A 72,089-nucleotide genomic window follows, 5' to 3' on the forward strand; every position below is an offset into this window, starting at 1 on the left:
TTGCCTTGGGGAAGATATATGCACTAATGGGCAAGCATTGAGTTTCCTTTGCCTTGCATTGGACTTGAGTCAGGCTCACACAATGTCTTTGAGGTTCACTATTGTGTGTTTACTCATTATGGTCTAGGATAGTGTTGCACAAAAGTTTAAGTCTATTTGATAAAGAATTCATATTTAATTTTGCTTTTATCATACTTCAGAGTTTTTTTAATTTATTTACCTATTATTGCCAAGGAACAAACTTTCACATTCCTCCCTATTGGCTCTCACAAAATGTGCTCTTTAACGCAAAACTGACTGTCCTTTCATTAGGGGCCAGGTATGTTTTTCTTTGGCTCTGTTCTATTTCTAATTATTTTCTTTGATGCCTTTAAGGAAGCTATCTTGGCTCTTTGAGTGTTTACTATACTCAATAAACATATTAATTTTTTGGCTTGAACTTTCCCCTTAACTTGCTTGAACAGAACAATGCCAGTACTGGCACCAGTTTGCAGTTGCTCCAAGCTTTCATAATAATACTTGTCAGGCTTTCCTTTGTAACCAGATCCCTATTCCCTCCATGTCTACAGTACTACTACATTATTTCTCAGAAATCCACATGCATGTGGCCAAAAGAAGAAATCCATGGTTTTTTGTTTGTTTGTTTGTTTTTAAAGAATATAAGCCAAGTGTGGTTTCCTTTTCATTTCATCATTTAGGTGAGTTACTGATTCTGGTTGAAAGTTTAACTAGAACCTTTCTAAAAAGCATGGCTCCATCCTTTCTACTCCTAGAGGTGATGAAATAGGCCATCATTACATCTCCAACAGAAAATCACAGACCTGCATAGATTTCTGTACCAGATTGAAATGTATTACTGTCCCTGATGTCTTATAAGAGCTGTGAGAAGAGGCACAGAGAAAGGAGAGAAACATTGTCTTTCCAATAAAAGCTACAGGACAGATACAGCTCACTTCTAGAATGAAGGTATCTCCTCTGATCTAGGAAGTGCTTCCAAAACGAAGGTATCTTTTTCCCAGGTGGAGGAACCCCACTCCTTTGCATTCAAGCTTCAACACATGGTCATTCTAAATAGAGATCATTTTGAATGGGATCCCAAAATACAAAATACATGGTAGAAACAGAAAGTAGGCTATACAGGTGAAAGTCCATTAGATGCTGAGACTTTCTGTATAAATCCTAAACTTTTGGGTGACTTAAGTATACTATCATATCTGTAAATAGTGATATATTGACTTCCTCCTTTCCAACTTGTATCCCTTTGATCTCCATTTGTTGCCTAATTGCTCTGGCTAGAACTTCAAGTAATATATTGAATAGATAGGTGGAAAGTGGGAGCCTTGTCTAGTCCCTGATTTTAGTGAGATTGCTTCAAGTTTCTCTCTGTTTAGTGTGATGTTGGCTATTGGCTTGCTGTATGTTCCTTTAATTATATTTAGATATGCATCCTGAATTCCTATTATCTCCAGTATCTGTCCCCTGAGAGGCTCTGCCAGAGCTGGACCAATATAGATGCAGATGTACACAGCCAAACATTGGACTGAGTGCAGGGGCCCCAATGGAGAAGTTAGGGCAAGAACTGTAGGAGCTGAAGGGTTTTGCAATCTCATAGGAAGAACAACAGTATCAACTAACCAGACTACCCGCCAACCCCTAGAGCTCCCAAGGACTGAGCCACCAACCAAAGAGTACACAGTGGGTACCCATGTCTCCAGCTGAATATATAGCAGAGGATTACTTTATCTGGCATCACTGGGAGAGGAGCCCCTTGGTCATGGCTTGATAACCCAAGATAGGGGGGAATACTAGGGCGCTAAGGCAGGAATGGGTGGGCAGGTGGACGAACACCCTCATAGAGGCAGAGGGAGGGAAGGGAGGAGGGGATAAGGGGCTTGAGGAAGGGAAACTGGGAAGGGACATAACATTTGAAATGTAAATAAATAAAATAACCAATAAAAAATAAAGTGACATTTTGAAGAAAACACACACACACACACACACACACACACACACACACACCACACACACACACACACACACACACACACACACACACACACACACACACACACACACAGACACACACAAAACCTGAACTATCTTGTTCCTTGATTACCAGCTGGTCCTGTTGGCCCAGATAGGACCTGTTCTCCTTCAGGATGGAAGAAAATGAAACAACAAAGCTGTGAGATCAATAGTTCTCTTTGCTTCTTTAATTAAAAGATGCTACATATTTACATGGTTAAAAGAAAAGCTAATTATAGGTAGATATGACTTTTCAGCTCCCACCACTCTTTGGGGCACATTCTGCTCATTGTCCCTCTAACTTTTTCTTTCTGGTTTGCAGTTTTGAACAATTCATTGTTGAGATCCTAGGGTTAAGTAGTGTGGGGAGTCATTTCAGCTTAACCATGTTAAGTTTGGATGAGGGCACAGAATTGTAGAAGAAATTGAAACTTACAATTGTGCTTAATTGGCTTAAACTCTTCAGCATATTGTGCTGAACTACACTGGGTAATACCGTGTACTGTTACACTGTGCAGATGTTAAAACGTAAAATCCTTTAAGTGCAAACAGCACTTGTCACTCCATCAACTATTCAAATTGTCAGAGATGTATCAGCCAACCCTAACTACCCTCTGCAGGCAATCTGGAGCCAGCCTGCTGTTTAATAACCAGCATTTAACAAGAAATAACATGTAGATGTGGCGTGTGGTTTAAAACATTGTGTTAAGCGTCATTAAAACTCAGTCTCCTAAGAACCTTATTAAAAGAGTTATTTCCTTGCTATAATAAAACATTTCTGTGTGACTGTTTCGATCTAGCTGTTAACAATACAAACAAAATGCCTCTTAATTTAGCATCCCACTAGAGGGCTATTGTGACTGTGGAACTGTAAAGGCAGGGAGAAAAAAAAAAAAAAAAAAAAAAAAAAAAAACAACCCCAAACCACCCTTGCCAAATCCCCATTTATCAGTGAAACTGAAGCACTAGGAGGCTTCGATTTTCAGATTTATTTTTACAGTGCTTTTTTTTCTTCTTGTACACTCTTGTGTTATTATTTGGGGCTGTGCCTTTGTTCACAACTGGAACGAAAGTTTGCTGGTGACAGAAATGGGTCCTACTTCAAGGAGTCAGTGTTTCCTAGTTATGGGATGGGTTAGTGAAGACCTAAAGTGAATGTCTACATAGAATTCATGCACTCTTGATTGTAGCATTTATTTGAAAAGAAAATGAAATTTACTTACCCCACAATTAGCTTAAAATCCACCCATCCTGCTATTACTCCAGAAAATACATGCATAATTATGTCATTTAATAGAGATAATAAGTCAAATCTTCTATGACAGAAGTGTAAGGAAACCCAAGTTACTGTTAACTCTTTCTCCTTGGAAAATGTGTTAAAATAAGATTTCCCTGAACTGCTATTTCCAGCACTTAATAGACAACTTCAGAGCTAATGATATGGACAAAGCATGACAATATGTTAACAGAGGATGGTAATGAGCCAGACTTTGGAAAATCTCATTGTGATATTTGCAACCTCAAATAGCTCCTCTGACCTGGATGATTGAAAGTGAATGAAGAAATATAAGGTACCAATTTTTATATTCCACCATATCTTAGGCATAAGGCTTAGACAAGTCAATATTAAGGCTTATACTTTCATGAATGCTATGCATACTAATACTGAAGGAGGAAAATTTGTACTCTAGGTTTATACACGTTAATTGGTTTTTATTGAAATACATAACATATTAATATAAAACATATTAATCATTTCTAGTCAATGAGTGATATTTACCTTTAAATATATTTGAGTGTCTGGGTCTCAAATACCAAAGTAGTTGCTTGTGATGTGTGTTGGTTAGAAAAGGTATGGTTTTCATAGACTCATGTGTTTGAATGCATGGTCCTATAGGTAGTGGGACTTGTAGGAGGTGTAGCCTTGTTGCAGTAGGTATGGCATTGCTGGAGAAAGTGTGTTGCTGTGGGAATGAGCTTTGAGGTCTCCTATGTCATGCTCAAGCTAGGTCCAGTGTGACACAAAGTCTCCATTTGCTGCCAGTAGATCAGGATGTAAAAATCTTAGCTCCTTCCCCAGCACCATGTCTGCCTGCATGCCATCATGTTTCCCACCATGATGATAATGGACTAAACTTCTGAAACTGTAAGCCAGCCACAATTAAATGTTTTCCTTTATCAGAATTGCTATGGTCATGATGTCTCTTCAAACAATGAAAGCCCTAACTAAGACATTAAGTTATTTACATTTTTAGAATGATGTTTTAATACTATGAGCCATGAACTTTTTTTTATTAGATGTTAGGATATAAACATTAATGATATTTCTCCTAAAATTTTTTTCTGGAAAGATTTAGCTTGAACAGATTTTTTTCAAAGTATCTTGATCATGTCTATACTTCATCAGGAAGGAAGGCATCTACCTGTAATCATTCCTCCTAAAGATTCAAGGAAAGGAACCACTGACACCTGAATCAGAAAACTGGGTAAATCATGTATTTCTCACCCAGTTCAATGTGGGAGTGCTGATGGTAAATGGTAGTATAGCCACTTGAAAAACTGAACTCACCACCCAATGAATGGTATGCCGGGAGTGTACCTAGTGCCCATTAGAGGGTAGTGATGTATTTTTGCATTTTCTCTTATATCTGAGCAGTAGAATACAGTAGCCACCTTTCTACCATATTAAAATTCACACAGGGCCCAATAAAATCTGCCAGTTGATTCCCAGGGGGCCCTCTGGGGAAAGAGCCATTAGTGAAGTGCACAATTTAACTAGGGTATAGAGTGTGAAATCTGTTCGGTGTAGTGAGATATGTGATCTCATCCACAAGCAGCTGCGGTTTCTTTTTTGGAATCCCTCTGAGTCATGTCCCTCTACATTTCTTTGTATGCCCCCTTTTAGGCACAATGTTCATCAACAATTGAGAGATGTCATACAATAGTTTAGCTTGATAGAAAATAGGTCTTCTAAAATCAACTCATAAGCACAATCTTGGATTTTGGAACTTACAGATGCAATATAGATTGAGTCTTTGTGTTTTAACTCTTGTCAACAAGTCTCCCATCCAGATTATGATAGTTTTCTTGAAATGGAAAAGTTTGCAATATAATTTTCTTCCTGGTATTGATATGCAATAAAAAGATCTCCACTCTAAAATGTAAATTTCCATTCATAAAAAAATCAAATATTTGAATGTTTACTGAAAAAGTATTATAGATACAGAATTGTAAGGATGGGGATTTTGATTCCAAAATAATTATATAGGAAGGATTTAGAGATGAATCAGCAGTTGTGAGTATATACTGATCAAGCAGAGGATCCAAGTTCAATTCCTAGCATCTGAGTCATATAACCTACAATCCCCTGAACTCCATCACCAAGAAATCTGATACGTCTGGCCTTCATAAGCAACAGAATACAATACCCACATGCCGGAGCACACACATAGTTAAAATGACCACAAGTCTTTAAAAGAGAATTACAAGAATTACATAAATGCAAAGGAGGAATACATGGGCCAGAGGTAGCACAGGAAGAACACCTCTGATCATTTTTTTTTTCTCTTAGCACTTAAGATGAGAAGATATCTAGATATCTTCTAGGTAGAAGGAACTAGAATGTAGATGTGCATAGCAAATGTACAATGACACATCACTGGAAGAGCTTAAGATGCTGGTCATTCTAGCTCATAGTGTTGGAGAGTTAAATAATATAGATGGAGGATAAAAGTTAGTTATGTCTAGAGCATGTGAGACAGTAGATGTGGTTAAAATGATTACAATTTTCTGCTATCATAAATGATGGGAAATGAAATTTGAGCTGTTCTTAGGAGTACAGAATTTAATAATGAATTTGATTTTTTGGGTGACAACCTATTTGGGTAAATTAAATATGTTATATTAGTGGATAGAATATGACTCTGTTAGTTCAGTAAAGTGGTTACAAATGTCTCAACTAGTGGAGCCCAAGTCAAGAAAAATATGAAGACAGCTACTGGAGATATAGGGAATGCAGATCATAACAGTTAAGGACTTATTAAATATGAACATCACTTTAGGATAAAGGAAGGATAATATATTGGGACATAGCTGGCTTGAGCCTTGTGTTTGCTTTAGTAATCATCTGTACCTCAAAGAAAATAAATATTCTCAATCTATTTTTCTAAGTTTCTGTTTTGTGCTTTAAATATAATTAGACAATGGCTTCCCGGCTTTTAGGAGTGAATCTTGTTTGGTGGCATCTTACACACAGATCTGGAGTCAAAAACCTTTTGCAGGCTTGAATTTCATCCCTCCCTTGTTATCTCTCACAACTTTTAAATGTTGTTCAGTTGTCATATGTTTATTTTCCACAGTCTCTTTACTCCTCTTCATTCCCAGTGTCATCAGCATAGAGAGGAGTAATTTTTTACTGGCTTCCTTCCATTCTGTTGTCCAACTCTGACATCCAATGCTCTTTCAGACAAATAGCTCTATGAAATGGAAGTCTTTCATTTTGGTCACTGGGTTTTGCTCCCTCTCATCTTCTCAGGTCAAATTTTATATTACTCTGAACCTCGTTTATCTGTACAGAGCTATATTTAATTATGCTGGTCTCAATTTCTTACTTCAATGACTTGACATGTCCCTTTTAGTCCTCTGAAACTATTCATTTCTTCTCCCAGCTCTTACCAAATTTTATATTTTGCTTATGCTTCTCACCTCAGCATAGATATGACTTCACCTAGGAAACTTATGACCCCAGTAGAGCCAAGTCAGTCTTCAGTAATCTATTTATGAAATGTTCTAGGTTGTGTTGATGTATCACTAAATAAGTACTCTTAAGACTATAGAACTGTGTAAAATTAGAGTACAATAATTCAGAGTAAGAATGGTCCTAGGAGAAGGAATAAAATTTGAATGCAGAAAAATGTAATTAGCAGTTAAGGATTTGTGGAGCTTGTTTGTTACCTGCAACTGATGTAAAAAAAAATTAAAGGCACTGAAGAGGGAACAACAGGGTGAACGATGTAGCAAAATCAGTTATGACTGTGCAGAAGAGCAGTGGAGAACGATATAGACTGCTCACAAGGATGGTAAGGAAGACTTTTTGAAAAGCATTAAGACACAAAGACCTAAAGATAGCAATGACAAGGACATTTAGTCGACTGAGGAACAGATATTGGCTTTTGGAATATGAGATTCTCTGTAGAGAGACAATAAACCCAGTAGCTAGATGTGTGGACTCATGCAGGGAAGAAAGCTCTATAATAGAGGGGAAACAAATGAAAATTTAGCAATATTTGCTGGACATGATGGATGAGACAAAGAGAAAGAATTTTTTTTTTTTCATCTCAGTGGAGAATTTAGATCACAATCAATCGCTGTTGAAAACTTGGCCACGATCTCCACATGACTAGGTGATAGTACTTATCTCCCGCTATTGAATGTCTTGCATTGAAAGTATGCCAATTATATAGGTCTCTGTGTTTAAACACAGAGAGTAGAGACAGGGTGATATTATTGTTAGTGATAAAGCCTGTCAGCTATGCCAATAGGCTAAATCTTCTTCCACAGTTGTTTTTGCAAGGATCATGATCTGAGAACAATTTACAAGATTGAAAAATATCACAAGAGGAGTAACATTTACATTAGCTGCCCTATAGAATGTCACACTTAGCTATAAATCTTTCCACTTGTTAGTTCGCACAAGATTTATAGTTTTTCTGCAAAGTACACGAGGAAATGGAAAATTCTATATATGTTAAGCAATTAGAAAAAGATCATAGAGCCAATGAGTAGGTCATACAAAAAAATTTCTTGAAATCTTTCTGCAGAAACTTATTTCATATATGAATATTTACTCAACACAGTGATAGAGAAAAAAAATCTATTTTGGTGAATTTTTAAGGAGTCACTTGTCTCTTGTTCTAGAGAAGTAAAGAAAGAGCTTGAGGAAGAATGAAACCATACTTTCAGCATAATGTCAGATGTTAACTTTGAATCTCAATTAAACAGGATCTCTCCCAATGAGGCATTTCACCCTTCTCAGTAGTAAACCTGCATTATAACAATTACATGTATTATTATGTCTCTATTATAATATTGATAATCTGTATTCATAGATTTTATATTTGTTGCTATCTCTCGCTATATAAATACCTTCATAGTATCCTAGAATTTGTATCTTGGGTCACAAAATTACATATTCACTCATTTCTTCAAAGGAAACATAGAATGACCTATGGCTTAGGGAAATGAGATGCATGTTAGTCACTATTTAAATTGAGAAAAAGTAGCGTGTATAAACCAGTAACTATTATTGGTATCCTATTAGATCAACTTATTATTTTTCCACTCTAAGTATTTAAGTAATTTTTCTCCGACTCTTGGTTTCTCACTAGCTGGAGGAAGGAAAGCAGAGTGAGTCTCTGTATGGGAGTTTTCTTTATCCACAGGGGCTTGTCCACGGAGGAACTGCATCTGCTCTGTGCTGTGTGAGGTTTCCTTGGTAGCTTGTTCCTCTCCAACAAGCAGCATCAATTGTCCTTTGTGCATATACGCACTTCATTTCTGCCAAATTTCACCAGATGTTAGTTATGTTTCTGAGAACAGAAGATGGGCAGGATCCAAAATCCTAGGGAAGTTATCCCCTGCCAGAGCTCACCTGAATTCTATGGGGAACACACACAAAGAGAAATCCAGCATAAATCATCTCACTTTGACAAGTTCAATGTAGATTAAATATTTTCCCAGGGACTCCAGACTGCTGTATTTATATAGAATATAGCAAAGTAGAAAGATATTTTTATTTTCTCTAAAATGAGAGTTATGTCATTCTCTTCAGGTTGCGTTCTGTTTCTACACATCTACAGGTCAAACTGAAAATGAACTTGGGGTAATTAATGAAAATGCCTGCTCCAAACTAAACCAGCTAACTGCTATTCTAAAGAGATGGTATACCAAGGAGTAACAATTGTATGAGTCACATCATCTTGAGCCGAACAGACTAAGGACACAAATAGTCAGAGGGGCGTTCCCAGAAGGAACCAAGACAATAATTGGCTAAAAATATTGATGTCTTTTCTCCTTCCATCTCTATACAACGCTCTATCAGCTGACCTTGAAGACAGAGGGCACTAGGTCAAGAGCAGGTCGAGAAAGGTCCTGTGCTGTCAGAGAAATGTTCACTATCACTCATTGTTAATAAATATTCACACTGCATTTTGCACTTCTACTTTAATTTATAATACAGCAAGTGGACCTCACTAGTGTCCCCCCCCCGGGGGGTCAATAAATGAATATTCTAGAGTTACAGGGGGAGGAGGGGAGGGTCATAGCAAGGAGTGGCTGTAGGAATCACAATTGAAGCATTGTTCTTCTTTGTTCTCATTTCTACAACAGATGGTTGAGTGAAAAGCTCTTACAAACTCAGAATACTGATTGAATAACCGAATATTATCTGTGTAGCTCATTTGGAATATGTAATTAGGTTTAAGACTTTGCTATGTGCTCAAATATATTTTTTTAAAAAAGCTTAAGTTTAAGGTTGGTCCAGGAACATTCAAAAACTTTTAAACCTAAGGTTACAAATTCTTATGTAGAATGATACTCCATAAAAGTAACACGTGTAATAAGTTAAAATTACCTAGTATTACTTATTTCTAAGAAAATAGATAAGATTAACCCCAGAGATCAGTTGCTTTAGAAATCCTATTCCAAAGTATTACAACAAGTAAAAAGCGTTCATAAATTTTCAGTGTATATTAAAATAAAGGTAATAAACTCATAACCCCAAATACTACATTAAAATTTACATATGAATGGAAAGGATAATAATAATAATAGTAGTATAGAAATACATAAATCCTGATCAAAATGAAAAAGAAGTAACCAGAAATCCTAATAACATGCTTAGATTCTGTTTGTTTGAAAATGTTGCAAATTCTTAGGAGAAAAAATATATATGAAAATTCGTTCAGTTTGTCATTTATCTTAATGATGATTCTATTCACTACAAGTCAATAGTTAATAGAATACATAGTTACTCCTTCTTTAAGAGCTTCATCATGTATGTCAAATTATATATTTGTGGTGAGATTAAACAAAACCTATCCAGCTCTTGCCTAATTAAACTACCAATGATTTTCACTTATTTATTTTTAACTAAATCTCATCTGAATTTTTTAAAATAAAACTTCTCTTAAATGCAAGTATTTGTATTTACCATTTTATTTTTGTGTGTCAGTTATTCTACTTTATATTAAAATTTCATGTGAATTTTATCATCCAGTGGTAATGATAACCATTTCAGTGAATTCAGACTAGATAGAGTATCTTGTATTTTATCATAAGAGATCTTCCTAAGTGACTTACAACAGTTACCAGAGTTGAGTTAGTCACATTGTATTTAACTATATGATTATTTTTCAAATCCCAGCTAATGCATGTCTCTTAATAATTATAAACAATTAGACTGTCAAAGAAGGAACAGGCTACACATCAAAAATAGAAATGATACATTTGTGATTCTTATCCAAAACAACTTCAAAGAATAGTCTGTGAACTGTCATATTTTTAACTTGCAATTTCTAGTATGTTAAGAACAATAAAAGTCTCACAGTCATTGGCTGCTAGAACTTTCAGTAGTAAGAATGTAGAGATGCCTGTGCCCTAGGTACATAAGTTATAGTTATCTATCTATCTATCTATCTATCTATCTATCTATCTATCTATCTATCTATCTATCTATCCAATTATCTATCTATTTATCAAACTCTCTCTCTCTCTCTCTCTCTCTCTCTCTCTCTCTGTGTGTGTGTGTGTGTGTGTGTGTGTGTGTGTGTACGTAGCTTGATCTTAATATTGATTATTGTACAAGAGATTGTTTGAAGTACTCTTCCTTATACAACATGTTTTTTCAGGTCAAGGCCTCAGTACTTTGTGAAAGACCTGGTTCAAAACATTGCCTTTCTTCCTCTAGAGTAAGTAGGGTATTAAATGAAGAAAAATATCTAATATAATCACGTGTTTACAAAAATATAATTTTTAGATCCAGATTGAAAAATAGAAAAGGGAAAGAACACTGAAAGAGATTTTTAAATATAATTTTTATAATATTTATCAAATTGTTATCATAATAATAAGAAATAATGCAATTTATTTGTTCACTACCTCATACATTCTTCCTCAGGTATTAAGAAGTCAGAGATATTCCTTAAAAGTATTCTATTTATCCTTTATCTCTTTAAATATGCAATATTTGCTACCAATGAAAGCCACTGGCTCTTTGCTGTGTAATGCACACATATCTAAGTTTGAGTTCCATGATTCCTCTTGGATCTTTGTACTCTTTCTGATGCTATAGCCCTTACTAACATATGAATTTTATTTCCGGTAATACCTCTTTCATAATACCTCTTTCCCACTTCTGTGACAGATGCACATCCTGGGATCCCTAGTTTGAAACCATGCACTGATTTTGTAGTTGACCTAGATAATTTAAGAAAATGAGGCGTTTTTAACTAGAAGTGTTTTTTTTTTTTTTTACTCAAAAATATAAACTAACATCAAACAGATTTTAATAGTGTAAGGATATAATTTTCTACTTTTCTTGAAATGTGTGCATGTGTGAGTGTGTGTGTGTGTGTGTGTGATTGTGATTTCTATCATAAACAGCCCCCAGGCAATCTTCTATGATATACATTTGTGAGGAAAATGTGTAATTTCTCATAGAATATGGTTTTTATATTATGTTAATAATTCTGCTAGTATACATCTCTACATATAACATAAAATGTGTAAATGTGTATGTTGTGACTAAAGGCTTTATCCTGGCTAGCAGCCATTGGAAAAGCATACAACAGATTAATTCATTGTGATTTTTTAATCATATGCATTCTTAATATGAATTATTTGTTTAATTAACACCTTCTGCCTTAACAAGGGGTGTTAACATATGGTAGCATCTGCTGAGTCTTGCCTCCTGATGTGAAATGAAAGATTTTTGAATTTAAATATTTGCCAGATATATGAACACATATTCAGTAGGCTGTGATTGGCATCACCTCCATTAACCAAATGGTTTTGTGTGTAAAACTGTAAAAATGAGTCACAATTCATTCGTGTGTATTTGTAGCTCTTGTCTGTAGCTACAGCATATAGAGACTTATTCTGGTTGCCACAACAATGAACTTTGCTCAAAATTTTAATTGTGCAGAAAGAGTTAATGCAACTTAAAAACTTTATAGAAGTTTTGGATTTGAAAAGTAAGTAATAAATTTCAGTGAGAAAAGACTTCTGTATACTGACTCTACATGTTTGTGTGATTTAGGATTTGTGATCCTAGAATGGGCACAGTAAATATAGAAAGTAAAAGTCACTCAAAGGATAGAAAAATAAAGTATGTTAATTATAAAGAGAAACTACAGGAAGTTAAACTGGTAATTATGATCTGTAGTGTTCATTGAGCTTCATGTGTGTACATGTGTGGTGGTCAAAATGAGTGAATTGTTTTTGTTGTGTAAATTGTTAGTAGAAGGAATTGATGAGATTTCCCATTAGTTTTAGCCATATCTATACAGATTATTGAAGAACAGAAGTCTCTGTTGGCAAGAATCACAAACAAATATTTAGAGTCAAAAAATAGCCAAAAAAAAAAAAATCCTAAAATAAATTAGGTTGATTCTCTGAAGCCCTGATACATTGTTAATGAAAGTAGAATCTTAGAGAAGAAATTCTCAGCCATAACTTGACACAGAAAAATGCTGCATTATAAGTACTAGTGTATAAGCATAAATAGTATTAAAAATCCTAAGACCACAATAACTCTATGTATACAATTGTAGGAATGTTAAAATTGTGGATAATATAATCTGACTGACAGACTAGTGCTGTGAGTTTAGATTGATCCTATGTGTGTGTGTGTGTGTGTGTGTGTGTGTGTGTGTGTGTGTGTGTGTGTGCAAATGTGTACCTGTGCATTTACAGCATATACGTTGTTATTTCCAACTTTTTGCACTTTCTCTTTCATGGGGCACAGCATCAGCATTGAAAACCAGACAACATCACGTTGGGTGCTAAATAGAAAGAAGAAAAATTGAAACCATAGACTAAATGTAGTGACATCTCAGAGATTGAAGAAGTAAAGGACACAAGTACCCGTTCTTTCCAATATTTGTTTTAAATTTCAGTGTAATAAGGCCTCAGAACCATTGGCCAAAAGTTATGACTAAAAACTGCAATAGGCATTTGAAAAATTTTGGAGTTCCATTGTGTCAACCTCTTGCTAATGTGACCCCAGTTAAAAGTCCCTATGTGATATTGAGAGACCAAAGGAGGAGGCAGGCTGAGACTTTGGGAATAAAACTATTGAGCCTGATCATTAAGGTAATTATAGGAGTCAAGCAGGCTCAGGCAGGAGCAAACAACAAATTTTCTAAGTCATACTTTTGTTTCGATGGATGAAAATATTGTAAAGAAGAAATTCAAAAATAAATTAAAATGATAACTTTGGAGATTAGGAAGCTCAGGTTTAAATTAGTAGGAGTTGATAACTGCTGTGAGTTTGTTTCAGAATTCAGGGATGGTGGGATTCTTATTTTACTTTATAAGATTGAAAGAGAAAATGAAGCATCTTTCAGTGCTAAAGAACACACACACATTCATTAAAAGTATTTATTAATAAATTAATTTCTGTGAAATATTAAATATTTCAACTTGTCACTTTCTATTAATATGACAGTCCACTATTCCTTTAACTTGACCTGACCCTGTTGGGCATTTGTATTCCCAAAGGGCAACTGACCTGGAAATGATAGTGGAGAGTTAGGAGATGCTGGGTTATTATTTTCTCTATTTTATACAGTGATCAAGTAAGGCTGGATGCTGGGCATGCCACCTGGAAACACACTACCACCTTTGTGAGCATGTGGCATCAAACACTGCCAAGCAAGTAGATAAGATCTCACCATGAGGCTCACAAAAGGACTTTAAAGTCCTCGAACATAGGCAACCTCAAAAGATAAACCACTACCTGAAACTTTCTATTTTATTGTGTTGTCTTCCCTGTGAGAGAAATATACTTGACCTATGGTTTGTTTGTGTGACTTTGGTTATTTGTAATCACAAATATTACTTGAACCATGTCTTCAGAATTCTCTAAAACATGATTAGAACATCATGTCCATGAATACATATGAACTTTCTCTGGCCCTATAAGAATCTACCTAATCTACCCTGACATCTTTTACTTATTTTAGATCAAGGCTTGTCTTATTTTTATGCTATTGAGATGGATGAAGAAGTGAATATCAAGCAACTTTCCTGACAGTATGCATACATCTATCTCTATTTCACCCGCTTCATCAAATTATCAGTTGAATCAAATTTCTGCAGGCTCTGATGTAGAAATCCAACCAGAAGTGATCATGGTCCATAAGAGGCATACCATGGCTATTTTAGTGGTCCCAAGGGCAATGCCACAAAGTCACATAGTAACATAAACATGGGTGTATAAGGAACATGAGGAAGCAGCTTGGGCAGTAACAATAGAGAATGATAACAGTTTGTGGACAGGGTATTCGTCTCATTCCTCATGAAACACCATCTGAAAAAATATCAAAAGTGAATATTTTTAAGCAGAAGGTGTCTTGGACATAATCAGGTGGGCCAATGTAATCTGGAGTCCCTAGACCAGCTGCTCAAGGACTACTCAAGTGAGGACTGCCTTTAAAAGATTAAATGTGATACTGGCTTAACCTATCTTACTAAAAGACTGCTATGATTCAGAAACACATAGGAGCCCTAAGTCATGCACATAATACTACATGCTGTCTATCTAGTAATACTTCAACCATTTTAGGTTAGCTTTTCAATATCACACGATCCTTCTGCTTTCCAAATAAAAGGTTTTGGATCTTTCACCTTCCAATGTGGGTAAAGATGGAACTGACAGTATCCATCAGATTCATCAGATCAGGGTTGCTCTACTTTAAAGTAGTGACTTGCTTTTATTGATGTGTTGAGGCATATAAAGTTCAAAGAGGTGAAAATAGGGTGGTACTTCCAGCCACTATTCTTTGTAGTACATCATGGTCATTTCTACAGGAATCATGGTGTTTTTCCTTAGCAAAGATTTGTCAAGCAACCCATTGCCTTGTTTGGATTTTATCTCCCATAGTTCTTGTTTGATACAAGTTTCAAACTTAAAAAAGATTATTGATAGCATAGAATGGATAATCTAGAGGTTGGATTTTTCCTCCAGATTTCTGAAGCAGTCAAAGTCATACTGATAATAAAATAAATGTGACTTTCTTTTCTCTCTTCTTAATAATTCTTTGAGAATTATGGACAACATATTTTAATATACTTACCCAACTTCCCCTAAATCTCTCAGATACACTCACTATTTGCACCTATCAACCCAACCTTGTATCTTTTTAAAAACTCATCAAGTAGTTTGTCCTGTTCATATATTTACACACTCTTGGATATGTAGACTTTAACTGGTGTATGGTCAATCTACCAAGGACCATGCCCTTGATTTTACTGTTGTTGTTAGTATTTGTTTTGTTTTTAAAGTAGGGTTTACTTGAGTTTCCTGGATGTCCTATAACTACTCTGTAAAACAGACTGCCTTCAAAATCAGAGACCTGCCTGCCCGTTTCATGAGAGCTGGGGCTCAAAACATGTACATCCACTGGTTGGCTTCCATGCCCTTGAAAATTAACTCTTCCGCTCCCAGAAGCATTAGCTCTCAATACCTCCTTTTCTACGGTTTTATCTGGCTTGACCATGTGCAGGTCTTGTGTATGTATCTTTATCTACTATAAATCTGTATGTAAAACTTTTCTTCTGGGTCTGAAATTCACTGAATCTTTGCAGTCATATACTACCTAAGACTCTTATGGTCTTTCCAATCTTTCCTGTAATGTTCTCTGAGGCATTGGGGCAGGCAGGAGTGGGGAGGTTATACAAATGCTCTATTTAGGAATTATCATACTGCAGATTCTTGACCCTTGACCATTTGTAGTTCTCTAAGTTAATTGTAATCTACAGCAAGCAAAGTTTTTTTCTGATGACTAGTGAAAGCTGTATTACTCTATGAGTACAAGGAGAAATTTTTAGGAATAGGTTAAATATTGTATCCAAGAACCTGAATAGTAGTAAAGGTTCTACCCTAGGGCCTTTGACTTGTCTAGTCATAAGTTCTTGATCTTATGTTGTTATTAGATATGGGTTTCACCTTGTAAAACTTAAACCTCATCAGAATGTGACTGGTTAGTCACATGGTGTTCATGCCTTCATTGCACCAATGGGCATGTCTTAAGCCAATAATTATTATAGCTCACAGAGTTCACAGTTCGATAAGATTGATGATTAATCTTATCCTCTGGTAGCAAACATCAAAGCTAACATACACAGATTAGAAAAAAAAAAAAACAAACAAATAAATGAAAGCAATATTTTCTTTCTTGGTATGGGTTATTACTTTTAATTAAATAATCAGAATGTTTATTCCCAGCTCCATTCTTTTATCTGTGGCATTTATAATTTCATTTCATAGCAGCTGAATAACATTCCATTGTTGAATACAGCATGTTTTATTGTCTATTCATCACCTAGGCTATGAAGTAAAGCCTGTGATAAATAAACACAAAAATAAGGAGTGACCAGAAAGTTAATCGTCCATTTTCTCCTTTTTAAAAGAAAATGTGTAATATCTTGGGTTAATATTAATCTCTATGGAAAATTTCATCTGCAGAACTGACAGATATTATAAGAATCATCAGGCAGGCTTTTCATTTTAGCTCTATTATTTACTGATCATTTTACTTTGAGCAAGTCACACAATAGCCTTGTTCCTCTTTCTGCTAAATGAGTTTTGGATAGAATAATATTCATGCTTTCTTCAAATTTTAGTAGCCTGATTTTAGCTTAAAAGCAGCCCAAATGTTCGTATAGTATTCTAGAATTGACTCTAGATGATAATCAGTTTCTTAAGTGAACAAATGTGATATTTTTATATGTTTACAAAAACTTTTTATCATCATTTTACTTTTCTCAGATGCATATTTATTGTAGACACTAAGGTATAGATTTAAGTATTATTCACATGAATGTTCTGGACATTGTTATAGATGAATGATAGTCTTGGGTAATTGAAAACTCTAAGATGTAGAAAAAGCCTTGGGAATGTAGTTTGTATTTGAGTCAGCCAAGTGCTTTTCCAGTTGTCAGACACATTTCCCTTCATATTCATGAAAATTTTTAATAGAGATTCTTAGCACAATTTTACCATATGATTAAAATTTTCCTGATGTTTGGAGACATTACTTGTGAAGGAACAAATACAACAGATGCAGAAATCACATAAAATAAAAACAAATATCTATTTTAAATTATAAAGTGCTATGTAATTACATACTAATTAAATTATAAATAATATTATGAAACTGTTAAAATATTTCTAACAATTAAATTGTCAAAGTGACCAATGTGATGTTTACTTTTTTTATTCTTACTGTATTTTTCATCAGTCAAACATTAAATTTCTACACTTGTCAGTGACTTAATTTATTGTTTGTCAAACCCAGGGAATGGCAAGGCTAGGGTAGGAGGTGATGCAAATTGTTCTAAGACATTTTCTGGTGAAACATTAGACTTTTTTATTGTGTAGAACAATCACTGTGCTATCCTGAGGATAGAGAGGTTAAAGTGGAGGTCATGTTTGTACTGTAAGGATAATGGGACCAAGTATGGAAGAATTGCACTAGAATATACACAGCCAGTTTTCAATTGTGATATATAAAGTAAAAGATACATCTTATATAAGAGTTAATTCATTTCAAAATTATATTTTGAATTCTTTTCCTTGTTACCTTTATAAAATATATTTTATGTTTGCATTAAAAAATCAATTGTGTTCATTGGTTCTTTTTTTACTCTATATTTTTAATTGAAAGTTTCTTGTCTCAAAAATATATCCTGATCACAGTTTCCCCTCCTTCTACTCTGTCCATGTCCCACATATCTCCACTACCCACTTCCCTAGATCTACTCCCTCTCTATTCTCATTCTTTGTAGGCAGTCATCAATGCATTGGGGAAAGTTGTCATTTTAGTGACAGCACCAGTGTCCTTTTTGACTATATGTGCATGGATGAGAAGTTAAAATGTAGGGGATGATTAAAGGTAAGCTGTGTGTGGTAAATTGCATCTTTTTTGAAATTCTGGCTCTAATCCTGTGCCCGTGCCAACCTGATCTCTGTGTGCAGATGACAGAATTAGATCCAATGAGGTGATAAAAACATCAGTATTAGAATATAACTTCCCCAGAGTTGCACTCAATTGCTTGGTTCACTGAGCCATGATGGTTCTGACCTGATCCTAGTATGTTGTAGGAATTTTAAATATCTCTTAGCCAAATTAGAGAAGTGGTTCATGGGATCATAATACTTTCCTCTCTAAACAATCATGTTTCTTAAACTTTGAAATAAAGTAGCAACATCTATTGACCTGCAGTTACCAGTCCCAAATAAAAGTGAATCAGATAAGGGCTGAAATGTGATAGATGCAATGCTCTGTGGCTTGCCTGAAAGTGTTTAGACTGATTTAATTGTCTGACATTCTCCTGGACATCTTCCTACCTTGTATGTATACTTAAGGCACCAATGGTTACTTTTATGTTGATACAGGCAACTTGTTGGTCAAAGTTAATCACAAAATATTTACATCTCTATTATTCCAAATTCAGACTTATTACACCAGCTCCAAATACAACTCCAAATGCAAATGGCTGTGACCAGTGTTCAGTTCTGTACAACCTTGACAATCATGGAGGACTTAGTAGAGCTTAGCAGTTATCTGTTTGCTGTTGGTCGATGCTATTGACTTTAGAAAATATCTGAAAACAGAGACTGCAGGGTATTTTTCTCTCTCAATTTTCCCACAAAGTCCTTCTTCTTTATTTCATTAGAAACAATTAGGCATATTGCACTGGTGGAGATTAATACTGCAAAATGTCAATGGTGTGTCTGCTTTGAAAAAAATATTGAGCTGAAGAGTAAATAGCAATACAATGAAAATGCCCTGACACCTTGCTTGCAGGATAAAGAGGAGTTTGAGAAAGCAAGAAGAGTAATGAATGAGGTAATAACAGCTGATCATGATATTGATTTCAGTAGTTTATGTTTCTAGAAAATCTAATGAATATATACATAGAAAACAAAGCAGACTCCTCAGAAACATGGAAAGGCAGGGAAAATAAGTATAATCTTTAGTGGAAGCAACAGTACTGGCAATTCTCCCAAGAGAGTGCTAGAAAGGAAATAGTGACCAATAGGGACCCTTCCTGATGTTTACTGCTTATATGTCATCAGTCAGCAACATCCCTTGTTCTTCCATCATATGGGATGTGCTATTGTCCTCCGTAATTTGAAACACCTTGTCTTTAAATCATATGAGACATGCTTTACTTCACAGTGTTTTTTTGTAAACAAAAATTCCTCAATATGCATCAAAATATTAATGTAACAGAAATGTACTTTCCTTTTTAGACATCAGGCACAGGGCATTATCTAGCTTACTAAGCTGAAATTTTTCTCTGTCATTCTAAGGCCCTGGTGGTCATGAGCTTTCTTTTGTCATGAGCTTTCTTTAATTTATTTATTTATTTATTTATTTATTTATTTATTTATTTATGTTTATTTATTTAGTTAGTTATTCATTCATTCTTTCAGATACTGTTTAATCAATATTTTCTGATGCATAAAATTGTCCAGAAATCAAACTTCAGTACACATATGTGAGTTTCTTTAGACACAGTCACACTAATCCACCACTGTATTGTCCACATTTGCTTTTGTAATACTGTGATTTGGCTGAGTAATTGTCAGGGAGCATATTGATAACCCTGTGAACCTATAGTCTTTACTATTTGACCTTCTACAGATAAAGTTTGTAGGCACTTGAGAAAAGATCTAAAGAATAAACATGAGGTTTTTGCTTGGATATTGATTCTTTTTATTAATCAATTATCACAATAGAAGAAAATTAAGAAAATTAAATTTAAAAATTGTGTACAGTTGAGTTTTATTTAAAGATTTTAAAACATTCCTTAATAATGTCTTAATTATCCAGAAAATTCACAGAAAGAATATGATAAAGAGAGAGATTGAGAGGAAGAGGGAAGAAAAAAGTATGGAAGAAGAGAAAGGTGAAGAAGTAAGGGAAGTGGAGAGAAGAGTAGAGGGCAAGCAAGGAAAAATAAGAAGCAAGTGAGAAGATTGTCCAGAGCTTGTAGGTACACAATTTGTAGTGTGATACAGCATCTTAGAAATTATAATGAGAGTTGATGTGAGTCTAAAGTCCCATAGAAGAAATTACTTGCTTTTAAGAACTGATTTTTTTTCTCCTCTGGTCCTCTCCTTATTGTTTGATGCTCATCCATAATGTTGAGGGCACTCTGTTATGCTTTACTAAAAGTCTACTGGTGAAATTGTTGACCAAATCCAAAAGTACTTATAAAATACTATCCAGACTTGTATTTGACCTATTCAGAAAAATCTCTTGTGTACTGTTGGGTTGCATCACACACACACACACACACACACACACACACACACACACACACACAGACACACACACACACACACACACACACACATATATATACACACACACACATATATATACACATATATTTCTGGGGTAGAGTCAAGCACAGGAGGATTGTGTTAGGGTTAATGTTAGTGTTAAAGTTAGGAATAAGGTTAGGTTAGGTTTAGGGTGGGGTTGGGGTTGTAAGGGTAGGAGTTGGAGAAAGGACTAGGCTCCTTCACATGGCCCTTTACCAAAGAAGATAGGAAACAAGCACTCCCAGAAGCCAGGAACTGCTCCTAAGGCTCTGCTGAGTTATGAAACCCTTGAGTGAATGCCCATAAGTAGTGAGTAGAATGGGTGGGTGGGAGGCCAATTTCCTCTTAGAAGGAGCTGGGTGGCCCAAGGGTCCATGCAGAAGAAGCACACTATGGCCCGGAGCCTACAAAAGTCAGAGAGCAAACAGCAGCTCCAGCCAAAATTACCAGAGGCATCTGGCTGAATAGAAGCTGAGGGGACAGTGTTAACTATGATTGACACATGCTTGTCAAACATACAAAAGGCAAAAGAAACCTCTTTGCAAAGTTTCAAAGGTACTTAAAAGCCCTAAAACTGGTAAGTTATAAAATTTAAAAACAAAAAGGGAAGAGATTAAATACAAAACATCATAGAGAGATGTAAATAGTTTAAACTTGATAAATTAAAGTCCTTACAGAAAGAATTAGAGTGTATTCAGAAAGAATTAGAGAATATATACCCAAAGGATGCCCCAATATATAACAAGGACACATGCTCCACTATGCTCATAGCAGCCTTATTTATAATAGCCAGAAGCTGGAAAGAACCCAGATGTCCCTCAACAGAAGAATGGATACAGAAAATGTACATTTACACAATGGAGTACTACTCAGTTATTAAAACAATGATTCATGAAATTCTTAGTCAAATGAATAGAAACTAAAAAATATCATCCAGAGTGAGGTAACCCAATCACAAAAGAACACACATGGTATGCACTCACTGATAAGTCAATATTAACCCAAAAGGTCAGAATACCCAAGATACAAATTACAGACCACAAGAAGCTCAAGAAGAAGGAAGAGCAAAGTGTGGATGATTCAGTCCTTCTTAGGAGGAACAAATGCCTGTGCTTGGTAAATATAGAAGTGGATGCTCACAGTCATCTATTGGATGGAACACAGGGCCCCCAATGGAGGAGCTAGAGAAAGTACCCAAGGAGTTGAAGGGGTCTATTACCCTATAGGAGGAACAATAATATGAACTAACTAGTAACCCAGAGCTTGTGTCTCTAGCTGCATATGTAGAAGAAGATGGCCTAGTTGACCATCATTGGGAGGAGAGGCCCCTGGTCTTGCAAAGATTATGCGCCCCAGTACAGAGGAATCCCAGAGCCAGGAAGTGGGTGTGTGTGGGTTGGGGAGCAGGGTGGGGGGAGGGTATAGGGGACTTTCAGGATAGCATTTGAAATGTAAATAAATAAAATACCTAATAAAAATTTTGTTTAAAATGAAAACAATACTCACGGGAGGAAATATGGAGACAAAGTATGGAGCAGAGACTGAAGGAAAGCTATCAAGAGGCTGCCCCACTTGGGAATCTATCTTGTATACAGTCACCAAACCCAGACAATATTATGGATGCCAAGAAGTGAATGCTGACAGGAGCTTGATATAGCTGTCTCCTGAGAGGCTCTGCCTGACAAATGCAGAGGTAGATGCTTGAAGCTAACCATTGGACTGAGCACAGGGTCCCAATGGAGGAGTTAGAGAAAGGACTGAAGGAGCTGAAAGAATTTGCAACCTCATAGGAAGAACAACAATATCAACAAACCAGACACCTCCAGAGCTCACAGTGACAAACCACCAATTAAAAAATACACATGGAGAGGCTCATGGCTCCAGCTGCATATGTAGCAGAGGATGGTGGGTTATCAGACATCAGTGGGAAGGGAGGTCCTTAGTCCTATGAAGGCTTGATGCTCTAGAGTGACAAATGCCAGGGAGGGTAAGCATTTGTGGATGGGTGGCTGCTGGAACACCCTAATAGGAGCAGGGGGAGAGCCATAGGAAAGTGGCATTCTGGGTGTGTGTGGGGGAAACAGGGAAAGGGGATAGCATTTGAAATGTAAATAAAAAAATCTATAATTTAAAAAAGGAAAAAACTCAGAGTAAAAGAAATATTTTCTATGTTAAAAATGTCAAAAGACAGTGTCACAAGGCATCTGCATTACATATAGTTTTGTTGTACTTAACATAAAAATTATTATTGCTTTCAGTAATGAATATAATGCTCTATGTATTTTTTAAGAGAGATCTAAATAAGGCAAACTTCTAAAAATAAGAGACTGAGAAATTAGGTGCTAAATTAGAGGCCATTAGACAGAGGTAAAAAAGATTACTTAAATCAGAGCAAAACAGCAACACCAACAACAAACTTTAATAACAACAACAGAAGGAGGATCCCAATTGAGAAAAAAAAATCCACAAAGGCTTGAATGATTAGAATGGCAACCCATAAAGATGCAGTAATCATGTTAAGAGTCCAGATTCTACTTGTGGATGCCAGCTTGGAGCAATATCATGCAAAGAATTATGTGTGTCATTTGTGAAGATTGGAGAATTAAGAGATATACATATTTGATGTATCATGCTAAGGATCCACATTCAGAGTTCCAATAGATTTCTGCCTTAAATTCTGTAAAGAATGATTCTGAGATTACACATTTAATTGAGATATTGACTGTCTTGAACCTGCCTTTGATGACTAAAGCTGATAGTGCTAGGCATATGCATCCACTGGAACACAGCAATCTTTTAGACATGATGGCATAAACTTGTTACAAATCTGACTTACAATCCTACAGGACAAACAGTTATGGAGAGATTTAACACAATATTGGGAAGATGCTCACAGAAGAGAGGAGAATTAAAAACAAACAAACAAACAAACAAACAAACAAACTCCCTCAGATAAATTAGTTGCTGTTTTGTTGACTTTAACATTTTTTTTTAAGTCAATGAAACAGGTAGCAAAGCACTAGATTTTTAAAAAGACTGCTGAATTAGGAGAGCCTATGGAAATCCTAATCCCAAAATGGAAAAAGAAAGTACACATTTTCACAGGACATAAAGATTGGACAACAAATATTACAGCTCACTTCCTTAAGACTAAATATTTTTCCAATTTTCTTGGGCCCCCAAAAGGAAAACTATGACCCAAATCACCAGGAAACAATTTTAAGACAATAGTGCCCCCATTCCCACAGATGGATGATTTGGGCTCACTCAATGAGCACTGAATGTTTCCCATAATTTAAGTGGAATGTTTACAAGTAGTTATGGTCTTAAACAGGAAGGAAACAAAATAGGAAACTCAGGGATTTCTCTTCCTTTTTTTCTTTTATTTCTCCTTCTTTCTCTCTTATTTAGTGTTTGGAAGAAAAGGAGGGAGAAGAGATGGAAAGAAACAAAAAGGGGGTATATAAATAATAGAACAAAAGTTAAATTGTTGATTCAGTTTTCAGACTAAAGAGTATTAATAAGACAAAATTCTTACAGTGATATAGATCTTTGAATAGTGATACAAAATTAAATTTATATGTTTAAGAATATACTATGTATATATGTTTTTAAGTTTTATTTGAGATACTGTATCTATATAATTCTTTAAAATACCATGTAAAGTTCTAGTCCTTTTGAAAGATTCTACTAGAAAATTTAAAGGACAAATAAGTAAATAAATCAATCAAACTCATGGTCATGTCAGATATTAGTCCAATTTATCACAAAAACATGCTTCCTACTAGTTTGAACAGAAAGTAAATAACTAGACATGCACAACATTTGCCTAGTCATATATACTATAGATAGATGATCCCACAAACCTCAGAGAACTACAGAAAATGGCATTTAAGAATGTTTTTATTAAGGGATTTTTTTTGACAATGAGAAATTTTAGTTCCTGACAACATCCCATTCAACTTTAAAGAAGATGATGAACAAAAATAAAAATCTCCTTATGGAGTTTGCTTCAAGTACAGGAAGCTGCCACTGGGCAAAAACTGAGATTGCTTCAACTGTAGACAAAATGCTGTCCAAACTGGATAAATAAGACACAGGGAAGTCAACTGCTAAGCTTTGCCAAGACAGAGTAAGCAATTCTTCATAATTTCTGCTACACAAAAAGGTCTGTCAGATATTCTGGGCCAGAAGGCAGAAGATAGATACCCCAACTTCATAAAGAAAATCTGTGAGACTGTTTAGACAGCCAACTTTCTCTGTCATTTCTATCATTTGGAAGCTGCTTGCCTGTACTTCCTACATACTAAGAAAATGTTTACTGTTTTCCAAGTCTTGATGGTGTTAAAGACCAGATAGTTATGGTTGTGCATATAAATCTAAGTTGTGTAAATTTAAATCGATGTTTTCAGGTTAGTAATTCAAGCTATGGTACAAAAATGATTTCGGTTTAGAAATCTAACATTACCAAGATAAACTAGAAAGCAGAGCACTTTCTCCTAAGCTGACAAATACATTTTGACTAGACATTGTGCATGTAGATCCTATGCAATCCTATGCAATAGTTTTCATAATTCTTTTCGTAATTGTTTTTACTGTATACAATTTATTGACATTAGAGGAAGAGCCTTTTATTGTAATAACAGGGAGAACTATAGAGACAATCTCTTGGGTACTGTATGGTTGCATCACTTGTTAATATGGCCTACACAAAAGCATAGAAGTTGGGATACCTGGTATGCAGAAAGGATTCTGGGATAGAGCCAAGCACAAGAGGATTGGGACCCAGACATGGAAGATGACAGTTGCATGTAACTAAGGACCAGGTAAATAGCCATATTGCAGAATTTAGAATAGAATGATGGGATTATTAAATTATAAATCAGTTGGGGAACATGCCTGGCTGTGTGGCCTATCTATTTGTGAACATCTTTGAGTCTCAGAGTCATGATTTCCAGGAGTTTGGGGCCTAGATGAAAACACTCAGGGAAACTCCCTACCGCATGAACAAACAATGGGACATGAAGAGCAGCAATGGTGATGTATAAATTAGTTATCATACCCTGGAGTGATATATTAGAGCTCACTTATCATAATCACTAAGGGGTACATTTCCTACTTACATATAATGAGCTGAACTTCTTCGTATCATTTCTACTTTAAAAATTAGAAACTAAATATATTAGAAAGGAAAAATATTGCAAAAATGAAATTTAATTAGAAATATAAGCCAATAAATAAATCCATGCCTTTATAAATAGAGAGCATTAAGTAAGACATAACCCGATATGCCTCCTACATTTTAAGCGTTAAACTGTCTTCAACTGTTTTATGTTTTCAACACAGGAATATAATAATAAAAAAAAAAACAATATTTCTATGGTATCTCAGGGTAAGAGGGCTTCCATGAGAAAACTAAGTTCAGTTGACTTAAATTACAGATTTAATTTTTTGTATTTTGGTCCAAGTCAAAAGTTAGCAATGTTCCTCTCTCTCTCTGTCTCTCTGTCTCTGTCTCTGTCTCCTCCTCCTCCTCCTCCTCCTCCTCCTCCTTCTCCTCCTCCTCCTCTCTCTCTCTCTCTCTCTCTCTCTCTCTCTCTCTCTCTCTCTCTCTCTCTGTCTGTCTCTCTGTGTGTGTGTGTCTTTCTCTCTATCTATCTATCTGTCTGTCTGTCTGTCTGTCTGTCTGTCTGTCTGTCTGTCTGTCTGACTGCCTGCCTGCCTGCCTGCCTGCCTGCCTGCCTGCCTCTGCCTGCCTGCCTGCCTATCTATCTATCTATCTATCTATCTATCTATCTATCTATCTATCTATCTATCTGTCATATATCTGTCTGTTGTGGGGCAGTGAGTTGTTCACAGACAGCCTGGTCCCTGGCCGAGCACAGGCCTTGAACACCCTTGACCTAGTGTTTGGTGACACTTCTGCCTGCATGAGACTGAGTGTGTTTGGCCAAGCATCCTGGGCCCCTGCCTCCTGTCTCAGCTACAGTCCCCCACAGCACCCCACCACCACCACCACAGAGAGGTGTGTGGCCATCTGTCAGGTAGGTAATACCTCAACCTCCTGGTTTTCTGATTGTACTCCATCCCCACAGTCACCTGGCAACAGCCAGGTATGCTCCCCCTAACAGTTACCTGGCAAAAGCTAGGTATGCCCAGCCCCTTGTAAAAGGAACTACTTGCCCCCTCTTTCCTCTTTACTGTCTTACCTCCTATTCTCTTGCTTCTACTTTCTTAGTCTTGCCTTTTGCTCTCTTGCTCCCCCTCCCTACACCCCTCCCCACTCTCCATGTGGCCATGGCCATCCTCTGCTTCTCTACTCTTCTCCCTCTCTCTGACTTTCTACAATAAATGTTTTCAGACCTTGGACTGCCTCTTTTCATCAGGATCCGCTGTGCTGTAGCAAAGAAGTAGGTCTTTCTCTAGAGAGCCACATGTGTGTCTAACCTCCCTTAGGGAGACCTCTCTGAGTTCCCAGCCATGGCTTCTGCCAAACCAAGCTAGCCCCCTGAGCAAGGCAAGCACTCTCGTCCCCGTGGTAAACTGACAGAGTTCATTTTCCCTGCCCTTTCTCTTTAGGCTCTGGGCCAGAGTCCACCTGAGGGCCCCTGCTTTGTTCTCAGCTCTTCTGTGACATCCAGAAGAGTCTGAAGTGTCCAAAACTGAGAACCTGACATCCCTGGCTTCTGTGCAGCCCAGGGACCCCCTGAACTGGCTCTTTCGCAGCTCCTAGTGGGATCTGTGGTGCCTGAGACTCTGAGCCTGACTCCAGCAGGTCCTCAGGGACCTCAGACTGCCCCTTCCCCAGACCCTGAGCAGAGTCCTGCTGCTTCTCAAAGCCTGATGCCTGCCTGACAGTGACATGGGGATGCACACAGTCAAACTTCCTGTGTCTGCCTCACCCAGTGGCCCAAGCCCTAGGCCAGACACAGAACCCCATTTTTTTGACCCACAATCTGTCTTTCTTTTTTTCTGTATCTTCCATATCCTCCATTTCCTTCTTTGTGGCAGCTTTCATGCTGCGTCCTTACTTTATCTTCACTACTTTCTCTACTAGGTTTTCTGTGTTACAATCTCTTCTTTTTATCATTCATAATAAAATTAAGACCTTGCTTTTTTGATTACTTTGTTAGAGGATTATCACTCACTAAAGCCATATTTTGAGAAACTGGGTGTTAAGTCTTCAATGTATGAGACAGATGTTTGAGACAAAAAATTCAATCTAATATGGCTAGAAGGTACTTTTAAACTAGGAATGGATAGATTTGTTATTCTTTTACTTGAATATACAATATTTATTGCCACTGAAATACACTGCTGGAATATTAAACACGCACACAAATAGACACAATGTAATTGTAGGATTATCACTACATGCTTGGCAGAGGTTATGTATATTGCAATAAACATGTAGCTGAGAATCAATGAAGAAACCCAAGGCTCATCATTAAAATAGTGATATTCAATCAGCATTGTCTTCACTTTCTACCTCTCTGTCTCTCTGTCTCTGTCTCTGTCTGTCTCTGTTTGTCTCTGTTTCTCTCTGTGTGTCTCTCTCTGTCTCTGTCTCTCTGTCTCTCTCTGTCTCTCTGTCTCTCTCTGTCTCTCTGTCTCTGTCTCTGTCTCTGTCTCTGTCTCTGTCTCTCTCTCTCTCTCTCTCTCCCTTCTGAGTATCTTGTTAGAGAGATCTGTATTGCATTGCCAAACATTGGGAAAATAATCAGGCTATGTCTTGGTTTGAATAAGAGTTGCATCAGTTCACATTTTAACACTTTGGAAAACTGTTTGGATTTCTTAGACTTGTTGCTTAATCCCATTATATCTCAGCTTTCCACTCAGCAGAAAGAACCAATGTTTTGTATAAAACAAAGACAGATAAAAATAGTACTTAGAGCCAGGTGTGGTGGTGCATGCCTTTAATCCCAGCACTTGGGAGGCAGAGGCAGGCAGATTTCTGAGTTCGAGGCCAGCCTGGTCTACAAAGTGAGTTCCAGGACAGCCAGGGATATACAGAGAAACCCTGTCTGGAAAAAAATTAGTACTCATAGAAAATAGATATAGTTTTTATACTTAATATCATTCACAATTATATTTCTTTTATATTAATATTGTTTCATTTCATCAATAGTCTACAATAGCAACCCATTTTAAGTGATCAAGAAGGGTGTTTTTGGATTATCAGTGGCTCAGGCCATTATGATGTATCATTGTATAATATATGTAATTCCACAGCATGAGTAACATTGCACTTACCTGGTCTATTGTATTCAATAAACAATATACAATAGTGTATCTCTCGCTATGAAGTACGAACAGACAATTCCAGACTTATAAACTCAGCTGCTATAAACTCTCAGGCTTTTATTTGGTCATATTCACTGCCCTGCAACTTATCTTGGATTGAGTGAGGAGTTGTTTGAATATACCACCACTACTAAAGGCTTCTGTCTGTCTTTCTATTGTCTCTGCAAACACTGGGAAGGGAGCAAAAATAATTTTCCTTTGATTTGTCTGAGTTAGAAATCATGATTTCCCCTTGCTTTGATGTTTCTGTGATCCCTTGAGACCCAAATCAGCCTCTAGAGTGTGGTTTCTCTCCTGAGATCTTGTTATACTAACTTCTTACAACATTTAAAAACTACCACTCTCTACCTATCCCTTGAGTGTACATTCTATTGATTTATTATAGAGAGGGATATGTGGGTCCCAGCAGCAAAACCTCTTTCCATACCACCATGCAAAAGAAATATATAGGCATATTTTATTTCAACAAATATTACTTTTTTGTACCTATGGAAGCCTTAAAATCAGAACGTAAAATAGGCAAAGAAATAGTCTCTGGCCTTAGGTTTGTCCTTACTATAACCACTACATCTCTTGTGAAATATATAGCGTTGTTAGATTTAATATTTAAATCTTCAAGTCAAGCATAAAAGACGTGTTCTCAGAAATTGTACATTTTTGACATGAATATTTTCTTGATTACTATTATAGTTCTGTGAAGAGATAACATGATTAGTAAAGGCAACATAGAGAGGGAAGCTTTAATTGAGGACCAACTTACAGTTTCAGAGAACTACTCAATTATCTTCATGGTGGAGAATATGGTAATAGGCATGGTGATGGAGAAGAAGCTGAGAATTCAAATCTGATCCTAAAGTCGCAGGCTGACAAAGACAATCAGACTATGTTTGGTATAGGCTTTTTGAAACCCTTTGTACTGGCTAGTTTTGTGTCAACTTGACATAGCTGGAGTTATAACAGAAAATGGAGCTTCAGTTGAGGAAATACCTCCATGAGATCCAACTGTACGGCATTTTCTCAATTAGTGACCAAGAGGGAAAGGCACCTTGTGGGTTCGACCATCTCTGGGCTGGTAATCTTGGTTCTATAAGAGAGCAGGCTGAGCAAGCCTTTGGGAAGCAAGCCAGTAAGGAACATCCCTCCATGGCCTCTGCATCAGCTCCTGCTTCCTGACCTGTTTGAGTTCCAGTCCTGACTTCCTTGGTGATAAACAGCAATATGGAATTGTAAGCTGAATAAATCCTTTCATCCCCAACTTACTTCTTGGTCATGATGTTTGTGCAGTAATAGAAACCCCGGCTAAGACAAATTGGTACCAGCATATTGGGGTATTCCTGTGACAACCTGACCATGTTTTGGGGAGGACTGTGGAAGGACTTTGGAACTTTGGGCTTGAAGATCCATTTGTTGTTAAGAGCTCTGCCAGATGTTGTGTAGGAGCTTGGAAGATAATGTTGAGAACAGTGCAGAAGATGCAGGTCTGGCTTGTGAAATTTCAGAGGGAAAATTAAAGACTCTTTTTCAGGGCCATTGCTGTTTTGATTGTGAAGATTCTGTAGTTCTGGTTAGCTGGGGCTAAAGAATCAGCTGTGATTAACAAGATACCAGAACTACTAAAGCAAAAACTTTGCATTACTGGGACTATTGATGCTGGTTACCTGGAGCTAAGAAATTAGTGGTGATTAAGAAGAGACCAGCATCATTGAGGTGACATCTTCTGGGAAGTGTTTTCTGAAAGCACAAAGAGGCTGTGTTCCAGAGATAGCCAAGGTTGTACTCCTGCTGCATGGGGACTTGGTAATGTGTAAGGGTCACCCAGGTGGTACTGGTTTTGAAGGCATGAAGGGGTCACACAGAGCAGCTGAGGCTCAGCACTGTGAGAGGCCATGGAAGGCCATTGGTGAAGGTTCAGCCTCAGTTGCAATTGACGGCCCAGGACTGAAGGGGTCATGCAGTGTTTTGGAGATGCCAGTACCATGAGATAACCACCAAGAGCAGCAGCAGTAGTGGAGTACAGGCATCTGGAGCCTAGAGGATGACATGTGTGGTACAAAGGGCATGACTGGAGTAGTGACCCAAGCCCTTGGAGGAGCCCAGAAGATCATGAGTTGGATCACAGACATTGGACAGTTGGAGTTTAATTTTTGCTTTTGATTGTGACTGTGCCCTGATATTTTTCCCTTTTGAAGGAAGAAAATATTTTAGTGGATCCCACAGTTAAGAGACATTTAATTGTAAAAAGACTTTGGATTTTAAAAGATATTGGGCATTTTAAAGGGATTGACTTTTAATATGTAAAGACTGTGGGACTTTTAAAGTTGTTTAGATCTTCGGCATGAATAAGAAATTAAGGGTTGAGGCTTACTAGTGATGTGTTGGTGTATCAAGTTGACAAGGGATCAATTGTACTGGCTAGTTTTGTGTCAACTTGACACAGCTGGAGTTATCACAGAAAATGTAGCTTTAGTTGAGGAAATGCCTCCATGAGATCCAACTGTAAGGCATTTTCTCAACTAGTGACCAAGGGGGAAAGGCACCTTGTGGGTGCGACCATCTCTGGGCTGGTAATCTTGGTTCTATAAGAGAGCAGGCTGAGCAAGCCTTTGGGAAGCAAGCCAGTAAGGAACATCCCTCCATGGCCTCTGCATCAGCTCCTGCTTCCTGACCTGTTTGAGTTCCAGTCCTGACTTCCTTGGTGATAAACAGCAATATGGAATTGTAAGCTGAATAAACCCTTTCCTCCCCAACTTACTTCTTGGTCATGATGTTTGTGCAGGAATAGAAACCCTGTCTAAGACACCCTTCTCCAAGGTCATATCTGCTTCAACAGGTCAGTACCTACTAACACTTCCAAAATAGTTTCACTTACTACTAGGGATCATATACTCAAACATACCAATCAATTAGGAGCATGTTTTACTCATATCAGTACAAATATCTATGGGGAGCTTGTGAGTTTCATTAATATAGTGCCCTAATAAAGTAATCTGTGGCTTCCTAAATTGCAAAACTCTTATCTCTGATTCTGGAATTTTAGTCTCTCTCTCTCTCTCTCTCTCTCTCTCTCTCTCTCTCTCTCTCTCTCTCTCTCTCTCTCTCTCTCTTTCTCTCTCTCTCTCTCTCCCTCTCTCTCTCTCTCTCTCCCTTCCCCCTCCCTCCCTCCCTCTCTCTGTTGTGTTTTGTTTCCCAAAATATCTAGATATGAAAATAGAAATCTCACTCTAAAAATCAGTATACACTGAAATAGCATAGGTTGTGGGGCCAGAACTTCAGTTACAGGCTAACAGTTTCCTTCCTTAAAAAGCATATTGTTGCTTTAGGTAAACATGTGCAGTCATTTATCATTTATTTTTCTACATGGCTCCATGGTTAGGCTTCACAGCACAGATTCAGGTACCTAGAAGTGAATAAAGGAGTTGTAAATGTCAACATCACATATGAATACGAATATCAATCTTATCTGAAGTCTTTTCACACTTCTACTAAACATGATGTCTATAAGTGTTAATATCACTATTCTTGAACTGGGCCATGCCTTCTGTCTTGAACCTAAAAACACATAGCCAAATATATAGTAGGTAGATATATTTGGACAAATAATAGCCCTTGTTCTGTGACAGAGGTGAAGTAAACCAACAAAATAAAATATGGGAAGAAATATTCTAAAGGAAAATGATGATGTTAAAGGAACAGGAAGTTAAAGGGACATGAAGACTATGGTAGAGCAAGGGGAGGTAATGTAGAGAGTAAAAGAAAAAGTAATATATATATATATACACACATCAGCATGTATATGTGTTTCTACAAAAAGAATGCTTATGTGTGTGCAACAACATACATACATGCATACACAGGCATACCTATGTGTTAATACAAATAGAATGCTTATTTATATGTAATAATGATTATTAAAAATAGGCAATAAATTTGAAAAAGTACAAGAGGGTGTATGAGAGGGTTTAGAGAAAGAAAAGGGAAGAATGAAATGAGGTAATTATATAAAAACTCAAAAACGTAAAATGAATATTTTTAGAAGGTTTTTAAGTTATGAGCATACCCAGCAGAGGGCTGACATCCATATCTTATATACATTCTGGCTTTCTGCTTACACCAAGCATATGTTGCTTCTTATTAAGTAAGAGAAACATATTCTTGACAGAGCATGATTAAAAGAGATGACCAAGAATCCTGTATGAGGCACGATGTACAGTGGAAGCAAAAGGGGAGAAGAAATGTGCTAACACAGTCATAGCTAAAGGTCGTGGAATTTTCTGCTGTGACTGTACTGGGTCAGTTCCATTATCTTTTTATTTCTATTGGAACTTTCCAGCAAAGGTAGCAGGACAAATTACTAAAATTTTCTTTCCTATGAGGATATCTGCTCTTCTAAAAATGTTAGCACAGAGACAAAAACTCAGCAGAATTTTGTACAAATAGAATGTTTATAGGAACTCTTTGACACGTATTTGCTGGTTTTACTTTACTTGCAGATGTTGTAGTAAAATATTTCTCAAATCTTTCTGTTCTACTTAATTTTTTTTAGTGGTGAATTTTTAATTTTTTAAATAAAATTTAGAATACACTCTATATTTTCCAGTCCCTACCCCACATCCAACTTCTACATGCCCCACATCTCCCATCTCCTCCCCACACCCATGTCTCCACATGGATGCTCCCACCCCAATCCCACCACCTGACCTCTAAACTCCCTGGGGTCTCCAGTCTCTTGTGGGTTAGGTTTATCATCTCTGAGTGAACATAGACCTGGCAATCCTCTATTGTATGAGTGTTGGGGGCCTCATATCAGCTGGTATGTGCTGTCTGTTTGGTGGCCCAGTGTTTGAGAGAGATCTCAGGGATCCAGATTAATTGAGATTGCTGGTCCTCCTTCAGGATTACCCTCTTCTCAGCTTCTTTCAGCCTTCCCTAGTTCAACAACAGGGGTTAGCAACTTCTGTCCATTGGTTGTGTGCAAATATCTGCATCTGACCCTTTCAGCTGCTTGTTGGGTCTTTCAGTGAGCAGTCATGATAGATCATGAGCACTCCATAGCCTCAGTAGTAGTGTCAGGCCTTGGGAGATCCCCTTGAGCTGTATCCTTTTTGGGCCTGTCACTGGACCTTCTTTTCCTCAGGCTCCTCTCCCTTTCTATCCCTGTAATTCTCTCAGACAGGAACAATTATGGGTAAGAGATGTGACTGTGGGATGGCAACCCCATCTCTCACTTGATGCCCTCTCTTCCTCCTGGAGGTGGGCTCTATAGGTTCCTTTTCCCTACTCACAGTCATTGTATCTAAGATCCCTTTCTTTGGGACCCGAAAGTCTCTTAGCTTCCAGGTCTATGGTGTATTCACGAGGGTCCTCAACCTCCTATATTCTGAATTTGCCTTTTCCATTCTTTCTGCTGGCCCTCAGGGCTTCAGTCCTTTTCCCTCACCCAATACCAGATAAGGTTCCTATTTTATTCTTAAGTCAGGTGTTTTCCAAGTTTCAGCAAGTAGATTCTAAGGCTGCTACCTTATATTCCATCACCCTGAACTACCTCAGAATATTACTCAAACTATTTTTGGAAGCATTCAAATAGATGCCCATTTTTATTTTACTCCTCTGTTTGACTGGCAAGAGTCCTTCACATCATTCTTCAACATTCTTTGTTTTTTTTTTCTGTGAAACACTCTAACCTCCACCAGTATAAAGTTGTCATTTTTTATTGGTTATTTTATTTTTACATTTCAAATGTTATCCCCTTTCTCAGTTTTCCCTTTAGAAGACTCCTATCCCCTTCTTCCTCCCTCCTCCTGCCTCTATGAGGGTGCTTCCCCAACTCCCTCCTACCCCTGCCTCAGAGCTCTAGTGTTACCCTATCCTGGGTCATCAAACCTCCATAGGACCATGGGTCTCCCCTCCCAGTGATGCCAGATAAGGTAATCCTCTGCTACATATCTAGCTGGAGCTATGGGTACCTACTGTGTACTCTTTGGTTGTTAGTTTAGTCCCCTGGGAGCTTTGGGGGTTCTGGTTAGTGGACATTGTTGTTCTTCCTATGAGGTTGCAAACCCTTTCAGCTCCTACAGTTCTTGCCCTAACTTTCCATTGGCATTCCCAACTCTCAATCCAATGTTTGGCCATGTAGAGAGAGAGGAGGGGAAGGGGAAAGGGGGGCAGTTCTGATATGGGAAGAGATGGGGGGAAGTGCAGTAGGTAAGCAGCAGTGTGGGAGGGAGAACTGGGCTTAGCCAGTAGAAAGTCCCAGATGCCAGGGACCCAAGACATTCCCAGGACGCAACTGGGAGGATTTTAGCTGAAATACCCAACAAAGGGGATAAAGAACCTGTAGAGACCATATCCAATGTGTAGTTGTCATTTCTTTAGCTCTATTTTATCTTATACTCCTGTGGATATAGTCATGCCTTTTCCAATTCTGAAATGCTCCTTTTCTTCTCAGCCCCCTCTCTTCTGTGAGTGAAATGACTGTCACATACTTTCTTAGGTTATTTATGGGAATATGATAATCAGCAGTCACTTTTGTCTATGAGTTCCCTTGACATCTCTTTTACGGGCTATGTGTTATACATGGTACTAAGACAGTATTGAACTGGTCTTCTAAACAGGCTATAAACTAGAGAATTGGGGGTTAGAGTAATTGGAAATTAACCATGGGGGTCAGAATCATTCACATTCTAACTTTGCCTTCTTCCAAGGTAAATAAATCACTGTAAAGTTTTATTTTCTCACTTGTTCAGTAGCACAGTACAATGCCTCTTCTGTGACCTTATTTAAATTGAAATTAATTTCTTTTAGATATTCTGAACCAAACCCAGAGAATATTAGTTTAGTAACATGCAAACTCGTAGAGCTGACATGGGAGTGGGCAGCAAGCCAAAGATCAAAAGGAAAGAAATAATCTTTAAGGGAATGTAGAACATTATAAAATAAATTTCCCAACCATTCATTTTTTATCGTTCGAGACTCCATGTATAGTTTCATGCCCTGTTTTGTAACTGGATTATTTATTTTGACATTTACTTCTTCGGATAGTCTAGGTGATATAGAATTTTCTTTTATAAAGTATTTGCTGTAATGAATACTTATGCCTGATGTGATTTCTTCTTCTCCTTCTCCTCCTCCTCCTTCTTTTATTACCTTTATTTTTTCTATATTCTAGTCATTGCCCCCTCCATGTCTACCCTCCCACAGTTCCTCATCCCATTCCTACTCCCCCTATCTCCAAAAGTATGCCCTCCCACCCCAGCATGCATGGTTTCTTCTTTTTTTATTACTCATTTTATTTGTTTACATTTCAAATGATATCCCCCTTGCTGGTTATCCCTTCACAAGCTCCCATCCCATTTCCCTTTTAACACCTCCTCTTTACCTCTATGAGGATGCTTCTCTACCCACTCAACCACTCCCACCTCACTGCTCTAGCACCCCCTGTGCTGGGGCATCAAGCCTTCACAGGATTAAGGGCCTGCCTTCCCATTGATGTCAGATAAGGCAATCCTCTGCTATATATGTATCTAGAGCCATGGGTTCCTCCATGTATACTCTTTGGTTGGTGGTTTAGTATCTGGGAGCACTGGGTGGTTTGGTTAGTTGTTCTTCCCATGGGTTTGCAAACTCTTTCAGCTTCTTCAGTCCTTCCCCTAGTTCTTTGATGCAGATACCCACACACAACCATTGGACTGAGCCCAGGAACCCCAATGGAAGAGCCTGGTTTCTTCTTAGGTGATTGTTGGAAGGTATTTTTGTTTTGTTTTGTTTTGTTTTGTATTGTTTTGTTTTGTTTTGTTTTGTTTTTTTGGTAATCAATCATTGTGATTGACAATGACACACTTTTGATATGAATGAGTGCAGTATGAATAGCCCCAGTAGAACAGACTTATACAATTTTGGCTAAGACAGCCCTTCCCTGGACATGAAAGGTAGTTAAGCTGGTTTTCTTATAATCCAATACTTCTACCGAACCAGGGACACCATATTGAAGAGAAAGGCCATTCTACATGCCCTCTGTATTCATGGTTCTTATATCACAGTTAACTCTCTGTGGAGACAGATCTCAGATTTATTTCTACTAAGTTCAATTTGGAAGAGTGTTATTGCTCTTAATGGCATTTAGGAATACAAGTGCAGTGATACAAAATAAATTTTAGTTCCTAAATGGAATAGATTCCGCTAGCTGGCTGGTTCAATTGATATTTACTTACTGTTAAAACTCAAGCTGTTCATTGTGATGGTTACTGCCAGTTAGGTATGTGTAGATGGGCCTGGAGAGATGGCAGAAGGAGTTAGAGTACTTGTTGCTCTTGCAGAGGATGTAGAATTATTTACCAGCACCTACCTGGTAGCTTACAGCTGTTTGTAATACTAGTTACAGGGAATCTGATGTATTCTTCTGACCTCAAAAAGCAGTGTTAATGACTTAAACCATCCTACCTTCTGTCCACTCAAATCTTCATTTCTGCATTTGTAATCCAAAAAGTAGTTTCTTACTGTCTCTACACAGATATTCAATATGCATATTTATTTCTCTTTCTTTCTTTTTCTTTTTGGTAAGTTACGGACATGAACTTATGTACATAATTGTATGGAGGACAGAGCATATTCTCTCCTTGAGTTTATAGGTACTATGACCCTTTGTTTTGTTTTGTTTTATTTTGTTTGAGATAATCTTTCTCAGTGGCCTTAAGCTGAGAGATCCACCTATCGCTGCCTTCTTTACAGATAGTATACACTTGCACAACATACCAAATTTTCTTATATAACTTAGGTCCCCATGTTTTCAAAGCAAATACTGTGACCAATGAGCTATCTCTGCAACCCAATTTTCTAACCCAATATAGCCAAACTAATCTCAGATATAAGATATAAGAATAATTCTTGGGGGTTTTCCATGCCCTCCTTGATCTCAAGTAACTCCTGGGCATTTCTATGCCTGCTGTAGCCCATTTCAGCACTGAAATAAAGATACAGAGACCTGGTATCTATCTATCTATCTATCTATCTATCTATCTATCTATCTATCTATCTATCTGTCTGTCTGTCTGTCTGTCTGTCTGTCTGTCTATCTATCTGTTTATTTTTATCTTTTTTAATTGGCTATTTTATTTATATTTCAAATGTTATCTCCTTTCCAGGTTTCCCCTCTGCATCCCCCTATCCCATCTCCCCTTACCCTGGTTCTATGAGGATACTCCCCTACCCACCCACCCATTCCTACCTCACCACCCTAGCATTCCTTTACACTGGGGCATCAAACCTTCACAAGACCAAGGGCCTCCCCTACCACTGATGCCAGATAAGGCCCGTTCAGCTCCTCCAGTCCTTCCCCTAACTCCTCCCTTGGGGTCCCTGGCTTATGCTCTAATATCAAGAATCAAGCATGCAACCTCATAAAGTTGCAAAGCTTCTGTAAGGCAAAGGATCCTGTCAATAGGACGAGACCTGGTATTTTTTTCTTAACAGGTACAAGCCTAATCTGGGCAGGTTCTAAGCTATTTTAACATGATTAGCCTTCTAATACCCAGACCAGTGCCCTGTTACTTACCATCTGGTATTGCCCTGGGCTTGTTCTGGTTCATATGTGTCTTCATGGCTACTCTCTCATCACAAACTCATGGTGAATCCTCCTGATCCCTTCATATGGTATCTCAACACTTTTCTCTCCTCATGGTCTTTCCCTCCACTCTGTTCCTTTAGGACCCCCTGACGGTGATTTTTTTCTGCTCTACTAATTGGCTGAAAGCTCTTTATTAACCAATCAGAGTTGATGGAAAATAATATTTTACCTAACCTGAGACCTGAGATGCTTGATCATACCACAGTTCAAATTTCCACCAGATGTCTAGGCACAAAAATGAGACTCTGAATATATAGTACACAAACCCCAAAACTATCCTCCAACACTCAAGTTTTCCTGAAATATCATTTGTCACATCATATTGTCACAGTCAATATCCAGTTCAGATTCTAGTGATAGTCACTATCCAATTCATCTTATATACCAAAATTTAATAATAAAAGTGAGTCTTACTCACTTTCTTCATCTTTTAACATCCTCACATGTGTCAGTATACATACAAAATCTGTTCACCTTAGGGGAAGTGTGGAAGGAGCTGAAGGGGATGGCAACAGTGGGAAGAACAACAGTGTCAACCAACCAAACCCCTCAGAGCTCCCAGGGACTAAATCACCAACCAAAGTGCTGGTCCATGGCTCCCACTACAAATGTAGCAGAGGACTGCCTTTTCTGGCACCAGTAGGAGGGAAGGTTCTTGGTCCTGTGGAAGCTCGATGCCCCAGAGAAGGGGAATGCTAGAGAGATCAAGCAGGAGTGGATGGGGGAGTGGGAGAGCACCTTCTCAGAGGCAAAGTATAGGGAGTGGGGTGGGGATTATGGAGGTGAGACAGGGAAGGGGAATACATTTGAAATGTAAACAAATAAAATAATTAATAAAAAATTTAAAAATCAAATCATGAATGCCAGGACCAAGAAGTGGGAGTGGGTGGGTAGGGGGGCAGGGCCGGGGGAGGTTATAGGGGACTTTCGGGAAAGCAGTTGAATGTAACTGAAGAAAATATCTAATAAAAATTGAAAAACAATCAAATCATGAACCTATGACCTCATTACCTCTATGACAACTATCTAATGAACTTCTCTTTTCATCACAGTCAATTATCCTTCCAAATAATTCTAAGAAGGAAAAAGTAGAAGAATGGTAGACAGAGGAAGAGGAGGAAGAGGAAGGAGAAGAAGGAGGAGGAGGAGGAGAAGAAGAAGACATATTAATTGAAGTTACACTGCTATGCTCACTGCTTTCTGAATGCCTTTCACCTCCTGTAAATTTACCAATATGCAAACACTGAAAAACATGCCCTAGACCAATTTGTGAAGGGTAGGGGGACAAGGATCAAATGTAGAAGAGCTAATTTTCTAAATTAATGTCAATAGAAATGAGTATAGCAGGGCAGGGGAGGGTATAGGGGGCTTTGGGGACAGCATTTGAAATGTAAATGAAGAAAATATCTAATAAAGAAAAAAGAAATGAATATAATATTGAAGTTTACATGATCATGTTCTCCCATTTTTTGGAGGGGTCACTCAAGCCATTTCTTACTTCTTCCTCCAACACCTCAGCTTCCTCTTAATTTTTCTCCCCACTTCTGTAGCCTACAATGTGTCTCATTTTTGCAGTTTATTGTTTTTCACCCTTTAAGTCTGGGCTTGGCATTTAAGTCTTAGCATTCTATAAGACCTTCCCCAACAGTTGATAAACATTTTAAAAGGTTCAACATTAATTTAGAAATGATTTCTTTTGCTATTGATCTTTGTTTCCCTGTCTATTCCCAAGTTAGCTTTTAATAGTTTGCATGGTGGTAAATGTGTGTTCTCTGGGTTTGTTATGGAATATCAGATATAAATTGATTGAAGTTTAGATCTAAGTTCACAGATGAGATATTATTTTTAATAAGTGGTAAAATATATAGTAGCAAATATTAAATACGTATATTTACATATATATCTTGCTTTTACATTATCTATACAAGGATAATTTGGTAATAAAGAGGTTATATTTATATTATTGATAAACATAGCTAATATATAGCTTATATGTAACTCAGTTCCTGGCTCACCCTTTTATCCAAATATCTTGAATACTTAGTGAATAAGTTACATTATTTTGACTCATTAAATTAACTCAAATGAAGCACAATAGCAAATATTAGTGTGTTCTCACTATAGACTACATGAATTGAGCTGTTTGAGCAAAAGTATATTTTCTGATAAATTGAGGGACAAAATAGCTGCCAACTAGTAACACAAGCAATATATTTGTAACTTGATAAAAATAAAACCAAATGTAAATAAGCAACATATTAATCTTCAAGGTAGTAGATATAGTGAGGAAGTTAAGTGTGATGTAGTTTAAATACATATTTTGTTAGATCAGCAGATAAACTAGAAAAGCAATGATTCCAGAGGGTGAGAGAAAAGAAAAGGGTACTTATGCTAAGTCTTACCTGCATAAACAGATTTTTAATGCAGATAAATTTGGTTTGCTTTAGAAAGAGTATTTTTTTTTAGAAGACTCGGATAGTTCAAAATACTTAATTCTATTTTTAACAGTTTTTTCCTCCTAAACTCTATTTTATGTTTTATGTAAAACTCTATTTTATAGAGTTTTACAAATAACAGCTCTGTAATAACTTTTACCAGCCTTTTCAAACCTTAAAAATGGGAGAAATTATATGTAAATCTAGGTATTCATATAGTGAGAATATTTTGTTTAACAACTTAAAGTGTAAGTATTTAGCCCAGACCAATTCTCAGAACACAACTTTCGAAATCATCCTCTACAGGTTAAAGCATGTTTTATTTTAGAGTCTGCTTAATCCTTAGTTCTAACCATCCTCATTCCAGAATATGTATTGGTCTTTGAATTGGAGCTATTTCTATCCATTGCTTGTATCAATAGTTGGTTAATTGCTGGTCCAAATTGATCATCATTCAGATGATGAGTAATGTACCACCTTAGTGATAGTGAGCTTTAGAATGTGAACGTACTCAATGCCCATATTAGATGCAATAGCAAAGACTACACTGGCCATTAATAGGTAGGATCAAATTATGTTTTTATTTTCTAACTCAATTGCCTATGTAACAGTTAAAACTTCCCAGGGCTACCCCGAAGGACTTATCTTTGTGTTATTTCCAGATGGTGGAGATTGATGGTATTGGTTATCTTTGCATTTCACCTTGCTCTTCTTGAGGTGAGTTAGATCAAAATTGTGATGGAAACTGAATCTCTTCAACAGAATGATCAAATAGATAAATTGGAGCTCAAAGGCTAACTTAGTTCAGTATTCTATTCTTTTTCCTGAGATGTGAAACGCTTTGGAATAATCTAATGTAGTAACACAAACAAACTCTCCATCTATTTGGGTCTGACAATACCTTGCTGGCACTAAATTTTTTATTTATTTCAGTCTTAGTGTGGGATTTAGTCTTAATAAGTATGGTTACTATAAACACCACCTTTCTTTTGACTTGCCTTTACAATCAGCCAAAAGTTTATCTTCACTTCTCAGTTCTTTTTGACCTATGCCTTGATCTTGGTCATTTACTACTGTGTGTCCTATGATCTCCACATCACTATATTTCAGAAATAATGGCCAGGTAGGCTTTACTTTCTTCTCCTATAGGAGAGTTGATGTATTTATTTACTTTTCTTTGTTTCCTAATATCAGAGGCAGTGACCCTCTGAATCAAGTTCCTAGTGATTTAACATACAAGCAGAAACTGAACCAGCTCAAACAGTTGATTCCTTCCTTTTTTACTTTTGGTTCCAGAAGGCATCTATGGAGGTTTTGGAATAGATGAACAGATGGATGGAGCCACTCACCTTTGGTACATATGTTCCTCACATAATTTGATTATCCACAAATCAAATGTCTCTGAATATTCATTCATGATGTTACTCACAATTTGACTTCAAACTTCTAGGCTACACTTAATACAGTAAAGTTGACAACCAAAATGGACTATATAACTTCTAAATCAAAAGTTTAGCGTTACGTGGGACAAACATGTATGTATTTGTATATATTTATATATTTATATATATATATATATATATATATATATATATGCATATATAAGTTGTATTGGTTCTATATATCTATTGAATATATATATATATATCCTTATGATAAAAATTTCAAACAATAGAACCTATAGAATATATCATAATATAATATTCATATTCTCTATATGAGATATCTATATATTATAATAGAACATATATCTATATCCAATAGATATATAGAACCAATAGAATACACATACACATACACACACACACACACACACACACACACACGTGTGTGTGTGTGTATGTGTAATTAGAGGGCATATATAAGTATATATTATATATAATATATACTATATATGTGTATATATGTGTATATACATATGTATGTGGATACATATATATACATATACATATACATATACATATACATATACATATACATATACATATACATATACATATACATATACATATACATATACATATACATATACATATACATATACATATAACCATTAGAATAAATATAAGGGCACATATTATATTTCTTTACACAGTCATGTCTGAATTGTTCTATAAGATTCCATTAGCAGACTAGAGATCTAGGGTAACCTTTTTCCTTGGAGCAGTGTTTATTACAGTTATGATAAATGAAACAAGGTATATCAGAATTAAAATTCATGTGTATTTTTTTCTTTGAGGAGCATCAAGAAACAAGAAAATAAGTTACTGGGCTAGAGGTGTCAACCAACTACAATCCCAGGAGTTGCATGCCTAATAATGGAGAATAAAGAGTTTGAGACCAGTCTGGGTTATCAGCAAAACTGAGCTAACAGTAACAATAAAAAGAAAACAGAAAAATAAAAGATATCATTAACAGGAGAAATATTCCCTACACATTAAATTGAAGGATTATTTTCTATAGAATATGTAATTCTCCCAAGTCAAGAAAAGGAATACAGCTCATTGACTATAAATACTCATATATTTGAGTGAATCTCTCTAAAAGAAGATATGTAGTCAATATGCCTATTAAGTAAAATCACAAACATTTGAATGGTAAAAATGTGGTGTTCTTGTAACACTCATCACATTGGTAGAAAGATTTTGGAGTAGTTTTTGTTATTTTGTTGGATGGTAAACCACACATCTACTATTAAGTCAAATAATTATAATCTTAGATATCAAAAAATTCATGCACATATATAGAAAAGGCTTATATATAGTTGATAATTATTAGTAATTACCAACTTTACCAGCTTTATTAGTAATTGTTGATTAGCATAAATCTATCAGTGACCAATAAGCAAGTCAATCACAAGTTATCTCCATGGCACCTGGTGATAAAAGTGATTAAGATTGTGATCAGTAGTGATGAATATAAAGTTTGTTATATTAAACTAAGGAAACTAGATATCAAAACAAACTAACAAAACCCAACAATAATACAACATTTCAGATGATTCCATATATACACAATTCTAGAAAACACCAGAATATTCAAAGAGTGCATAAGTCACAGTCTTTCAACATCAGTTAAAGGATGTATACATGTACACGTGGTCTTTGGGAATGATGTGAATATTCTGTGTCTTGATTGTGTAGATGAAATAACAAATGCAACTACTCAGATCAATGTGTTGTACATTATCAAGGCTGCAGGTTCTTACACAAATGTCATGCCTCCCTAGAACGGATTTGAAGATAGCCATGCTGAGATTAAATTCATACTTGCCTTGATACTCAGAGTTGTTGTTTTCACATGCATGTCTGCCTGCATAAAGTTTTCATTGGTAAGGTATATCACAGTGTGCCCAGTCGTCATGAAAGAGCTAGTATATTTGCACTGTCCAGAGAGCCATCTCTTTGCTAAGAACTCAAAAACCACTATTTAAAGAGAACACATGGATGGCATTACATCAGCCTGCTTCATCTGTTATTGTTTTCAACCATCATATGCACACCAAGAAGCATTCAGAATTCTGTGATGAAAGGAGAAAGAAATGAAATCAGGGTCATCACCTTTTTTTCATCATCATCATCATTATTATTATTATTATTATTATTATTATTATTATTATTATACAAAACCTTGCCTCTGTCAGGTGATTTCTTTTTTTAAAATTTTTTTATTAGGTATTTTCCTCATTTACATTTCCAATGCTATCCCAAAAGTCCCCCATACCCTCCCCCCCACTCCCCTACCCACCCACTCCCACTTCTTGGCCCTGTCGTTCCCCTGTACTGGGGCATATAAAGTTTGCACGACCAATGGGCCTCTCTTTCCATTGACAGCCAGCTAGGCCATCTTCTGATACATATGCAGCTAGAGACACGAGCTCCAGGGGGTACTGGTTAGTTCATATTGTTGTTCCACCTATAGAGTTGCAGATCCCTTTAGCTCCTTGGATACTTTCTCTAGCTCCTCCATTGGGGGCCCTGTGATCCATCCAATAGCTGACTGTGAGCATCCACTTCTATGTTTGCTAGGCCCCAGCATAGTCTCACAAGAGACAGCTCTATCAGGGTCCTTTATTCTCGATTAGTGTCATCCTTAGGCCAGTGACATCTTATGCTCACAGAGCCTCCCCATATTACTTACTCCATATTCTATAACCCATTCTTTTCCATAGTATTGTCTTATATCATAATCTACTTAAATATAGCCACTTTGTGTCTGGTTAGAGATAATTGTTCCTTGAACTATGAGAAAGTCATTTCACTGGTATATATTTTTAGACTTGCTCTTTAGAGAAAAATGTAGCAGACAGTTTTCATTGCAGTGTCCATTTTTCTGATAGAAAAATGCAAAGTCTGATTTCACTAATTGTGCTAGGATTTGATTATATGGCTACACTTCCTTCACTTTAACACTCACAAACACAAATGAATAGAATTCTCTATGTGGGTGATGAAGACCCAGACCATGAACAAGGAGGTGATGATAGTCTTGCAGCACAAAGTTTGTTTTTATTCATTTATTGAGTTTCCGACAGGCATTTTCAACACTGCACACTGAAAGTGCTTCTACTTTTCTTCGTCAGTTTTATTTATATCACATTTGCATGTGTTAAAATTTATCTCTGCTTTTCCACAGAGGATTGGGTTGCTCTTTTTGTTCAGTACTCAAATTTGTTTGTGGCTTTTCAAACATATTCTTTTTCTTGTTATCCTTGTAACTTGTATAAAATCTAGAACCAAAAAGGATTTTTTATTAACTGATATTGAAGGGGTTCTTAAATTTACCATTGTATGAAAAATGTTATATTTTTCTGATTTTGTCACTTGATTTATATACTTTTTATAACTTCATCTCTATAGTTTGTTTTGATGTAAATTTCATTTTTTTGATTGATTATACTTTTGTTTTGTTTTGTTTTTTTATCTTTAGCTCCAATTCATCGCCAAAGTGGCTTACTTATGTTGGGTAGTGTCATCTGTAGTTTAAGAAGAGCTTTGGACGCATACAGAGGGATGATTGGCATTCATTTGCACTATTTATTAAGTGTGACCACAATGATCTGTTTAATCATGGTCAAGCTATGGACTAGTAATAGTTATCAGATTAGGAATAGTTAAATTACAATATTACTTCAAGATTTGACAAAAGTGACTAAATGAAAATACTTATAAGTACTAACTCTTTGTGCTTAAAGATGGATATTCTTTGTTTTGGGATATGGCTCTATGGCTCTACTTGCTCGAGCCTATAGACTTCAGTTCAGTCTGTAGCAATGATGTAGGAAGCTGAGAGTGGTCACATCCTTCTGTAACCCCATCACTGGGATTAAGAGGGGAGGCAGATACAAGAGGATCATTGAGGCTTGCTGACTGCCATCATACAGAGAAAAAAATGACCTCTAAGATTAGTGAGAGAGCCCATCTTGCCAAACTACGGTTGGAAGCATTAGAAGAGAACACATGACACTCTTCTCTGGTTTTTGTATATGCATTAATGTACATGAACATATAGACATACAAATGAACTAAGAAACAAAATCATAAATATTCATCCATGTTACCCTGACCTTGAACCCTAGTTTACATCCATCCATTGCTGATGTTTCTAAAGCTTAGCCTTCCTGATCTTTACTGACTGGCACACAAAAGGGCTTATATCTTTTGCACTGCAATTAACTTCCTGTCTTGCATTGACCTCTGTGATTTTATTATCTACAATAGACACTGACCCTGGTGAGGGTTACAGTCGTGGTCATAGCCTTTTGTTATTGCCTTTTTTCAGATGTGTTAATCATATATTCTATTTGAACTCCCACACTTAATTGATATACAAGCATTATTACTTGTTTGCTGTTCTATTTCTTCAAAGGGAGTTAAAAATTGAAAGGACAATATTGATAATAATTGATTTATTCTTCAAAGAACATCAACTCTATTCCATATACTATTTTAATTCATGATTCGCTGATTTTAAGATAGATAATCATCACTATATCTAACAAAGAAATAGAACTGAGATATCTGAAGGCAAGCATTTGGTTTAGTTTATGAAATCCGTATTTCTAAATTATAGTTATTTGATTTAATATCATGTTTTTATTATTGCTGAATGCATTCTACAATCTGTACTCTAGTTCCTAGATGAATTTTAATAGTTTAGAAGGTGTAGTGGTTTGAATGTGGAATGGTTCCCATAGTCTCTTTCATTTGAACACTTGGTCACCAGTTGGTTGCAATATTAGAGGACATTTAGATGATTTAGCCAGATAGAAGAAGCATATAACTTGGGGTAGGCTTTATGATATTTCAATTCCTCTGTGTGGCTTGTGCTCACTGTGGATGTGAGCTCTCAGCTTCCTGTTTCTGTTACCAAGTGTGCCACTTATTGGTTGCCATGCCTCAACTTTACAGTATCCTAGCTCTTGTGCTTCTGAAACTGTCATGTAAAATAAACTTTCTTCTATAAGTTTCCTCAGTCATGGGGTTTTATCATACCAACAGAAAAACATCCAATAAAATAGTCAAATGATAAAAGTTCAAAAGTAATACTAAACCGCTTAGATGTTTCTGCGTTTGTCTTTGACACGATAGACGTTAATTTACTATTTCTGTAGCTTCTAACTTAAAACACATTACTATTTTTAAGTGGAGGAGATGCATGAGCATTTATGTTGTGTGTGGTTTTTATGAAATAATGTAACTCGCTATTCAAATATTGATTATGAATAAGCATAGGCATCTTTACATATTTCAGATTTGCTCTTTGGGGTAACACTGCTTGCCTGCTTTGTTTGGGAGAAAAGAGAACATAAAAAGGAAAGGAGACTAGATGAATTATTTTTTGCTGCAATTAGTGGCAATGTATGTAGTGAACTGCTAAGTATCCATGACTAATCGAGACAGACAAGCCTGTCCCCTGCTAATCACCAAAGATATTGGCCTGTCTGGAGGAGAAAGGAGTAATTATATCAAAAAGAACAGTCAGCTATTACCAAGACAAACTCTGTCAAGAATGTCTTTAGATTAAAAGACAAAAGGATAGAGATAAAAATTAAATGCAGTGTTAATTATCTTTCAATAAGAAGGCATGTTATGGGTTTCTGGATTGCATAGAAAGATGCTTTGTTTTCTACTTCCCAAGATGTAGTTTTTGTAAAGAAAACTTTATTAAGCTATGAAGTTCATGTCATAAAATTCATTACAATAATTAGTTCTTGGAGTACTGTAAAACACTTAGAACTTTATATCTTTTATATTTCCTAAATTTAGAGGACCAAGGATGGAACCAAGTGACTCAGGGAGTTTGAATGCTTATGGGATAGAGCACAGCTCTGTCTCCTGTCTGACTTGTCTTGGTTTATAACTCACAGGTGATTGTTTTCCTGCCAAACACAGGTATTGGTTAAGCTTTGCTGCTGTTGCTGAATGGTTAGTTTATAAACTATTTTTCCCTTCAACAATATCTTTGTGAGGTTAAAAGGTAATTGGAAAAGACCTCGTGTATGCATAATCATCAATTAAACCCCCTTCTCTGCCTTATTGGCATCTTAGAATTATTTTCCTTTGTTAGGATTAATGTCTAAAGACATCATTTCATATTGCAGAACAGTAATTCATGAAAGCTCAGTTGTTTATAAGTTGGTTCTTTTGTATTTCATGGTTGTGATGATTTCTGTATCATTGATGACCCTGCTGTAGAGGAAGGTTTACTATACTTAGGGCAGATAAATGGATTTCAAAGGAATAGGACATCTTTGGTAGAGATTACCTATTAGTATGGCTTAAGCTACAGCTGGCTTGGAGGATGGCAGAATAAGAAAGGAAATGAACATCCAAGAGGAGGGATGTTCATTTAAACAAGTACCCAGTAGGCTTAAAAGAGAAGGTGTGCAGGCCAAATAGTGAATGCCAATGAGAAGCTGTGTGGGATGAACAAATCTGAAAGGCGAATGAACAATGTGACCAAATGTGTTCATTGTGCATGGGATTCACACAGAGCAGACTTTAAGTGATTTTTAACATAAAATGAAAACAATTGTGTTATTGCTTTATGAAATGGTGGGTATGCTAATTTTATTTCCTGATGACACTGTTTTATAATCTGTAGCATTCTTTATAACATCACATTCTTTGTCTTAAATATACAGAAATATGAAAGTGTGTATGTGTGTATATGTGTTTGATTTGAAGTAACTTGTTTATAATACAAAGGTCCAAATGCAGGTATCTTCTCATTGATAGTATGTTTACTTAGAGTATCTTGTGGAATGCAACCCAGAAAAAAAAATGAAGTCTGTTTTTGTAATCAAGATGTCCATGAAGGATGCCAAAGCTGACAACATAAGATTTATGTGTGGCCTGGTCAGCATGTTGAGATGACAGAGCTTTACCTTTGGCGATGCTAAATATGTGCTCATAACCATTATGCTTCCTTTGGATGAGTCAGTAAGGGATAAAATAATAGGTTTACCACTGTAATAAAATATTTTCCTTTCAGGATGATGTTTAAGACCTTGCACGTGCACTTAAAGTGACTTGTCAGAAGTCTCTGGATTTAGCTGTAGGCTCTTAAGCACATAGGAGAATGCTATGGTTGTTTATGACTTGAAATATGTGGAGATACTATGCAGTGATTTGCAAATTGTCAAGATCAACTAAATGAAAGGCTCCAATAAACTACTTGTAAATTTTTCTGCCAACATCAGGGATTGAATGCCGACTCTCCTCTAGTCCACACTTCACTTTGGTTGCTTTAGTACTCCCTTTACAGATTAATAGTGTGAAATATCCCTGCATATTGGAAGATGTAGTGGACAGAAGCTAAATGTAGCAACTATTTAGTTACGCAGGCTATCAAAGAAGTCAACTTGTGTTGACTAACTTCCCTGAACTTTTTGGTATTCTGTGTAATTGCTAAGTTGATTAACTTCCCTCCGAATGGACTCCCAACAGATGTTATTCAGATTTTTAGCTTATCCTTCTCATTCAAGTGTCTCTCAAATCCTTTTCCTCTCCATTTCCAGTGATGCACCAGCTTTCCTCAGGATCACCAGCCTTTTAGAGATTGTGCACCCTCCTCAGCTGGCCTTCATGTGCAATTTTTAATGCCTCCCCAGCCTTTCTCTATACTTCAGCTTGTATGGACTCTCTAATGTTCAGAAACACCATCTCTGTTTAAAGTCTTTTGGTTCTCTTTTGCTCAGTACAATGTCCTGTGCCTTTTGTTACCACTTTTCTCACGTTTTCTCTCATCTTTGATCCCCCTCTCAGCACCAGTGTTTTTGATTCCAGGTATTAGACAAGTAAACGCCTCAGCTGCTCATCATTTCTGCCCTATTTCCTGTCATTGGGCAGGTTTCTATACCTCCAATTTCATTTTGGATGTAGCTTTCCATATGCAGTCTTATTGTTCACTTTAGACTAATTTAAGGAACACTGCTTGTCATTTCAGATACTTGGACTTATTTTAGATTCTTTTTTTTTTCTAAAGAGGTCATATGACCACTCACTTATTTTAAGTGCTCCTTGAGGCCATGTCCAGGTCTCATTCATGATTGTAGCCCTTGTGCTTAGGCTGATGACTGGAGCAGATTAAGAGAGTATTCAGTAAACTGAAAGTGGGATGGCATTCTTCCAACCCCGTCCCTCTTAGTTGCCTTAGATGAACATCAATTTTAGATGATTTTTCAAGGCACAAAACTGGCTTATCCTGAAATAACTGAGTGTCTGATATATTAAGCTGATTACTGTGTCTCCCCTAGTCATTGATTCTCCTGAACCAGCTCTTCAGAGACTCTCTGCCTATCTTAAATGTCCACAGTTTTTCTTTCTCACTGAGAAATTTTCCTGAACAAGCTCTCCAAACATATTCAGTCTGTGTTTGAACCACCATCTCTCTTCCTTTTGCTTGTCTTTATCCTTGGGTTTCACATTCTGTCTCATCATTTCAATCTTTGTTCATACACATCAATATCAAATGAGGTTTTCTCAGAACAGTTCTTTGTTTTCTAGCCAAAGTCTGAGGCCTCAAATATTCCACATGTAAATCTATTTAGGTATCACCTGTACAGATGGATATAAGAAGAAATGGGTTATGCAATGATCAATGCATTTATGAATATATAGCAAGAAATGGACTCTCAGGAGTAATAGGTATAGCAAAGATTACATGTGATCAGGTAGTAAATATTGAAGGCACAGAAGAAGATCACAAAGTCTTCAGCTACCATTTTAAGTTGCTGAAAAATTTAACTGGTATGTCAAATACAAGGGCTTTTAAACCAAGAGTAACTCAAGTTCATACCAAATAATTTCAAGATACACACTAACAGTGAATTTTACTTTTAATTCTCAAACACTCATTTAGGAAGTTGTATAAAATATAATTACATGGGATGTATGTACAGTGTGTCATACATACTTCTTACAACATAGCTGCAGGTGAAACATGTAAAAATGAATTTCTCACTTGGTACAGGTAGAGGTGAATTGCAAACCCCACACAGCATTGGTATATTCTTATTTTCTCCCAGACAGCCCTTGAATAAGTGACATTTCAAGAAGCCACCAGAAGACAGATGACAATATCTGATTACTTTAGGGTTAATCGTTAGCAACAGGATTGCACTACTGACATTGTTTATAGTGTTCAATTAAATGCCAATTTAATGACAACCCACACTTAAACCACCGTGCTGAGCCTTTATGCAGTCCCAGCCCAGAGGATTGACCAGCTGTTCACCCTTGCTGACCCTTCAGTTGCCTTTGCCTCTATGTTTCAAGGGTACAGGTAATTGCTAATCCTGAAGGATCCCAAACAAGCTATTGTCTAGCTGCATCCATGATGTGTTTCTTAATAGGAAATGAATTGCACCTTTCATAAAGCCGAGTGCCCAACAGCAAACTGGGTTTGGGTTACTACAGTAGAAATTCTGTTTCTTGAAGCCTAGGCTGAATATTGCAATCTGTATTTCCAGCTTTTTCTTTTTTTAATTACGCTTTGCATTTTGAGAGCAATGAGTGATATTACCACTGACTCTGCAGCTGCCCAGTTATCTCTCCTACCCAAACCAATTCACATAGGCTTTCAGAAATAAGGATTTTAGACCTGAAAATGTTCCAGCTTGAAGAGTGAGAGCATGCGAACTGAGCAAGCCCTAATGTTCAGTTATGCTGAGACTGCTGGCTCCTGATAATTTGCATCTCAAGAAAGAAATTTGAACTGAAGCACTGCCACTGAAATATGTCTTTCTAACAGACTTCCATAAATCTGCAGTGTTTTGTTCATTCAAATATCCTCAGGTGAAAGAAAACAAAGCTTTTCTTCTTTCTCTTTTCCCACTGATGAACTTTCCTAGGCTCTTGGTGGAAATATGTTCTGAAGATGAAAATAATGTTCCCCTGCCTCTCTCATTTAAACAACATAGTGCATATGAGCATTACATGAACCAAGCATGGCTTTTCCAATAATCAGATAAGCATGAGATAGGAGAGGAAATACAGGGCTTCACAGAGAAAGACAGTGCAAAATAATGTTGGTGGTTCTGCACTGGACAATGCAGGGACACAAAGGAAGGTCATAGTGCACTGTTCATGTCACCCTGTTCGAAACCACTGCTGGCATGCCCATCCAGGGTGATTTCAACTCTTGCTCATAAAACTGTATTGCCAACTTCTAGAATATAAGTTTTAAGTAGTGTATCAAACTCTGTACTGGTAGGTGATATGTGCTAATAATCAGTCAGGAGACATGAGAATTAAGTAAGCCATCTAAACTCAACACAGAACATAGCAATATATGGCACATGGTAACTGTAAACATTCTATGCTGTTAATCTTTAATATTGTTGATGGAAGTAGAACAGAGGCTTTTCATTAATAATATATATTTGTATATTAATAAAATATGGATATGTAGAGAGAATGAGATATATATATATATATAGGGACAATGGGGCAAAAATAAGAAGAATCACTTATAGAGGTGAGTATCACAAGACACCTATGTAATCCTTTTTTATGACTAGTCAAATATGGTGAGATTCATCTTTAGATCATAACAATCTGCAAAATACACTTCAGTGCATGCACTGGTTATCTTTAGTGCACACACCTTTGTTTTCTACCTCTTCTAGCTACTCAAGTGAGAATTTAATTAAATGTCTTCCTTCAATAAATAATCTGATTAAATGAGATCACTGGTGTCTGATGACTAGAGGGGACTATCTTGGGTTGATTGATGGCTTTGGGAATGGAATGCTAATTCTTATTTTATACTGCATTCTCACCCTTTCAGGGTGTTTTATCTGAGGCCTCAACAATCTTAGATAGAGCACTGAATGAGAATCCTCAAGGTTTTAAGTCAATTATTTGAACTATTAATATTTCTTATTTGGAGAAGATTGTTACTCTGACTCCATGTGAAAAATTCTCTCTGGTTTAAATTTATTCATTTTACATTACATTTTATATCCTTTCCTTAGGAAGCATCAAATGAGGTCAATTTTATTTGTTAAATTTAAGCATAATTTTGAAAAATATTCAGTAATTTTTTTATCACATCTATCTTTTATCATTCTACTGTTCATGCTAATACATATGTGACTGTGATATTTCAGTGTAATATATATTTCTTATATGCTTATCTCAACATGATTTACCCCTGTATTCACAAGGTTATATATGCCTGTGTCTTAGTCAGGGTTTCTATTCCTGCACAAACATCATGACCAAGAAGCAAGTTGGGGAGGGAAGGGTTTATTCGGCTTACATTTCCATACTGCTGTTGATCACCGAAGGATGCAGGACTGGAACTCAAGCAGGTCAGAAAGCAGGAGCTGATGCAGAGGCCATGGAGGGATGTTCTTTACTGGCTTGCTTCCCCTGGCTTGCTCAGCCTGCTCTCTTATAGAACCAAGACTACCAGCCCAGAGATGGTCCCACCCACAAGGGGCCTTTCCCCCTTGATCACTAATTGAGAAAATGCCTTACAGTTGGATCTCATGGAGGCATTTTTTCAACTGAAGCTTCTTTCTCTGTGATAACTCCAGCTGTGTCAAGTTGACACAAAACTAGCCAGTACAATTGACCCCTTGTCAACTTGACACACAAAAACACCACTAGTAAGCCTCAACCTTACATTCTTATTCATCCCCAAGATCTAAATAACTTTAAAAGTCCCACAGTCTTTACATATTCTTAAAATTTCAATCTCTTTAAAATCTCCATCTCTTTTAAAATTCAAAGTCTTTTTACAATTAAAAGTCTCTTAACTGTGGGCTCCACTAAAACAGTTTCTTCCTTCAAGAGGGAAAATATCAGGGTACAGTCACAATCAAAAGCAAAAGTCAATCTCCAACCGTCTAATGTCTGGGATCCAACTCATGATCTTCTGGGCTCCTCCAAGGGCTTGGGTCACTTCTCCAGCCAGGCCCTTTGTAGCACATGCGTCATGCTCTAGGCTCCAGATGCCTGTACTCCACTGCTGCTGCTGCTCTTGGTGGTCATCTCATGGTACTGGCATCTACAAAACACTGCATGACCCCTTCAGTCCTAGGCCGTCAATTGCAACTGAGGCTACACCTTCACCAATGGCCTTCCATGGCCTCTCACAGTGCCAAGCCTCAGCTGCTTTGCATCCCCTTCATGCCTTCAAAACCAGTACCACCTGGGTGACCCTTACATATTACCAAGTCCCGCTGCAGCAGGAGTACAACCTTGGCCATATATAGAACACAGCCTCTTTGTGCTTTCAGAAAACACTTCCCAGAAGATGTCACCTCAATGATGCTGGTCTCTTCTTAATCACCACTAATTTCTTAGCTCCAGCTAACCAGCATCAATAGTCCCAGTAATGCAAAGTTTTTGCTTTGGTAGTTCTGGTATCTTGTTAATCACAGCTGATTCTTCAGCCCCAGCTAACCAGAACTACACAGAATCTTCACAATCAAAACAGCAATGTCCCTGAAAAGAGTCTTAAATTTTCCCTCTGAAATTTCACAAACCAGACCTCCATCTTCTGCAGTGTTCTCAACATTATCTTCCAAGCTCCTACACAACATCCGACAGAGCTTTTAACAACGGATGGATCTTCAAGCCCAAAGTTCCAAAGTCCTTCCACAGTCCTCCCCAAAACATGGTCAGGTTGTCACAGGAATACCCAACTCTGCTGGTACCAATTTGTCTTAGTCAGGGTTTCTATTCCTGCACAAACATCATGACCAAGAAGCAAGTTGGGGAGGAAAGGGTTTATTCGGCTTACATTTCCATACTGCTGTTGATCACCAAAGGATGCAGGACTGGAACTCAAGCAGGTCAGAAAGCAGGAGCTGATGCAGAGGCCATGGAGGGATGTTCTTTACTGGCTTGCTTCCCCTGGCTTGCTCAGCCTGCTCTCTTATAGAACCAAGACTACCAGCCCAGAGATGGTTCCACCCACAAGGGGCCTTTCCCCCTTGATCACTAATTGAGAAAATGCCTTACAGTTGGATCTCATGGAGGCATTTCTTCAACTGAAGCTCCTTTCTCTGTGATAACTCCAGCTGTGTCAAGTTGACACAAAACTAGCCAGTACAGCCTGTTTACACTTCTGTTAAATATCTGTAGTTGCTTTTTACCACCACCAAAGTGTAGGTTAAATTCCATCAACTAATTTAATAGGAAAGAGTTGTAAATCTGAACTCATATGGAAGTTACTCTCTGTAGTGAAGATTACATGATGTGCAGCTTAATCAAAACACCTTGGCTCACTGTGTACGTCAATGGATACTCTAGAAATTGTGAATAAACTGAACAGAAAGCAGTGGGTTTCTACTGTTGTCGGTATGTTCTGTGTCAACTTGAAAACAAACAAACAAACAAAAAAAAATGCTTCTCCTAATGTTTTCCAGATCTGATGATGGTCAGTTCACTGGATGCTGGAAAGACTATATGAGACATTGCTTGAGAAAGCAAACATCAGCTACAAATATTACTAATTTTGTTTATTTTTTCATTGTTGATATCTAGTGATAACAGAGGGTTAGCTGCAGGCAATGAAATTAGGTTGGTTTTGAGAAATATAAAAAAAAAAGCCTGCACATCCATCTTTCCTTTACAGTTTCCTGTTAGAGTGTTCTAGGATTCTGGATTGATCTACAATACATCACAGTCACATCTACATGTTTTTATGTAGTGGAAAATAGGTATCCAGATAGCATTTTGTTATAAAACATGTGATTCTTAAGAATTCTTTACTATCTGATATTATTAAACAGATAATATTTGTTTACAACAGAGGTGCATCGCATCTGAAATGCTAAACACTTTAGACCCCCTTTACCCAGAATACAGGACTGAGGTTTACACAGAATGTTTTATGTTTGCTTCTGGGAAATGAAATGAAATCGTGTTTGAGAAAGCAAAAGTATAAGTTCTAAAAATACAGTTAGTAGAATGTTACAGTCACACATAGATGCATGGAGAAAGCAGCATGGGTCAAAGGGCATGTTTACTGGGGATACACTTAGCCCTAAAAATCCTTCTAACATCATCTACTTTGTGAGCCATTCTCTACTCTCTAATTTTGAAGACATCCTTTGGGAGTGCTTTTCTTAATCAGTTGTTAGTGTGGCCTTGTATTATACATCACCTTTCCCCAATTAAGTAAGCATTAACTAAACCAGCAGTCAGTAAATAAATGGGTAATTCGCATGCAATGTAGTGTAAGTGATGTAAGCGCACCTCAAAGAAACTCTGTTTTTTATATAAAGCCTAAAAATCATTCAAAGATTTAAACTATCTTGTAATCAAGAAATGCTTTTAATCATTTTCGATACCAACATGATTCCATATGAGAGTTTTCTTTATTTTATTTACAGTTAGAATATAATCTTCATAACCTGTAAAGATACATCTAGATTTTGCACTGGCTAAGACCTATTTCATTGGGGGAGGGGGGAATACTCTTTGAAAGAATCTCCAATGATACTACTTTTGAAAATTTAGCAAGCTTTCTTTTCTCAGTTTCTCCTATGGTCTTAGAAGGACTGCATAGTTGTGAATGACTCTGAAAGCAAAGCTTCATCAAATTTATAATAAATCAAACTCTATTATTTGAGATGGATTCATAACACATCATAATCTTTTTTTCTATAGTGGGGGGAACAAATTTTCAGTTAACATTTTAACAAAATAAAACCTTCTCTGGGGGCCGTTTCTGACAGGAATTAGGCTGAAAGCATTGTCTTAAGGGGAGCTGCAATGTATGTAAAGTCTGGTGATGACAGAGAGCTCAATAGCATCGTAGTAAAAATTCCTTTTGATTAATCACTACTTTATAAATCACTGAAAATTGTACTTTGATTTTGTATATCAGCTCTTGGATTATACTTAATTACAATATTTGTAGGGATTTATCCTCAGTGCAATTTTATAGCTTCTTTGTACTTAAAATACATTGTGTCAACTGCTTTTTGTCTGTTAACTAAAATTTGTCCTCTAAGTCAAATTCTTGGATCACATGATTCCTACAATTACTTCTGGGTGACCCCTGCTCTTTAGTTATTTGAGTTATTTAGTTATTTGAGTCAATAATTTTAAGTTTAAAATATCAAGCTGTGTAAAACTAAAAACCTTAAAGCTTAATTTTGGTTATTTTTTTTTAATGTTACTAATACTATTTATTCTTTTTTTTTCCTGTGGCAGCACAGACTAAGTCTTTGAACATATGTTTTACAGAAGCAAAGTCCAATACATTTAAAGAACAATAAGTCTTTTATCCCATTGTATTTTGCCTAGTATGCTCTACACAGAATAAAGTAAGTTACTCTTTAAGAGGGGTTGACATTTCTTAATTCCCAAATTCATAACTCTTGTGTTAGTAAAAGGGCCTAAAGCTTGCACATCTGGTTTTCTAGTTTCTCTTTTCCAATAGTTTGACTCTATAATGGTAACTCTTTTTGGAATATGAATTATGTTAGTACTTTACCCAAATATTTATAAGAAATAACATCTTTTTATTGATACATACATATTCTGCATAGAGTCTGTATGTAGAAAGTAATATGCATTGTTTATATCAAATATGTTTTGTGGAATTGTCATCTGGTTAAAGGATATGGAATGTTTATTTTGTAAATATCCTCAGCCCTTTTTCTCAACATAGTGTTAATTATAGTTGTATAGATATATTCCACTAATGTCTTTTCATAACATGATAGATGCCATGGAGATGAGCCCATGAAAGGGGAAGTACTTTTGGGAGCGACATTTGTACTAAAAATGATGAGGGGCATGCGTAATTCTAACACCTTAATATGGGTTTGTTTGAGCTTTTCCTGTTTGAACAAACTTAATTACTTGGGTTTCTTAAGGAAAGTTGTGAAAAATATTATGAAATGTTCTATTACACTCACAGAGGGGAAAAGAAGAGAAAGAAGGAGGGGAGGGGAGGTTGAGAGAGGGTGAGGGTGGGAGGGAGAGGGACTGGGAGCAAGAGGGGGTGGGGAGAGAGAGGGAGGAGAAGAGGAGAAGGGAAGAGGGAGGAAGGGAGGGAGAGGGAGAGAGAGAGGGCAAGAAAGAGAGAGAAAGAGAGAGAGGGCACATTCTTCAGCAATGATAGAGAAGGGCCAGGAAGCTAACAGGAAATAAATTATCAATAAATAAAACTTAAAAACAAGCAAAAATGAATCATGAATCAAGAAGGAAGGACACTACAGTATAAGAAGATATTTTTACTCTTCAAAATTTATGTGGATCCTCGGTTTATGGGACAGAAACTATAAATAAAATTTCCTTGCTGATTATTTATTCTTGGAGCAGAAAATGTATGTCTTAGTGAGTCACAATATAATTAAAATCATTGTACAATTAACATCTTTTAACAGTAAAAATTGAAATTTTATTCACTATATACATGTAGCTTAGAAAAGGCTTATTTTTTAAAACAGACCCAGTAGCAATTTTTATTCCACTGTATTCTATTCAGTCTGAGACGCTGGCTAGATGAAATTCAGCCATTCAAATATTATTAATTTTTGTTAGGCTCAGAATAGCTGGCACTTTTAGTAACTGCAATTATGGAAGGTTGTTTGTTTGTTTGTTTGTTTGTTTGTTTGTTTTCCAGGTGAGTCTGGTAAAGCCAATAAAACTTCAGATTAATGGCTAGGTGGGTTAAGGCAAGGAGGCCAGAGGCTTAGAACTTTCCCAAGAGAGCAGAGGTACGACTTCATTACAATATGGATGTGCAACTTCTTCAATAGTCAAACTCTTCTGGTGTGATTAGGGTCTGGTATCTACACAGTACTAATAAGTCCTACTTTGCTTAAGTCATGTTCAGTGTGTGCTTAGGGAGTCTTTTATTTCTTTTTAAAAAACCTTCTTGTAAACCTAGTATTTGCTGTGCTGTTTGAGAAACAAAAATCTTTAACAAAATCGAAAAGTCAAGTTCGCTATCTGCTTAAGTGTCTTTTTTCCAAAGTGAAAATTCAGACCTTGCTTCTTTATCCAACTACTTTTGTGTCTCTCACTTGAGCCTTGTGTGTCGCTTATACAATGCACGTAACAGTGCATGCATTATTCTGACTACTAAGTACAATTCTTTTGGTCCTCTGCAAATTTTCAATAATTCACATTGTTGATTTTTGACTCCTATATTGGTATCTAGATTAATATGAGCCTTGGATGGTAAACAGTTCATTCTATACATTTCACAGATGCAAACTGCTGGGGCTGGGAGGAGACAACCCTCTCCTCTAATAGTAACCATACAGAGATTACAAAATGCCCACTTATTTTCCTAGATCATCATGTGGTATTCTCTTATTTATTTGCTCTATTTTATGTACAAATTCGAGGTTTATGAAAAATTCACTACAGTTAAAAACTGAGATTATAGGAAGTTTTAAGTCTAATGAAAATAATACAGGAACAGATTTGGTTAAATGTTTCATCATGTGATTTAAAAACAAACAAACAGCAACAACAACAACAAAGAAAAGAAGGTAGTACAGAGAACCAAAGGATGGCTAGTGCAGGGTTAGCTAAACGACCATCAGCAAACACACATCACAAGGCCAGGAGATGGGCTATAGGTTGAGAGCATTTCCTTCACACTTGAGTTCAATCCTCAAGACCCATAATGTAGAAGCAAACAATGGACTCCACAGTTTGTTATTTGACCTCCATGTGCATTCACATTTATGCTCATATCTCTAAGCCCTTAAACTCTCATACATAATAATGAAAGAATAATCTAAAATAAAGAAATCATACATTTCACCTGTACCTCATTCCGGGTTCTGTAAACTAAGGGGGTAACTTGTATGATGGAATGGCAATAGAATGTGTCGTGGTTTCAAGCTATCCAGAATGCAGAGAGAACAAGAAGAGACTAAGACTGCTCCAGGCCTGCTACTTTTATTCTTGTTTATAAATAACACTTCACACATAGAAAATGCTTGATAAATATTTGTTGAAGTGAATTAAATTTATTCAGGGATAAATTTAGTGTAGCACATTTCCCCAAGGTTTTATTCATTAATATCAATTCATGAGCTTCACAAGCCCTGAGGTTCTATGTACTTAGTAGCTATCCCTTTCCTTTCCATGAAAACTGTCATTTCTCTGAGTCCAGGAAGTAGGAGATCTCCTTGGTATTTAAACTACAATGGATTTTCATTGTCACCATCGTCATTGCTGTCGTTGTTCATTGGTCAGTCAGTGATATATGCCTCTGATGTTGGTTCTGTCCATTTGAGTTTGTGCTCCCATTGGATGGTAGCATCTTCCTTGGGTGGCTACATCTTTACACAAAGCTAAAGATCAAGGATCCTCACGATAGAGTCTGGGGAACATATCCAGCTGCTATGTTTATTCAATTCCTGGGTGTAAAGCATCACTACTTGACCATAGCATGCATATAGCTCTTTGGATGAGAATGGTCCTCACAGGCTCTTATATTTGAATGCCTGGTCTCCTGCTGATAAAACTATTTGGGAAGGGTTATGAAGTGTGAATTTTCTGGAATGTGTGTCACTGAGAAAAAACTTTGAGGTTTAAAAATCCTATCAAATTATTACCTGTTTTGTTTCTGTCTCTGTCCTCCCCTCCTCTAGCTCCTCCCTGTTCTCTCTGACTCTGTTCCTGTCTTCTCTTTCCACCTCTGCCTTCTACTTTCATATAAGAATGTAACCTCTCAGGTTATGCACCAGCACCATGTCTGCCTACACCCTGCCATGTTCCTTGCCACAGACTCAAACTGTCTGGAACTATGAACTTGAAATTTAATGCTCTCAAGTTGCCAGTGGTTACAGTGGTCTGGTGTTTTGTCACTGCAATAGAAAATTAACAAAGATAAGGTAGTAATCATAGGAGCTGATATTTAAACTCAGTTGTTCTTGTTCCACAACCTGGAGCTACTGTCTCATGCTAGGTAGAGATCAATGCATTTTCTTTTTTTTTTCTTTTTTTTTTATTACATATTTTCTTCAATTACATTTCCAATGCTATACCAAAAGCCCCCCCCCCCACTCCCCTACCCACCCATTCCCATTTTCTGGCCCTGGCGTTCCCCTGTACTGGGGCATATGACGTTTGCCTGACCAATGGGCCTCTCTTTCCAGTGATGGCCGACTAGGCCATCTTTTGATACATATGCAGCTAGAGTCAAGAGCTCTGGGGTACTGGTTAGTTCATAATGTTGTTCCTCTGATAGGGTTGCAGATCTCTTTAGCTCCTTGGATACTTTCTCTAGCTCCTCCATTGGGGGCCCTGTGATCCATCCAATATTTGACTGTGAGCATCCACTTCTCTGTTTGCTAGGCCTAGTCTCACAAGGGACAGCTATATCACCGTCCTTGCAACAAAGGCTTGCTAGTGTATGCAATGGTGTCATCGCTTGGAGACTAATTATGGGATGGATCCCTGGATATGGCAGTCTCTAGATGGACCATCCTTTTGTCTCAGCTCCAAACTCTGTCTCTGTTAACTCCTTCCATGGGTGATTGTTTCCAATTCTAAGAATGAGCAAAGTGTCCACACTTTGGTCTTCGTTCTTCTTCAGTTTCATATGTTTTACATAATGTACCTTATATCTTGCTATACTAAGTTTCTGGGTTAATATCCACTTATTACTGAGTACATTTCATTTGAGTTCTTTTGTGATTGGGTTACCTCACTCAGGATGATGCCCTCCAGGTCCAACCATTTGCCTAGGAATTTTGTAAATTCATTCTTTTTAATAGCTGCATAGTACTCCATTGTGTCAATGCATTTTCAATGGATCATGCACACACACACACACACACACACACACACACACACACACACACACACTCACACACACACACACACACACACACACACACACACACACACACACACACACACTTCTGCAGACAAACAGCAGGATATGTGCATGCAACACTTTTACCAGTTCTTGGTGAAGGCATGCTAAACAAAGGCGTTCCCTCTATCTCTGCTCCCCTACAGTGTCCTGGTTGCCACTTCAGCTCTCAGCTTTCCAACCCAGTTCAATGCAATCCAATAGTGTGATTTCTTTTCTTCCACGGTGTGTATTTATATTCAGCTTATATTTATAACACGACTCTAAGACATATGGTCTTGTTTTGAAAAACTTTACATTTCGTTTCTTTGCAGTTATTTATGTTTGCTCCCATGATTTTTATTGTATTAAAAGAAATCAAATCTCAAGGGCTTTCAGTCACACTTCTTGCATATGAGCTCACAAGGTTGTTGTCCAGGCTTGAATCAAACTGGTTAGCTGGACTTGGATGCAGCTCTGGTTCATATTCAGTTAAGGTCAATTTGTGGATTTTTTTTTCCTTTGTTTTTTTTTTTCTATTGATCCTACTCACTTTTTTTGTTCGTTTGTTTATTGTTTGTTTTGTTATTTTTTTGGATAGGTGTTAAAAATTAAACGATAATGACAGATTACCCAAGTGTGTGCAATGCCTGACTAGTGACAGTTAGTGGCCTCATGCTAATCAAAGCATATCATTTCTTGGATCTCTGCTCTGACTTAGGGGTCTGCAGGAGGAAATTTCATCTATTCCACAGGTAGATACTAGAGAGTTTAAGAACCAAAACTTTGGATTTCACCCTGTATTTTAAGGATGGAAGGAAAAGTTGAGAACACAAATCCCTTATCTTCAAGTGCCACAGTGCCAATGACAAGGGCAAAGATGCTGATGGTGATGATGAGGTAATCTGTTTTCACACCCAGATTTCTACATTAACTTTAATTGTTCTGGGTTTTATCCTTTAAAATTTTAAAGTTTAATACATTTAGAAGGGCTTATAATATTGTTCCCATGAGCAATTAAAATATTTTCACAAAAAATATTCCTAAGTGAAGAGAGATGCACACATGACCCAAGGTATCCTAGACCCACTGAATATAGGGTAGAGATTAGCCATTATGTTATACTTGCCCTGAGATGGATAAGACTCATGAAGCTTGAGAAACTTCTTAGGTGCATAGAGCTCAGAAAGTTACAAGAGTCACAAGGTTACTCTCTATGATTGTGAATGCATCTCTCTTTCTCTGTGAAGGTTTTTCTGCATTGGCACTGACTGAACATTATGTAGAGAGCTCCAAAGATGTGCTTTTCATGAGCCAACACCTACACTTTGGTGCACTTTCTGGTAATGTAGCTGCTTTGGAGTCGAACATGCTACAGTAAAAGACCTCAATAAGACATCTGGTTTATAAAGACAGATGAGTTGAACTAGTCTTTGGTATAGTGTCCATGCTCTTTCTGAGGTTTCTCCAGGAAAGTTAATACAATGGAAAATTTTCAACTGAATGACTAAGAAAGAAAGGACTTGTGGGCTTAACTGTTTAGAGAGTCCAGATAAACCTATCTTCACATTTTGAAGAACATAAAAATTATATTCTACAGGAGTCTGCACTCAGGTGACAGTAGAGTAGGATTTCTGCTTTCCTTATAGAAAAAATATTCAAAGAAGAGATTCCCTGCTAACATTGGCTATTTCCATTCAAACTCTGAATTTGGTAGAAATATGCCTCATAGTCACATATCCTCATTGTTTCTCATGATTATAATTTGCATGGAAAATCATATCTTTATAAATTGTTAGAAGGAGAACTTTTGTCAGTTCTTTTGTTCACTAAAGAAATATGGTTACACACTTTTCATTTACTTTGCAGAGAGTAAAATAAGGGGAATAAAGATAAGTAATAACTTATCTGATCAATAAAAATATATTGCAATTTGGATAAGAATTTGCCTAATATACAAAAATTTTCTTGGCACTAAAACCTTTTTATCTTTCCATAATATGCTATATGAGTGATAAAATTTATGTATTGCTTTGAAGTTGGAGAAAGAAGAAGTTACCCCATCGGTATCATAGAAGTGGATTCCAATACTTTTATCACCTGAGGGGCATTGATCAAGCTGTAAAATCCTCAATAAAATTGTAAATATCATTGAATTGTCTCACTCTGAGTTGAATATCAATAAAACTCATTTGCAAAGGAAGTGCTGCCTAACAGAAGTGGGGATCACAACTGATTTTCATTTTCTTTTCATTTTTTATTAGATATTTTCTTCATTTACATTTCAAGTGCTATCCCAAAAGTCCCCTATACCCTCCCTCCGCCCTGCTCCCCCACCCACCCACTCCCACTTCCTGGCCTGGCATTCACCTGTATTGAGGCATATAGTTTTTACAAGACCAAGGGCCTCTCATCCCATTGATGGCCAACTAGGCCATCTTCTGCTACATATGTAGCTAGAGACACAAGCTCTGGGGGGTACTGATTAGTTCATATTGTTGTTTCTCCTATAGGGTTGCAGACCCCTTTAGCTCCTTGGGTACTTTCTCTAGCTCTTTCATTGGGAGCCCTGTGATCCATCCAATAGCTGACTGTGAGCATCCACTTCTGTTTTTGCTAGGCCCCGGCATAGCCTCACAAGAGATAGCTATATCAGGGTCCTGTCAGCAAAATCTTACTGGCTTATGCAATAGTGTCTGGGTTTGGTGCAATGAATAGATAAAATATTAAAAGCAGTAGGGATAAAGGACAAGTAACATATAAAGGCAGCCCTATTAGATTTTCATTTTCTTAGTTCTATTTTCTTTATCAAAAATCATTCCTTATGTTCACTCCAACTTATCTTCTTTTTAACTTTAATCTACTTATTTTCAGGACCTTCTTCTTGATTATCATCTGCTCCTGTATTTTAATACATTAAATAATGTTGAACTTAGCTCTGCACAGAAGTTTCAAACTCCCACCACTTTGTTCTACTTATCTTACCAGGAGCTTAAACTCATCTGGTTAAACTCAGAAGTGAAAATCATTACTACCACCACCACCACCACCACTACCACCACCACCACCACCACCACCATCATCATCATCAACAACAACAACAACAAAACAGTTTTTCAAAACAGATTTTAAATTTTTTATTGTTATTTCTTTTCTTTTAGAGATTATATGAAATTACATCATGATCATTTCTCCTTCCCTTTCCTCTTTCCAAAGCTTCCAATAAACCTCTCCTTGATCTCTTTCAATTCATGACATCTTTTTTCATTAGTTTTTGTTACCCCCACCTCTCTCTCTCTCTCTCTCTCTCTCTCTCTCTCTCTCTCTCTCTCTCTCTCTCTCTCTCTCTCTCTCTCTCTTTCTCATGTATAAATATAACCTGTTCAATCTGTATGCTATTTGTATGTACAATTTCAGGAATGTTTATCTAGTATTTGACAACTGAATGAGGTTCTTTGAAGATTATTTCTCCAACTCTCAGTTTTCTTACTCACCTGTAGTCCTTTGTGTTTGTGGTCTCTTGAGCTTTCCCCTGTCCACTTTTTCACTCAAGTTCTTTGATTAGTTCACGTTTGGGCAGTCATGTTGATGAGACTGTATACGTGTCTCTTCTGAGCTTACTAGAAACAACAGTCTCACAGAAAACTTTTTTAATTTTTCCTGGCTCTTACAATCTCTCTGTCCTATTTTATATGATGATGCCTTAAGCCCAAAATGAGGTAGATGTATTGTAGATGTATTCACTGGGTCTGGTCTCCACAACTCTTTCCTTATTCATTTTGTGCTTCTATTGCTAATCAATCTGTGAATGGTCACTTTAAAACTCTTAGTAAATTCGTATCCATTTCTTTATTTCCTTCAAATAAGGCACAACATGGTGTCTCCAGTGCCAAAGATGGGATTTTACTGCAAGCTAACTGAGGATGAAAGATGAACAGTAATTAAGTCCCAAACTTACTCACCAACTTGATGAAGGCACCAGAGATCCATACTTTATGTTCTACTACATATATTTTTCTCAAAGTTTACATAAATGAAGCAAAACTTAGCATCTTATTATGTCTGGGAATGGCACTCAGGTAACTGAATATTCTTTTGTTTTGATTATTTGGAAAGCATGTTTTCCTGAAATGGTTAAAGACAATAATGTCCACTGTTAGGATAGAATGCCTGCAAGAATGCTGGAGGTCATTTTCATCTGATTTAGAATATTTATAAAATTTATAACCATTGATATGCTTAGTATACGTCCTTTCCACAAGGTAGATGACACATAGATTTCTGAGTGAATTCTTTTGATGGTCATTGATTTGGTACTTTTTGTGTAAAATAGAGGGAATTGTTCTAATTTGTCTTCAAATTCAGTAAACACCCTGATTAGTAAACAAGTACAGTGGTGTATAATTTATGTACTTAACAATGATTTGGCTAGAGATGCATCACATTTGTTGGCAGTCACTCTCTTTATTACTCAGTCATGGTTTTTCTATGTTAATTAATTTACTTATTTGTTCATTTTATACCCTGATCGATACCCCCCTCTAGGTACCCGCCTCCCACTGTCCTTCCCCCATGCCTCTTTTCCTTATCCTGTGAAACGATGTTCCTCCTGGGTCTCCCCTCACCCTGGCATATCAAGTCTCTGCAGGGGTAGGTGGGTTGCTAATTAACACATACCATGCCTCTCTTGGTAGCTGGGATTATATACTCCCTCTTATATGTATATCTGCCCCAAAACTAAATACCAGAACTTTATTTAAGGTAATTTCACCCTTTCTAAGCTACATTTGTTTTTAGAATATATGCTTCCATAGAACACACCTATTGCTTCTTCTGTTTAATAAAATGCTATTGAATAAGTTATGAAACTGGCCCAACAAGTGGCACTTAAACAATTAGGAAAGCAGACCTTCAACACAGCCCTTATTATTCTAATGTTCCTAACAGTGATATTGAAGTGTTTCAGCATAATTTTAATATTCAACATAAGTTTAATCCTCTCCTTGTGAAGAGAAACTTGTTTATAATTCACTAGTGATAACTGGAATTATGTTATTTAATTAGTTTTGTTTTTGTATTGGTGCTCTGAGGAAGTCTCAGTATACAGTTGAGTTTGGCCTCTTGTTCTTGGTCCTCTTACCTCATCATCCTGAGTTCTGTGGTTGCAGGTATGTGTTACCATGTTTGCCTAATTATTTTTCTTGTGGTAAAATAATAGAATAGAAGATTTATTTTTCTTTTTAGCTAGGAAGATTTAAAGAAGAAAGGTTAAATAATAAGAGGAACTAAATAATCAAAGATAAAAGATGTACTGGCAAGATGTTACACTGAGATTATGATAGGGATTGAATATTATAAACAAAAATATAATTCTGTGAGAAGGATTATGTGAGGCAAGAACCAATGTATAGTGTTGCTATTCATACCAATACTGAGGGAAAATAGCCAGCTTACGAGGCATGGGTTATGTTTTTCTGAATATCAAGTTCCATATGTGTTTTTGAAAAGCCACACTTTGGCTGATGATTTAAGCCATTTAGTGAGGACTTCTATAAGAGACAGTGCAATTATGAATCAAGTTGTCCTACAGGAATGGTTTTGCCCAGTAATATCCAATGTTAGTCATTGAATAATAGCAGCTGTTTGAAAATTGTAATTCTCATATAACCATTTTCCTTGACATCATGTTAAAATGTGTCCATTAGAGCTCAACTATGTTTTTAAAAAATAAGATTTCCTTTACTATAAAAGTAAACTTTGGATTTGGGAACTTGGAAAAGACTTTTTGTGTGTCTGTTTGTTTGGTAAGACAAGGTTTCTCCTTATAGCCCTGGCTGTCCTGGAACTCACTTTGTAGACCAGGCTGGCCTCGAACTCAGAAATCTGCCTGCCTCTGCCTCTCGAGTGCTGGGATTAAAGGCGTGCACCACTATGCCCCGCTGGGAAAGACTTATAAATACTTAGCACAAAACAATCCTATAATTTAGAATCTATCAAAAATAATTTAATTAATACTTTAGTTTTGAATCAGTATGATTTTATACACACTGAATTTTGCATTTCAACATAAGTGAGAGTTAGCTTTGTATATGTGCATAGACAAAAGTGCACATGAATTTTAATCATCCATTTATCATGTGAAAGTGCTATTGAAAATTTTCCTGTGTAATTAATTATGAAGAAACCATTACCTTAATGGCTGCATAATAGTCTGGTGATAGATGTAATATAATTCATCTAGCCCTTTCCTTGTTAGAAAACATTGATTTTTTTTCTGTTTTCATTATCATAAATTCTGTTTTAATGAAGTAACTTCTAGAGAAAGTTAATATTATACATACTATAGTACACAGTCTTTCAAAGTCTCTATTTACTCTCTAGCTTATAATTTTCATAGGAAAAATCCTTTCATTATTTATTTTTATAGTTCAAACATCTCTAAAAATCCAAAAATTTTTAAAATAATTACATTTTTTTTCTCATAAACAATCCAAACTAATTATTTGATAATGAATTAACTATTTAGTTTTTAATTTGTTGGTCCCTTACTTTTTCCCCATCTTTCTCACCAAGTTGGTTTATGATTTTGTTCCTTTTTATTAACATTTTTAAACTGAAACATAATTATTCCACTTCCCCTCTTCCCTGTCCTCTGTATAATCATCTCCACACATCCCCAGCCCTCTCACATCTCCTGCCTCACTCCCTCTCAAATTGATGGCCTCCTGTTTTTATTATTCTTATCTTTATATATGTATATGTATAAATATATAAATAAAACTTACTGAGTACATTTAGTAGAGCTTTGCATATATGATTCCTAGACTGACTACTTTGCATTGGAGAGCCAACTATGGGTCTCATCACTAAGAAAGGGCAATTCTCCCTCTTTCAGCAGTCAATAATTGCTTCTATTCTTGGTCTAGCCTTGGACTCTGTGAGATTTCCCCTTCCTCATTTTCACAGTATTCATATTATAGTTGCACAGGTTATGCAGGCAGCCATGTTTTTCCCATGTGACTTAAGAATGTTCATTATTATTTTAATGATTGCATCAACTCAGAGTATTGTGGCTTTGTTTAATAAGAGTGTTCCTTCCAAATAGTGTTTATGTGTGTGCATTTTCCTTTGATTTATTTTCATCAAACTTTGAACAATACCTAGAATGTAGTATTTAGTTCTCTCTTGTCCATCTCATGTCAAGAACTCCATCATTTTAAAGACATCGACAAATGAATCCACCTGGATCAAACCTTTGTTTCCTTTACATATATTTTTTTACTATTGGTGAATGACCTGTGAATCAAAAAAAAAAACCTATATAATCAAAATCTGTTCCTGATGATTAAAATAGAACTATAAACATCTCTCTTATGGATAGCAATGTTCAGTGGTAATTTACAATAATTGTGCCAAGACCTATGAAGAACATTTGCTTTATAATATGTATGTTTATGTGCAATATAATATAAATGCATTATTCAAGTTAATCTTTAAAGTTCATTTAAATGTTCTATAAAACTGGTACTCTGAACTTTCTTGCACAAACAAATCATGTGACTTTTTTTGGGGTACTAACTAATTTGCTAATGCCTTGGTGAATATAATGCAACCCAAATGCTGAAATCAAAATGTATTTTCAAGCAGCTCCTAAATTGCTTTTTCTTAATGTCTAATTCAAAATGTAACATAGTGCTTAGGTATGAGGTTTGGCTATGCCCTGTGAGAAGACGATTTGCAATGTGGAACTGAAGTGTGTGCTGCACTTCCCTTGGTAGGTCTGTGTGCTTCCTTACCTGGAAACTTGTCTTTCTTGGTGTAGCTTAAGCTTTAATCATTCACCAAGCCCTCTTCAACCAAAGGAAACTGCAGAGGATACTTTCACCACTGAATCAACTCTTATCAAAATGAGTAAGTGAAAGCTTATTTTAAGCCAAGTATAAGTGACAATGGCCAAGAGACTCACATTCAGTTTACCCTAAATTACACCATCCAATGTAGTAACAGTTCTAAAGTATTTATAGAAACAGAACCTCATTTAAACATACTGGGAGGCAAATTCCAGAGAAGCAGGGGGACCTACAAATGGAGTATTCACCTCTTGATTTATAGAAGCCACTGCCCTGTTTGTACATGCCAACAGATATACCTGCTTCCCTACTTACCATGTCTCTTGGTTTCTATGGCTCCATCATGCATCTCTCTTGCTCCAACTCTATCCAGATGCCTAACTTATCTCCAATGGGATAAGTAGGCTCTAGTTTCTAGATTGAGAAAAGCTGCATAGTTATTTTGAACCCCAACTACCACCAAGTTAGTCAAAAATGAATGCAACACAAATTCAATTTTTAAAAAGTTGGACAAAGTTCTAAAGCTGATCTCCTGAATTACAGAATCCTGGTTGGTGATTTCCAAAGCTTTGACTGTGATTTCAGTTCTTGCAAGTCACTAGCCATGTTCTTTAATCTTTCAGATATTTGATTTCCTTGTATTTAAAATAGGAAGGATGAAAAACTGGCTGCAGTCCATACACTGTCTGCAAATGGAGCTTAATTTTATGGCAATGAGCAGTTGAGGAAAAAGGGAGTGGATAGTAGGAAGCCAAGACAGGAAGTGAAGGAAGAACCATCAGCTTTCTGGATAAGCACATATGCAGGGGCAGCCACCCACTGCTTACTATCAATATGCAATCAGTTTGATGGAATTCAGATTTATTAGTCAAAGATAATTTTTGCATTTGTAAGTAAAAGGTGTATTAAAATTGTCATTAACCTTGTCAAATTGCCAAATTTGAAAAACACTACTATAATTTTCATTTAAAGAATCAGGTTATTTCACAGGATCCTTCTCTCATCCTGTCTCTTCCTGTCTGGTTGCTAAACTGCATATTACCTTTTAATTCTGCATCTTTGTTTCATAGCACATCCTCATTTGCATGTCTAAAATCAGATGTTCCTTTCACATACCACAGTATCCTAATTAAAATATTAAAAGGCACGTTTTGAATGAGGAGAATTTGCATTGCCATAAGAAATGCTTAGAGTGCTGCAGGGTGCTCCTTTCTGCTTCAATGATACTTTCTCTCCACGCTATTTTTGATGTCCAGTTAATGCTCTCAGGTTTCCAGGGTAGGTGAAAAGACATGAAGGAAGAACAGGAAACATGATAAAATGATGAATCTGCAATATGACTTGGGGGATTTATTAATTATTATTTGTTGTGCTCACCTTGAACTCTCAATCCTCTTGCCTCTGCCTCTTAACTGTTGAAATTCTAAGCAGGTATCAACACACCTAAGCCATTATCCTCATTTCCAAGTGATTCTCACTGATGTGTCTAGTTTTCCTTGCCTGTTACATTTGAGAGTCACCAAAAAAGCAAAGCTAGTCACATTTTTGGGTCTGAGCTCATTGTTCATCTTAATCTCCATAAATCTTTTCCTTGGTAGGTTTTACTATGCTTTTCTTTTTTGGTCTTTGTGTTGCTCCTATGAAAGCTTTCTGATGTATATGCCAAACCACTTTTGATGTTTATAAATGCCTTTCAAGTCTGCAGAGTATCCATGAGTATGTTAATTTAATCAAAAGGTTACTAGTTCTTCCTTATATCTTTATAACCCTGCTTGAGGTCTGAGCATTATTATGGAATGCCCACCAGTTTCTGGCTTTCTATAGTATTCAATTTATTTTACTTATTTTTAAATGATAGACATGTTTTTCCAACTTTTTGTGCCTATACAGCACCATAAATATACCCACACAGCCAAGTGAAAACTTTAGAGTATATA

This window comes from Mus musculus, chromosome 3, assembly GCF_000001635.26.
Source record: "Mus musculus strain C57BL/6J chromosome 3, GRCm38.p6 C57BL/6J".
In the NCBI taxonomy this organism is placed as follows: domain Eukaryota; kingdom Metazoa; phylum Chordata; class Mammalia; order Rodentia; family Muridae; genus Mus; species Mus musculus.